The sequence below is a fragment of the Ctenopharyngodon idella genome, chromosome 10 (assembly GCF_019924925.1).
Source record: "Ctenopharyngodon idella isolate HZGC_01 chromosome 10, HZGC01, whole genome shotgun sequence".
NCBI classification, from domain to species: Eukaryota; Metazoa; Chordata; class Actinopteri; order Cypriniformes; family Xenocyprididae; genus Ctenopharyngodon; species Ctenopharyngodon idella.
The window spans coordinates 22541555-22613643 of NC_067229.1; the positions used below are offsets into that span (position 1 = coordinate 22541555).

A 72089-nucleotide genomic window follows, 5' to 3' on the forward strand; every position below is an offset into this window, starting at 1 on the left:
GAGCGGACTCTGGGGTGGACTCATGGACTGGAGCGGATTCTGGGTTGGAGTCAGGGGCTGGAACTGATTTTGGGGAAGGTTCAGGGGCTGGAGTGGATTTTAGGGCGGACTCATAGACTGGAGTAGATTCTGGGGCAGAGTCGTGGACTGGAGTGGTTTCTGGGGCGGACTCAGGGGCTGGAGTTGACTCATGGACTGGAGCGGATTCTGGGGTGGACTCAGGGGATAGAGCGGATTCTGGGGTGGACTCAGGGGCTGGAGCGGACTCATGGACTGGAGCAGATTATGGGGCGGACTCGTGGACTGGAGCGAATTCTGGGGCGGTCTCAGGGGCGGACTCATGGACTGGAGCGGATTCTGGGGCAGACTCAGGGGCTAGAGCTGACACCAGGGTAGACTCAGAGTGACCTTAGGGGCTGGAGCGGGCTTTGGGGTTGGAGCCGACACCGGAGTGGGATCAGGGGCTGGAGTGACACCGGAGCGGGCTCAGGGGCTGGAGCCATCACTGGTGTGGACTCATGTGCTGGTGTGGATTCTGTAGTGGACTCATATATTGTGGAGATGGTTGGTACCAGGAGGACTGTAATGGGCTGGGGATGATGTGACACGACAGCATTGGCATTGTCATCCACCTGACCGATTGTGTAAGGCGAGCCAAAGCACCTCAGCACCAAGTCAAGGTACTGCTCAAAAGTCACGCTAACATCTCCCACAGGTATAAATGGATATAATTCTGTGTCCAATCCACTCCAAAAAAATCCATTATCTCAGAACTAATTAACAAACTATAAATCTAAAATAAAGACAAGATATGAAAGCTGAACAAAACCAAATTCTAAACATGAACAAACGAACTCAAAACATGACACATACATGTACAATTCATTTGAAATAATATGTTTATCGCCAATACTGGTATATTGCGACACCCCTAATTAACACAATAACGACATTTCATTTTTTAAATATCACAATTATTGTCAAAACCGGTATATTGTGACACCCCTAATTAATAATAATAAGAAATATGCTGCGTTCAAGCCACCTCGTATTTACCGGAATCTTGAGATGACAACACATGATGTTGTATTCAGAGCTGTTCACATCCTTGGACTGTGAATTATGCGTTTCTATGGCACCACTATCAACGCCTAAACGAATCTACAGCGGTCAGGTGGTACAACGGCCACGTGGGAGCTTTCAGAAAACTCCCAGCTTACAAACTGTAATTACGAGCTCTGCGAGGACGTGAACTCTTTTTACGAGCCAGAATCTCGTAGTTACAGTGATTACAATATGGCGTGAACACACCTATATTTCTTGAGCAGCAAATCAGCATGTTAGAATGATTTCTGAAGGATCATTTGATCACAGGAATAAATTATATTTTAATATATATATTCAACCCAGCATTTTTTAGAGTGGGGACTTCTTTCAAACTAATTTTGAACAGTAGTGTAAATTAGTGATTTTTTTTTTTTTTTAATTTCCCCTTTATTATTTAGGTCTCCTCAACACGATTCTCCCTTATCTAACACAAGGGTCATAGTAACCAGTTTTGCCAACTGCTTTCAATTAAAAGTAGCTAAAACTGGTAGCTAAATGTGACATCATAATGTCAAATTCATTGATCTATATAAACATGAATATAGATCAGTGGGCAAAATAAGAATCTAGATAAGGTTTGTCCAAGAAGTTGCTAGATTTGTCCCTAAACGTCTCACTTTTTTGAAAAAAAGTCCCAAAAGGGGCGGGGAAGTCACTAAATATAGTGACAATCCCTAAATTGGCAACACTGATAGTAACCCTTGTGCTGGAAAAACGAGATTCCCCTAGCCCTACCTGTACCGTATACCCTCTGGCAACAGCAAATACACTCCCATGAGAGATTCTTTAGCACAGGAGAGTGGAGCCTAATAAGCTTATGAGTTGAATCAGGTTTGTTAGATTAGGGAGACCTCCAAAATATGCAGTGCTGGAAAGCCGCTATGAACAGGGCTGTGAAACATATTTCACACTTAAGTGTGCACAATTTGTAATATTTATTTGTAATAATAAACTCCTAAAAATAAAGTTTCTCTATTGGCATTGATGGTTCAATATGATTGATTGGCATATTGGCATGAAAGAACATCATGGAATCTTTACACTTAGAAAAAATGGTTCTTTTAAAGAACTGAAAGGTTCTTTGGGGAACCAAAAAAAAAAAAAAAAAAGAAAGGTTCTTCTATGGCATTGCTGCAAAAAAAAAAAAATTATACTATCCCACTCTAATGAAAATTCAAAATAAGATTAAAAAAGGGCTGCCAAACCGCATTAAGCTTTCCAGAGGAGCCTCGGATAGTATATTTAAGGTGCTCAAGTTTGAGATATGACATCACCTCTTTCACCCAGTGTTTATGAGACGGTGGCATTGCCTTTTTCCAACTGAGAAGAATCAGGCGTCTAGCCAATAATGTGAAAAAGGCGATGAGCTCTATTTGATTGGTAGTTAGCTGCATTTCTTCTGGCACTACACTAAAGATGGAAGACAGAGGATTTGGATCAAGATCTTTGTTGCATATAAATGAAAACTGCTGCCTTAAATGTTTAAGTATTGTCAAATTTTAACTCATTTTTAAAAATCTTGCCTAGCTGAATCTTGTATAACTTAAAAAAAAAATTAATTGGTTACATTATTTTGATGATTTAAAGTAATGGAAAAACGTGTCACATTCAGTTTTGGTTTCAGTTTAATTTTCAGACTGGTCTCATTGATAGGTAAATACGTAACATTTACAGGGACAAAATGTACATTTTCGTACGTTTAAATGTACAATATGGACATATTGACGACACTTAAACATTATTACGTATAAATTATACAGCTACGAAAACGTAAAAAATATGTACAAATCTTTTATATCATAAAGATATTTGTATAATTGGTTTCTAGGTATGTTTTCATTGTAATTTCAAGTAATTCTTTGCCCTACAGCCCTCAGTTTGTGATCAAATTCAGCACTCTTACGGAAATATGATAATATTTTGTAATTATCATTTAAATCTCATTTTCAAATTGTTTGTCATAAATCAACATCTCAGGAAATTGTTATGGGGTTTGTAGGAAACTTTTTCCTCGTCGAAGCAGAGACCAGGAGACGTTGGGATATCTTTTCAAGCAGAAGTTACTCTTTATTGAGAAACGCGCTGTGCGTCGCTGTAGTCATTCAAGTCCAAACAAGGCAGTGTACTTGGTAGTTCATATACATTCAAGGGGGAGAGATACATAGAGTAGAGGTGGAGACAATCTAAACAAAGCATGCAAATGCAGTGCAGGAATCAGCCCATTCCCTACATTTCCCAGCCATGATCTAATCAGCATAACGGTGTCATTCAAATGCATAGGTGCTAATCCACTCAGTCTGACAGTATGGCCCATACCTTTACATTATCATAGAGACAAAGGCACAGCTGTATCTTGAGCCAAATGGTTAGGAAGTGCATGAAGACAAAAGGTTAATGTTACAGACACCTGGGCTGCCTGCCTTGATCTCCTTAAATTGTCATTATCTTTACCTCAAAATGTTAAATACAATATACTTCACCTTAGTATTTCATGTGAGGTTATGTCAGGATGTAGGATCAGCAGATCTTAAACAGATTCTTAAATTTGTAATCCCACAGTCCCCCCTTTGAGAGTTATAATAACTCTCACATAATACAAATTTAAACCTTCTTAAATCCCTTCTTTAACCTATGTTTGTTAACATAAGTCCCATCTTCCAGTCATGTAACTTGTAACAGATACAGGCACATACATCTTATTCTATGTCGTGTCCAACATTTACATAAGTGTTGTTCTTTAACTTGAGTATACTGTTGACACACATATACAACGCAGGGTGGTAATATGTTGTATAAACTACATGATGACACAGAAAACCATGTAGCATAAGCGTGGAAGTCCTAAAATCCATGGCGCCTGAATAGCTGTGGAGTCTGTTCCTTGTAGAGTCCATTCCCAATGCATATCCATGTCTGTTCCAAGTTGCTCAGATATTGTTTGTCGTTGTGCAACTCCGAGTTGCTCAGATGACTCTGTCTTCATGAAGGTTGTTCATGGATATCTGAGGTGATGCTTTACACCAGGTGCTGCTTATGAGCCGTCATGGCATATACACATACCTGCAACACAAGAAAACAAAGAAACAGCAGACCAGCAGTATTTATGCATAGACTTTAGTACATTAGACCTCTGATGATCGTATAGTTTTTCTGTCTAACTCTGATCATCATAAACTTCTAGTGATCGTATAGTGGTTTTGTTCCTTTTTTTTTAACCTAGTCTTAATCAATTTGACATCTATAGACCAGTAAGGTGGGGATAAACTGAGAGGGGGAAACCTATGAGGAAGTCTTCACCACAGGGTTGGCCCCCGAGGCCTGTTGCACTTCGGTTCTTCCCTGGGCTCCTCACTGGTCTGTGTGTCCTATTCTCTCCCTGTAGTTAATTTGTAAACTTTACTGTGCTACATCTCCATCTTCCAATGAAACATCAGTCATAGCAGACATCATAACCCACAGAGGATGGATAAGTGAATGGAGTGTGCTGTAGCATAACATTTAAGGCTGTGAGTGTACTTAACCAGTGTACCCCAAATGGTGGAAGTGACAGTCAACTTTCTTTTGTTCAGAATGAGTCTTTCAGCTTTCTTGTAGATTACTGGGGAAATTAAGCACTCACAGCCCAAATGGTTAGCATGTCAGTAAGCTGTTGCTCCAAGTGTTTGGAGAAGAGGGGAGGGGCAGTTTCAGTGTAGCAAGTAGACTGAGTAGGAGCTGAGTAAAGCTGTTCATTTCTTTAAATGTCTTTTTGTTTTTCCTACACTCTTTCATCCAATGTCCAGGTTTACCACAGTAATGACAACTGCCTTCTCTCTTAGGACATTTACGTTTCTGTCGATTCTCTGTGTTGACCTTAAAGGATGCTGCTGCAATCTTTACTCTTGTCTTGACATCCGAGTCTCTTTTCCAAACAGCTAACCGATCTAAGTTGTTTTGCAGAGTTCCATTAGACCATGTGAGGTTTAAGAAAGGCAATGCATTTTTGTATTCTGATGAGAGCCCATCAAACCACATGCGGACCAGTGGTCCATTATCCTCTAACACCTTCTTTGGAGTGTCTGCTATTCCACTGTATGCTGCAGCTGACTGACAAAATCTTTCAGTGTACTCACTTACAGTTTCATCCTTCTTCTGTACACAACTAGTGATCTTTGACCAGTCCACCTTTGGTCCAACAAGGTTCTGTAACACTCTCAGAACTCCTTCTCTCAATTCACCTTTGCTGGAATGCTGAAACTCAGAATTATTTACAGCACTTTCAAAATCACTGAATTCTGACTCTTTCAGGATTTGTGACATTAGCTGGGTGACTTCAGCTAGGGACATATCATAGAGCTTCATTTTCCTGGACAACTCTGTCCTAAACTCAGAAAAATTTCTGTGCACTGATGGCAAACTCTCAGCAAGTCTTTCCATGTCTTCAGGACCTAGAGCTGTACTGACTGCTTGTAACTGGAGTATGGGGGTTACAGATGTAACTGTGTCAACACCTTTTACCCTACTCTGAGCCTTTTGTCTCGCTCCACACACTTCAACTGCATTTACATCTTTATCCATGAATCCAGTATTGCTATTGCCCTCTAGTCTACAGAAAGACTGTAAGTCAGGATAGCTTTCATCTGACTGTTGGTCTTTTGAGTCACATTTGGTTGAGGCTTTGTTAAGGCCCAACTTCTGAGTGAGACGAGACACTTGAGTGTGCAACTGTTTGTTCTGCTTTTCTAACTTAGCAATACGTTGGATTTGTTCTTGTGCAATGGATAGAGTAAATTTTCTGTGGCAGCAGATAATGCCCTTCATATTTTTCTTCCGAATACAAGCACCAAGTACCTTTTTGCATTCTTCAATAGACCAAACTTTTTCTGGATGAATCCCAAATTTCTTTGTCAAATCTAATCTGACTGACTCAGTCACTATTGAGTCCATGTGCTTTCCTAACAATGATTTGAACTCACTATCTGTCCATAAAGGGGTAGCTAGTCCACCTTTCTCAGTTGTTGGAATTAGTCTAGCGTTCTTTCTCAACATTTTGTAATGTCTTTCTGGCACAACAATACACTTCAACACTTCCCTGACAGAGCAGAGGTTAACCTAGTTAATACACATCGTAATATATTCAGCCTTCTCTGGTGAGCAGAGTAGAACCAACTTGCTTATACACTGTAACAGTTGTAACCTTCCCTGAATTAACAGAGGATGAACCTTCTTCTCTAGCAAAGTAGAGAATGACTATTCTGTTAACACACCACCTTCCCTGATTAAACAGAGGATAAACAACCTTCCCTTATAAAGCAGAGGATAAAACTTCCCTAACTTTACAGAGGATAAACCAATATTAGCACGTGATGCCAATCTTCCCTGCCTGAGCAAAGGATACCAATATTAGCACATAATGCTAATCTTCCCTGATTAAACAGAGGATAAACTTCATCTCTAAAAGAACATTTTTAGAGGGTAACTTAGTTAACCAAACCCTACAGCTGTCTGTTAACTCTTCTCTGACGGCGCAGAGGATAACAACTTGGTACTGGTCTTAATGGTTCTTTTGGATAGAGTATCACTCACCAACCCTTGGGTGTACAGGAAAATTCAGCCTGGATCTTCTTTTGGATCAGATCTTTGTTGTGCTTGAAGTTTCAATCAGGATTGAGGTGAGAAGCTCTATCCGGGTCACGGCACCAAAACTGTAGGAAACTTTTTCCTCATCGAAGCAGAGACCAGGAGACGTTGGGATATCTTTTCAAGCAGAAGTTACTCTTTATTGAGAAACGCGCTGTGCGTCGCTGTAGTCATTCAAGTCCAAACAAGGCAGTGTACTTGGTAGTTCATATACATTCAAGGGGGAGAGATACATAGAGTAGAGGTGGAGACAATCTAAACAAAGCATGCAAATGCAGTGCAGGAATCAGCCCATTCCCTACATTTCCCAGCCATGATCTAATCAGCATAACGGTGTCATTCAAATGCATAGGTGCTAATCCACTCAGTCTGACAGTATGGCCCATACCTTTACATTATCATAGAGACAAAGGCACAGCTGTATCTTGAGCCAAATGGTTAGGAAGTGCATGAAGACAAAAGGTTAATGTTACAGACACCTGGGCTGCCTGCCTTGATCTCCTTAAATTGTCATTATCTTTACCTCAAAATGTTAAATACAATATACTTCACCTTAGTATTTCATGTGAGGTTATGTCAGGATGTAGGATCAGCAGATCTTAAACAGATTCTTAAATTTGTAATCCCACAGGTTTCAAATCAGAATATGACTTTCTGTAATGAAACAAGCCATCAATTTGATACATCCACTGTAATGGACACCAGGACTCAAAACATGTAAATAAGGCATTTTGGGAGACACAAGTGAATAGGGAAAGAAATTATATATCAATATTTTTATGAAATATTAGATATTCTTATGAAAATGTTGTCAATTATTACTCCCATTATTACACATCTTTTTTCATTACATGTTGTTCCAAGAACACGTTAATATGCAAATTAGATACAATGTATCAATGCATTGTATAGAATAGGAAAAGCTGCTTATGGCCATTTTGCACACATATAGCATATCAAATCATTCTGTCATATCTTTCATAAAATAGTTGAGAATCATCTTTATACAATGTTTGGTTAAAGTCCCCGTGAACCGGAAGTTGCAAACGACTTTTCTCCAGTGTTGTGACGTAGTATTTCCAAGTGAAACGGAATATTGAATAGAGGGCAGGGTTTTACTTTAGCGCTCCTCCTCTCCATCTCTCGCTCATAGCAGACTAACGGTTGGAGGGGAGTGGTTTAAGCATTTTCAACCCAAGCCGTCAAACTGACGTCATCAGAGAAGGAACGCCATTCCAGACCGGAAGTAACTTTTCAGATTTTGATTAAAGACTACCACGACAAACAATTTGTATTAACTTGCACGGATTAATTGTTCAACACAAGACTAGTAATATGCACTAACAAAGTATATAGTGTCAATTTTGATGTCATGACGACTTTAAAGAAAATCCAGAAACCTAAAAATTGAAATTGAAATTTTTTTTTTTTTGCCTATACATGTTTATTCATGCCTGAGTCCTGATGTCCACTACAGTGGACATTGCATTACATATGAATAAAATAGATTTAAAATAGATTTTTCCCCATTTGTTTCTTATGCTCCAAACAATGTAATAAATAAATTAAAAAAACTAAATTCACTAAACTTTTTTTTTTTCTGGGTCTGAGGAGGTTGTTACATTTGTACCTTTTCACATTTGAGTTTGCCTTATTTTGGAAAGCAACCCCTAACATTCCTTGTTTTTTTCTTTAGGCTTTTTGTCTGCAGTGTTTAAATATTTTTGCTACATTACAGATGCAGGAAGACAAAATGGTTTTGATCTGAAGTAAATATTGCAAACGGGTAGAAGAGCATTTTCAATATAAATTTCAAAGAATTTTCAGGGAAGCATAGAAACCCAAGACTTCAAAAATAAATTATAAAAGTATAAAATATACACAGACCACTTAAGGAGTAGACCTTTGCAGAAAGGTTAGTTTAGTTAGATTGCAGATTAATTGCATTTATTTTTACTCTGCATGATTCTATTGCTTCTTTGTGTCGTAGGAGTTGATTCTTTGTGTTATTCTTAAAAGTAAGGTTTTATGTTCTTTTGATAGGCTGTGTTTCTGTCATGCTTGTACTTTGATCATTTAAGCACTAAGACTCAAAGTCAGCCTTACTTATTTTCTGTCTGTTGAAGGAGGGCATTTTGAGTGAGGTGTGGTGTCTGTGGACAAAAATACTGTGATAGATGCGGTACTTGAGTTATGCACAATGGCATGAATATATTATGCAAATTACTATGTTTTAACGTTTACTGCTTTTACTCATACTGCTGCTTTCTTTGTCACTTTCAGTTATTTATCAATTATTTAGATCTTTTACTTAATGTTTTCTGTTATTGTCTGTGACATTGTTATAAATTATGTGTTAAATTTTGAAGTCCATCCACATCTGGCAATGAAAGATAAGTTCACTTTTCTTGAAAGTGAGCGGTGCATAGTGTTGTGAAATGGGAAGCTCAAATTTTGGGTTGACTTGTTGAATATTTCAGGACTGATCTAGTTTGGTTCCATTCCTCATTGTCACGTAGATTAAATGCTAAGCATTTTTGTTTCAGATTTCGTGATCTGCTTGTGGACTACCTGAGACATTTAGAGACTTTTAAAGATATGTTTTAATCGAAGGCCATTGGACATCGAATTTTACATTTGTAACTCACAATTTTTTTTTTTTTTATTATTATTAACAAAAGCACAAGCAAGGATGTGTATGTATAGAACTCTGTGAATGGTGTTCAAATTTTGGAGAATCTGTGGGTGTAAATATCATGTCAGCCTGGTGATAGTAGTCAACCAGGTTGATATATCAGATCAGCAAGCTGAGATCCTTTCTGAGATTGCAATAGCAGAGACATTTTGGTGAAATTACTAAGAAATACGGTGAACAGAACTGGATAATAGAAGTGGTGAAAGTGTGGGTTAGCCTTTAGAGGTATGATACGTTTTATGTAGTTATTCAGGTTATGATAGAAATAAACAGCAGGTGGTTATTAATATTTACAGCAGCAGAAAGATCCAGTGTGTCACAGACCATTGTGCTTGATCAATGTGCGTGGTGTGGCCTAGTAGTAGTTAAATCTCTGGGCTGGTATCTGAAAGGTTTGTAGGTTCAAACTCCTCAAGGATGATCCTGTAATCATTGCACCATTGAGCAAGGCACTTAATCCCAGGTTGCTCCAGGGGGACTCTTCCTGTATTAACTGTTTTATTCAGTGTCACTATGGATAAAAGCATCCACTAAATGACTAATTAGGTAAATCATTTGTTAATTAATTAGTGTCCAGTGCAAAACGCTTTGGCTGACACAAGTACTACAGTCACAGTAAACTACACAGTCAAGTAAAGCTGATAGTGACCAACTTTATATATTAGACAGTATTATATGAAACTGTATCCTAATATATAAACAGATATTTTAGGCTACTGTTTAACAGTCCTTAAGAGAACTATAGGCTAACATTTTTAATAATAATAATAAATAATAAAAAGACAGAAAAGAAAAGAAACCGCATTATAGTGCTGGAAAAAACAGCTATATTTATCTGGAACTTCAAAATACTTACACCAACCTTTTAATTAGACAACTTAAAGATGTTATTTTTATTTCCCAAAGGAGCTATGTTGTTGTAATGTGAAAATCTTTAATGAAATGAATCTTTTATTTTGAATATGAAGGATGACTGATTTTAAGCCTAACCCTTTAAGACATTTGTAAATTAAATGTGAAAGTTTGTTTTGTTTCTTAATTGTATGGATAATTATACTTCTGCAAGTGAGCACATCATTGGAGTTATATTGTGGTCATGATATATTTATCCACATGTTGTGTACCACATGCTAGCGTTAATGTGAGGAAATGGAGACGAGAACTTGTAAGGTCATGCAGGATGTTTTAATGTGTTTGATCTGATTTGGTACGTTATAGCCTATAGTCATGATGTTTCGTTGTTGAGTTTCTTTTAATCACTTCATTTAACACAAGTTTTGTGTAAAACTGTAAAATTCAGATGCTCCCGGGGGCTGTTTTTATGTTAGTCACCGTTTCAGCAGTGTTTCAAAATTCCCTGTTTGTTTCATTATAAAATGAGTGAAATGAATAATGTGGATGCAAATACTAATAACTTTTAATTTAAAAATATTTGCTGTTTATTGATTGTTTTTTTGTTTTTTTTGTCTATTTTCTTAATTTCAGAAATCTTTGTGCCTTCTTTGCTGTAAACCGGTTGAGAGGGACAGAAGAGACAGACCGAACACAATGAATTGTTGCCCTTAAAGGGGTAGTTCACCCAAAAATGAAAATTCTGTCATTAATTACTCACCCTCTTGTCGTTCCACACCCGTAAGACCTTTGTTCATCTTCGGAATACAAATTAAGATATTTTTTTGATGAAATCCGATAGCTGTCTGACTTCTCAATAGACAGCAACTTAACCAACACTTTTAAGGTCCAGAAAGGTACTAAAGACATCGTTAAAACAGTCGACGTGACTGCAGTGTTCAACCTTAATTTAATGAAGCGACGAGAATACTTTTTGTGAGCAAAAACAAAACGAAAAAAAATGACTTTATTCAACAATATCTTCTGTTCTGTGTCATTCTGCTACGCTCTTTACATCCAGTGCTTCCAGGTTCTATGTCAGAACGGTGGCTCAGTATTGGCTGAAGCTGATCACATGAGCAGCACGACACATGCGTGTGACACTTATGCAGTAGCCGGCCAATAATGAGACGGTGTTCTGACGTAGGACCTGGAAGCGCTGGACATAAAGAGCGTAGCAGAATGACTCAGAACAGAAGATTGTTGAATAAAGTCGTTATTTTTGTTTTGTTTTTGTGCACAAAAACTATACTCTGTTCTGAAGATGAACAAAGGTCTTATGGGTGTCGAACGACATATGGGTGAGTAATTAATGACAGAATTTTCATTTTTGGGTGAACTAACCCTTTAAGTCCACACAGGGGTACAGTTGATTTTTATATTGATTCAAGCATTTTGATATGAACACCTGAAGATACTGAATTGATTGTTGATGAAAGTAATTTATGTGAACCTGTTGAGGAAGAACAAGATTTTGTCAAAATAATAAGTTGGGTTGCCTTTTTCTTAAATTAGAAAGTGTTTCAAAATGTTTTGATACTGAGATTAAAGGGGGAGTATAATGCTATTTCATGTATTCTGACTTATTTACACTGGTAAAGAGTTGGATTCTCATGCTAAACTTTGTCAAAGTTTCAAAACATGAGTTGGACGTATGACAGAGTATTTCTGTTCCAAAAATTATCTTCCAAATCCTCACAGGATTCGGACTTTTTTTTCGAGTATCGGCCTGAGTGATGTCAACAAGGTCGGAATTCCTTGTACGGGCACTTCTCCCGGAAGGGTGCGCGCGCACATGAGGACCTGAGCGAGAGCGCAAGACCACGCCCATCAACGCGCGTTCGGGTTTACGGAAGTCATCGGCAGCGCTGCACAGGTCACAGGACTTCACGAAATCAACAATGTCACCAAAGAAGTGTGTTTTTGGTTGTGAGGGAAAGATAACCTTGCTTCCCAAAGAACCCAGTGTTCTGTGGAGCTGAGAGATTTGTTCTAACGCATTACATTGATGCGCACTCGATATTTGTTATTAAAATAACCATAGAAACTGATAGTTGCAATCACGTTTTTATTGGTTAAAATGAATGGAGAATATCTTGTGTTTTTCCGTGGCTGCTTGAGCCCTCAGGATCGGCGCTTATGGTTTCATAAACAAGGCCCATCAGTTCTACGCTGGATTTACAGATCGTTTGAAACTGAAAGATGGAGCGGTCACAGCAATAATGATCCCGGTCATAAGTCGGAACCGCAGGTGGTGAGTAAAACTGCTTCAAACGTCTGTTTTGTTGGCAATAGGCGCCTAAGTGCATATAATGTAAACAACACGAACGTAGTGAATTCATAAGTTCATTATTCATCATTCATACGCTATATTCATTATATAGTGATTCAAAAGTTATCCATGGATAATGCGATGGTGTATTGTGTGTTTAAATACAGTTGTTTAGCTGACCATTGATACCTTGTAGACGATCTCTACACAAAAGCTGCGCGTACTCATCACTCTATCTCCGCTCACAGGACACACCTCCAGGCGCTCGGCTGTTTTCGGAAATACTCGGTACAGCTTATGTATCTTTTATAAATATGATTAAACTAAAGACTTTTTGGAGATATGAAGGATGCACTACTACTCTATAGGTACTCAAGATTAACATGAGATTGGCAGAAACTGTGTGTGAAACCCCCTCTTTAAGAAGCTGTCTGATCGATGCATAGAACTGCTAATTTTAGAGTTCTAATATGTTTAATGTGTCATTGAACATGGATGTTTATCATTGCTCAAGCTGGTTAAACCTTCAAAGTGATCTTAAGCATTATAGGTTTCTGTAAATGCTTGTTATTTCTTGGACTGTTATTCCTTCTTAATAAATGACTCTTAACTGCACATTGTCTCAGTATTATTTTGTCACATTATAAGAGTAACATTTAATTTAAAATATTTACCAGCACTGCATAAAACAAGTAAAATGTATTTAAAAGAGCAAATGGTTTTACTTAATTATATTAATTACATCAGATTTTTAAGTAAAAATTACTCAATATAATTTAACAGGCCAAGTTATATGTACTTGTTCACTTTGTTAATTTTACTCAGCTTAGTTAAGTAGATTTACTTAATTTCCATGTGTGTGAAATTTACTTAAAAATTTTTAGTGCAAAATAAAAATTGAGTAAATTCTACTTTTTCCAGTTTATTTAAAAATTAATTTGACGTTCATATGCCTTTCTAAGGCCAGTGCCCCTTTACATCTTCCTATCATCACAAAACTTGCTTCAGGTTGTGTTTAAAATGGACTTTAACCTCACCACCTGCTCTGTTGACATAGGGACATTGTAGTCACCTTAATTTGCATCACCTTACGATGCTGCAGTATGTGAAGTGCTGCAACAATTTAGCCTGTTCCAAGTGTAGGGTCTGTTGCCATGGCAAAATACTGTAATATTCAGAACTGTTCGGCCTTTACCTTACATTCAAAATGTGTTCTAAAATATATTCTTTGTTCAGGGACTGAAAATATATATTGCCAATTGGGAAAAATAAATATACCAAAGTCAAAATGTATTTGCTAAGTATACTACAAATATACTAGAAATACATTTACATATTTATGTACTCAATAAAAAGTCTGCTAAATTGGAACAATTAATTTTGTACTTAATGCACTAGTTTTCCGGGAATAGTGCTGAGGTCCAACTAAAGATTTACTTAAGTATATTGTGCTAAAATGGAACAATTGCAAGAATACATTAGGTACACTTTAAATAGCTTGCATTTAAAGACTGATATTATACAGAGATCATACTATCCTTACTATTAGTGATATTAAAACACATTTTAGGCTTAATATTAAGAAATTTGCTTTGTGCAAAAAAGAAGTAGGCTACTCCAAATAAAGTTTAATTATAATATTTATATCAGTAAGTCTCAAGCAATATGTCAGTAATTATGTTAATGGTTTGTACTTTACTTAGTATGAAATAAATGTATTTAAATACATTTTGGTATTTTTTTTACTATGGTCTTTAGAGTTATTTTTTGGTTATTTTGATTGATTGAGACCAATGTGTTTTGTTTGATACATTTTGCACATTATATTTCCCCTTTGTGTTCAGTTAAATCTTTGGCAGCTTTACATTTCTGACCAAAGTATATAAGTATGAAACTGGAGTTGCATGACTTTCCCTCGAGATTTATATCTTATTATTAGTCTTTTCAGTCACTTGTTTCAAACTGACTTCAATACCACTTCATCACAATACCATTTGAATACCTGATGTTTGATGTGTCTGCAGGAATTCAGACACAGAATTTCTTAAAATGTGTAAATTGACTATTAGTAGTCTGAAAGAAAGGTGGAATTTCTTCCAACATTACTGAAAAGACATCAATCAGAAAATGTGTACTGAAATTAATGGCAGGTGAATGTAAGTGTAGGAATGGTCAAGGATTTGCTGCGGAATTGATAAAAAGTTCTTTCACATTTTGAAATTTCTTCAAGAAGCAATATGACACTATCTTTTCAAATGTGTAGTCTATTCAACATTTCAGACAATTATATCATCATAATAATTATACTTCTGCACATGGCTGGTGTGCTTGTCGGGAGCCGATGTTGTCTCAAAGGCTGTTCTTCCTATGTTCTGTCAATGGACTGTCACACAGGGTGACCAGACTTCCACATAAGACCAGGTTCGAGTCCAATTGTTGAGGCCTACCAATATTATTATTCGGTGCAATAAATATTTTAATTTGAATGAACGGCAGGTAATGCATCTATTTAGAGTAGACCAACACAAACATTTGCATGCCATGAGTATGACGGAATTTACCCGGGAATTTGATTGACAGGCGATCTAACCAATCATAATGCAGAATCCGCTGTTAAGTCCGACAATGCAGTCAGGAGAGTTAGTAGATTAACGCTGTGGACTTGAACTTGAAAAATGGTGTGTACTTACGTATTTCCGCGGTTAAAACAACATTCTATCTGATGTTCATTATTGTTTATTTGATGCTATAAATGAACTAGTCGGATGTGGTGATCTGTTCACGAGCTGCTTGAACTTAGGCCCTATGCGATCTGTCACGACACATTAAAGAGCCACAAAACGATATTTATTATTTAAATTTCTTTAAAAGTTACAAAATTTGGAATTTGAGACTTAGTTTCATATTAAAAGTAACCTGCTCTGCCTCTGTCGACGCGTTGTCAGCTTGTTCTTTGCTTCGCGTTGTATTTTTCACTGCGTGAGAACATTATGTGTGGCGTGAGAGCGGCATGGCTTGTCGGACATAGCAACAGTAACTAAAGGGGGCGGGTCTTCGCGAACGGTCAATTGTTTTATTCAGAAGTAATTCTATTCTCTTTTCCTGTCGCACTGCAAATAAACTGGCCAACCAATTAAGGTGCAGTCACATATTACCATTGTTCAGCGAATTTTCACAGGCGAAATCCAGACATTTCAAAAGGAATCCACATGATCGGGAATGCCGCTTGAGGGCAAAAGATTTCACCATGCAGAATTTGGATTTGCTAAATTGACTTAAGCCGGGTGCACACTACAATTTATAATAGTCCTTTACGACTGTTTCTTGTCAGACTGTACAAACATGATCTTCTCTGAAAGCCATGTCACACTGAGAGATCTCATTGTCAGTAATGTAAGACTGTACGGCAGTCAAGACTCGTTAAAAAAGGATGCACGCAAGAAGACTCGTCAGATTTTTACATCATCAATCCGTGAAGCATTCAGTGATGTGAGCTGCATTTACATGCGGGATAGAAATGGTGGCTAGCAAACAAAAACAATCTCTAGCATTCATTTTGATCAGGGCTTCACTTGAATAGACAACTGGGAAAAAACAAAGACGATGTGTGTGTGGAGCAAGTGGTGTTGTTGTTGTCATCATCAGGTTGTGCGTTCCGATTGGTTTTTGATTTGATGGTTGTCGTCGTAGAAGCCACACTACAGGACTGTGCTTCAAATCTTCTGACACTGCTAGAATTTCGTCAGATCACAATTGTCGTTAATCAGCTGTCGGTGAACATGTCAAACTAACAATCAAAAAAATTCAGATTTTGACCTAATAGGAATATTTTAGGATTCTTAAAATTGGCTAAATCATGGCCCAAATCGTACAGTGTGAACTTGGCTAAACAGAAAGCTGCTTGGTTTGAAATTCGATGAGCAAAATTTAATGTGAGCACACCTTAAGAGTCACAATTTTGGTCATATGCTGGAAGGCGCTGTTTAAATAATTTTTGTTTAATTTTGCAGTGTGTACATGGCCAGCAAGAGGTTTGCAGCAGAGGATGAACACACACCATGTGTGCTTGTGGTGAAGTTTGACGTTCTAAATGTTAGAGATTGTCAGAAGAAATGAGGCTTTCCCTAAGGCACTAGTTCATCATGTGGGCATCTCCGCACAGTAGAGGAGCGCAAAAGGTTGGGGCTGAAAGCACAGGAGACAAATAAGGGTCAAGAGGACGAAGAATGATATGAATACCTTTAAAACATCTTTCTTCATAACCACTGCATTAATGACTGAGGGGGTAACGTGTTGTCTCACACAGTAACTACAAGCCGAGGTCAATGCATTGCCTTGGGTGAGGACCCGTACTGTAGAAATGGTTGTGGAGATGTGAGAAGAAAAAAACAGTTCATCCAAGGTTTGGCAACAAGGACAGTCAGACGAGAAATTCACAGAGAAAAAAGCTGAAATGTCAGAGCGACAGCTCTCTAAATAGACTGAGAATGAGGTAAAGAGAGAAGATAATGACTGCTCTCTGTCTAGAGTTTCTTGTCATTTTGCTCCCAGCAAGAGTCAGAAGATGTAGCAATATTTTTTTTTCTCTCATTTTCTCAGCCTGCAATCTACCCTTTGGAGATGCATGACTCGTATACCAGTGCTTTTTATCCTTTTTAAAAAAGATCACAGGTTTTCACCTCATCAGACAATTCTAACGCTGCTTGCTGGTGTAGAGCGCCCACTTGTGGTCACAAATGAAATTGAACCCTCTGATGCATTATTAAATTACAAGTCCTTTCATAAATATAAAAAAATGTTGTTTCACTTTACTCTGTAATAAACATTGGGTTACACTTTATTTTAAGGTGACGTAGTTACATTGTACCAACTCAAATAAGTACTGAGTAATACTAATTAACTACATGTACTTACTATAGAGTTAGGGTTAGGTTTGGGTTAGTTACTTGTAAATATGCATAATTTACTGTTAAGTTGTTTAAAAATTATATATATATATATATATATATATATATATATATATATATATATATTAGGGCTGTTCAACGATAATCGTGATTATTGTGTCCAAAATAAGAGACTGTGTTTACGTAATATATGTGTGTTTGTTCTGTGTATAATTATTGTGTGTGTGTGTGTGTGTGTGTATATATATATATATATATATATATATATATATATACACACAAATAAACACACATTCATGTATATATTTAAGAAAAATATTTTTATATAAAAAATATTTCTATTTATATATATATATATATATATATATATATATATATATATACATGCATATATTTCTTAAATATATACATGTACGTGTGTGTATTTATATATACATAATAATTATACACAGAACAAACACACATATATTACATAAACACAGTGTCTCTTATTTTGGACACGATAATGTCGTTGAACAGCCCTAACATATATATGTGTGTGTATATATATATATATATATATATATATATATATAAATTGTCCCTTGAGCCTACAGAGAATAAGTAGTTCAGATAATGGATGGATAAAAATACTGTACTCTCAAAATACAGAAAGCATTTTGTTTACTTCAAAACAGCATAATATTGTCCTGTCGAAATCTTAAATTTTGTTCCGTTTCCAAAACAAGAATGTAACACATATTGAAAGCATTGTTTCCTTTTACTCTAATATATGATATACTGTACATTCAAAATATGCAAAGTATTGCTTTGCTTTACTTCACTTCAAAACAACTGAATAAGATGTAATATCACATCCAGAATGGCTTTTAAAGATGTGTTGCACCATGCATAAAGAGAAACAAAACTGTGATGCAGAAAAAGAAAAACACTAAAACTACAGAAAAATTTAATGAACATTTTTGTTTATAATTCCTCAGCAAGCAACATAAAACATCCAGTATGCAGGGAGAAAAAAAAAAAAATCAATGGAATATTTTTCAATGTTTCTTAAAATCTCATGAGAAAATTAGTTCAAATTAATGATGTCACAACAACAATAATTAAACATTCTCTGTTTAGAAACCCTTAGTACTGTAACACTAATTCTGTTGCCCTTCCTACTTCTACAGCCACCCATTGGAGGAGAATGTTACTTGAAGCTGAGCTAAATCTGCCTTTGATAAAGGCTGTAAAGGGGACCGGCACACACCACCATGATATCCAAACCACTTCATTGCTTGTTTCAAAGCTGGAACACCATACTGCCGAGTTACCTATAAAAAGGAGGGGAAGAGACATTGAATTTTAATGAATACAGTCAAACTCAATCATAGGTTCTCTTTTAAACAAGGTCAAAGGCATCATTCAGAGTCTGTTCATTCTGATCAAACCCTTTAAGATCAGCCAATTAGGTTTTTTTTTTCCCTTTTCTTTTTTTCGAAAGCGCATTTGCACCATAGTGCAAATCTTTCTCATGCCCTTTGAAGCAAAGCTCAACAGCTCTTGGGGGAAGGGTTGCTTCCAATGTTTATCATGCCTATATAGCAGTAAATGCATCTGTGGTATAAATGTGCGGCGTTGCCATGGTGATGTGATGCTCACTGCTGTGTTGGGTTCGATGAGGCGATATTGGAGCTCTCTGGCCTCGTCCCAGCGTCCTGAAACACACAGCTGTGCTAGATCACACACCTGCTGACCCAGGACATTTGCGAGGGCACATATGCCTCCCACGGCCCCTACAACAAACAGAGCAAAATCGGCCCTTAACGTCACATTGGTAACATGCATGCAAAATACATGGAAAAAGTGAAATTCAATACCCCTACTTTTCCTCTACAATGTGACTGACACAGTATGGACCAGTGCAACATAAACAACAGCTTGATTGACAAGTTGACACCACCCATGCACATGATAATGGCCCAGAACATGCCACCCCCTGCCAAGTCTTTCTGACAGATATTATGCAACTTTGATTGTGTTGATTAATTGACAGACTTCCTAGATGCTCTCACACAAGCTGACATTTGATTCACCGAAGTTTCATCAAACCTTGCCATTATGACAAAAATGCAGTGGATATTGTATTAGGACTGACAGGTTTCTATTAAGGACCCTATCTCTACGGTTACTCCATTTTCATGTTATGTGAATGTACATGAATCAATTGCCCTTCAAGGTGGATGGTGACAGAATTTGCATGATGTTTTTTATTATGGTCGCAAATTGTACGTTCAACATATCATGTTTAAATAATTACTCTTAAGGTACTTCCTGTACATTATGATGAATTTTCACCAATTTGTATAGACAGACAGTACAAATGAATCAGTTGCAATCTCAAACATAATCAACCTAAAATAATAATGGACATGAAAACATTTTTTTTTTTATTATTATTTATTTATTTTTCCACCTTTCTTAGATGCCTATTGTAAAGTGAAAAAATGCATTCATTTGTGAAGTATGTTTTTAAAGTACAACTTTAAGTATACATTGCGGTAGTATGTTTTGCAATTAATTTAATTTATTCTGAATTTCTGTTTATTAATCACAAATAATACATACATATTGTGTGACATAGGGTGCATCCAAGTATATTGTTTATAAGAGTATTACTTAACGGCATAAAGATTCTCATTCTCACCTACAGCGTATGCAGCCATGAGGAAACCAGCTGATCCTGCAAGCACCTGGAAATCCTGCAATCTGGTCTTCTGCACGATCAGAGCTATTCTGGTGATCTATCAATTATCAGAGATTAAAGTGTTTTAAGGTGATTGAAGATTGTAAAATCAGGGAGATAAACATAAGGGAGATTGCAAACAGAACTGTTATGCAATATTTTTACATCTAAATGTAGTGGTTGGAGAAGGCAATAAAGAATGGCACAAAATCTTTAACTTTGAATACAGTGATTACTTTTTAAACTCGAGTCAAAAAATAGCCTAACACTGGAGCATCCATGAGAAATTAACAGTGACAGAGAGAGAGAGAGAGAGAGAGAGAGAGAGGGAGAGAGGGAGAGAGAGAGAGAGAGAGAGAGAGAGAGAGAGATTGCAATTTTGTTTCCTCTGACTGAGACAGTGCTGGGTAGATTACTTACAAATTGTAGTCGTTTACTGATTCCAAATTAGGTATTCCAATATTAAGTTAATGTAATCTGACTACTTTTGATTACTTTTAGATTACCTTTGAACTCATTTGTTTATCACATTGATTTGAATTAGGATAATCTTGTACCATATTGATATAAAAATACAAAGAGAAAGAAAATATATTCTGTTCTTCCATTCAACAACATGAAGTGAAACAATATGTATTGTGAAAAGCGCTATATAAATGAAGATAACTTGACTTGATATATTTATATATGTGGCTCTTAGTTTTCAGTGAGTCACATGACTGTCTGCGTGTGAAATTCCACAAAACTGGAAGAGTATTTCAAATGACAAGCACCACATGGGGAAGAACTGAATTACTTTAAAAAGGAATTAATTACTTTCAAAGGAGATCAACAGAATTTCAAACTGCATTAATAAATGTCAACAGCTGAATAAAAGAAAAATAAATGACAGATAGACTTAATGCATTCATGAAACAAATACATTTTCAATTGTAATCTTATATAAAGCTATTTCTTCTATCTATCTATTACAGCTCTGAACTGTTAATTATACATTATTAATAAATAAAATAGAACTATATTAAATATGAATTATGGTAGCTCTTACGTCTCCACCACTATCTTTGAGGCCGACAATATTTGGATGTTGGGAGAGTTGAATTATTGCGTCCACAGGCAGGTCCAGACCAGTGTTTGCTGGAACACTGTACAACACAACTGGCACTGAACTGGAATCTGCCACCTTGGAAAAGAGAAGAGCAGCAATGAATTTTAATAAGATGGAGTGTGAAGCTCAACCACAACTGAACCAAGTAAAATGCAAATTAGCACAAAAAGATATGCATAATGTCTACAGTTCCATTTGATCACGATGGAGAGAAGAGTCTTTGATTAAATGTATCATTATTCATGAAAACATTCTCTACACTTTAATACAGACCATATTATTAATTGATTGAAATTAAATTGAAATTAAAATGAAAAACAATTACTCAAGACTACCTTGGTGTAGTGGTTTATAAGAGCTTGGCTATCCATTCGACCTCGGTAAAAACAAGGTGTTACCACTAACAAACAATCAGCACCTGCTTCTGCCATTCTCTGGCTCATGAGGATCGTTGCTCTGGTGGCTACAAGAACAAACAAAAAAACAAAAGAACTGTCATCTGGTGTGTAAATGAAATGGTGTGTGTGTGTGTGTGTGTATATATATATTATATATATATATATATATATTAGTAGTAAATGCAAACTCCAAATATGCCCCGCAGAAGATAACGCACGTCGTTCCAGGAAATTCCTATGGCATCATACTCTCTCTGTAGCTGAATAAACAGAAGATTGAAATGCTTTGATTGATTAAACAAGACTAATAAACACACGACTACGACAATATATGGTTTATCGGAGTTCTTCGAGCCTTCTCGGGTATTTTCATGATAAAGTATATTTATAATACAATGCTAATCGACATAGCCTTTATCACTGTATACAATACTATGAAATATGTTGTGTGCCTTATTCTGTGTGTAAGAAGCCACATCATCTTAACGAAGGATGTTATTTCAAAGAATCAACTGACGTTAGGATGTGAGTTTGGAATAAAAACATGTTATTAAATGTTGTTATTAAATTTAGTCTTTTGTTGGACAAGAGGTTCATAAATGCTTCTCGTGTTTGAAAAGATGTTTTGACGCATGTTGCTTTTTCAAATGCACATTATAAGTATAAATAACTCACAGTGCTTTCAGTTGGAGCAGCATTTACTACTGATCACAGAGTCATGCTTCACTAACAAACTGCATATAAAATATAATAATCAAATCGCACTCTAAGCCAAATCGGTTTAAGCATGATTTCAGGTTAATTTTGATTAATCGTGCAGCCCTATATTCAATACAGGCACAAGAGAGACTTACATTCACAACCAGATCCAGCCATGACTAACTTGTCTTTTGGCAGTGCCTGTTTGACTCTCTTCACAACCTCTACCCTCTCCTCCAGTGTCAGGTACGGATATTCCCCATTAGAGCCCTGCACTACAAGACCTGCCAGTGGAACAAACAGTGAGTTGTAAAATAATACAAGATTTCAACTGATTTCAGGAAAAACACTGAGATGTAGTTTTTTTAAAAGTCCACTAGGTAGAGCACTTTAAAAGGTTTAAAAGTGGACTTTAACCTGCAATGGTTCACTTAACATCTGTTAACTTTTGTCTGCATAAAAATGAGTCACACAAAATCTACATACAGTATATATGTGACATATTCTATGGTGTAGGCTTTATATTCACATAACATTCATTACAATTGCTCCTGCATGCTGTATTGTAGGCCTACGTTTGATTTAATTGTGTCAAACAACTACTGCAAAGTGCAAACATCGTTAACTCACCTCTGAAAGGTAAGCTGCCATACTTCTTAAGATTGTCATCAAGTTTTTGATAGTCCACATCTTCACTCTGAGTAAATGGAGTGGCAATCGGAGGATGAATTCCACTTATATCCAGCCTCTTCCCAGCACTCTGACTTGTATTTCTCCATGTTGAAACAGTTGATCTTCTGCACAGAAGACTGAAACTGCGAATTGCATACATGGCACTGGTTGGGATCCGTCTGTAGAAAAAAAGATGGTTAAAGGAAAATGTGAACTCTGGTAAATGCTGCACACCATGCAGTTAATAATCAACACACTTATCAACCCAAAATGCTGACAATGTAGAAAAACATATTTAGGAAAACTAAAAAAGGCATTTGTTATGTTTAAACCTCGTAAGTATATGTATTCGCGAAGCATAGACAATTTCAAAACATACAAATCGCATAACTTAATAAATGCTTTTTCATGCTATAACGCATTTAAGCTAAGCATGCAGCTAAGTTTTGCATACCTTTTTGCTGCAGATGTCCAGACAATCTCGCATTCGCATAAAAGTCCTGGAAACAGTGTCACAACTTAATGTATGTTGTTATTATTAATGTTTATTATTATTATTGTATATGCAAAAGGAGAAACAGTCCTGCTTGTGTTCTGATCAGCTGGAGGAGCGTGTTCACTTTCTCGTGCATAAGCAGAAAGGTGTCTTGCTGTCATTGAATAAAGTCCGTATGCACGAATCCCAGTAGCCTAGTGTAAGTTTAGCTTTTGAATGTAAATTAGGTTGTCCTGACGTCACCTGGAAACATTTTTAAAAAGTTACCTCGCTTATTGTAAATGATATTCATTTGGTAGTTTCACCATTTAACAGCGTTTGCCTTTCAGCGAACCAGGCACGCGTAAACCATAAACAGACACATCCCGGAAGTAAAATCCCTTTAATTTTTTCCATAGTGGAACTAACTTTGACAACTTCTAAGCCTCCAAGACAGATGTACTACGAGCTGCGAGATTATTTATTAATGGTATGTACTTCAGTTTAAGCAGTCAGATCCCGTTATTTCATTTTTAAACCCAATTTAACAGTGCAATTCCTGGTGAAAAAACTACACTACCCATGATCCTGTAGAAAAATATCGACCAATCATAGAATCGGAGCTCTGCGGTAACCGCCCACTCCCTTAAAGCACGAATATCTCACTTACACGTGTAAACTACTTATATATTTGTATGAATCTGGTTATTTTACAAAAACCTATAATAAACAATTTTAATAGTTTTGTTTTTCTACCTTTTTTTTTTTTTTTTTTAATTGTATTAAGTTGTTCACGATGCTTAATGTGATTGTAGTTCATTTCTTTATTAAAGATGCTGAGTACATATTCTTTTTTCAAATACTGATTTCAATTGTCTGATTTTCAAATACTTTTTTGCATCATTTGAAAGTTTGTGATAATGTGACTCACACCAGAGGTTAGTTTTGGTTCATGGCTTATAACTATTTTATGAACAAATAAAATAATAATAATAATAAAAAAACAAATTAAAAAACCTAAATAAATGGCAAAAATAGGCTGAAAAACTGTTGCATTCAATTGGCCAAACTTTTCATAAATTATTATTATATGCCATACAAAGCACTAGATGTAGTAGTGTTTGTTGTGGGGTGTACTCATTTTTGAATCACCCTAATTTGAGTAAAACTGAAAAATGTGTAATCCAAGATATATTATTAACATTACTTCCATGTTATAAGTTAAACAGGTGTTATATTAAACTTAGTCTTGTCAACATTTTGGAAATTGTTTTTTGTGTTCATTGAGATATTGTTTAAAATGTTACTTTTCAAAGGGGGTGTACTCATTTACGCTGAGCACTGTAAACTTGTGGCCTGACACGTATTATTCTTAAATCAAACATTCACCAATTTTGCAAGGTAACTCCTATGTTGTACCTATGAGAGTGCTTTGAATACAGCAGGCCACATTAGCAACACCACACAACTTCAGTAGGTTCACTACAATATTTCACTTTATTTACATGTTTTTCAGTAACATGAATGACACAGTACATACATATGATGACATAAAACATAAATAGAACGTCATTCACATTTACAAATAAAAAACAATAATACAAAAATTACTTTACCGATGAAGTAAACATGGATACAGTGTCACATGCAACTAAGGACAATATAATAAAAACAGGTTAAAGTCACACATTCTTTAACATGCTCCTTACTGCAAAACAAAACAAACAAAAACATTTACTCATACAGTATAGCCATATTACTCAACTCTCAGACAAGTAGATTTCTTCATAATTCTTCACACATCACAAGAATATCCCTATTTGTACATAATTGTGTACATAATTAGAATGTGATTCAGTAGTATTTTCCAAATGTTCTATTTATTATGTTAAGTAACACATTGTAAATGTTGTTTAATGTTAAAAACTGGTTTCATAACACAAGGATTGGGTTTTATTGATTGTAATAGTGACATTAAGAAAAAAGCTTGATGTGATAAATATTCTGATTCTTCCAAATGACACCTGCAAGACATGAGAATAAGAATGAATCAAATCTCGATCATTATTTTATCCTCGTAAATCCAGTTTTCAACAAATTATCTGATATGGAGTAAGTTTACCTCCATCTACTCCCAGAAGTACCGCAGATACCATATGGTCTCATTTTTAAGCTGAGGTCCGAACAGAGGATTTGCTTGGGCCAGTATTGCCACTAACCAGCTGCAACAGGCATGAATACAGAATTAAACATTCAAAATAAACGGTATACTATTTCATACATTTAAATTACAATATCATCAATAGACAAATCACAGAAAAAAAGCAAAAAAAAAGCAAAAAAAAAAAAAAAAAAAAAAAAAAAGCACTGCAAACATTGTAAACAGCTAATATGTAAAGCTGATATCCTACATTACTAAGCGTGAATGAAAGTTTCACATTTAACCCAAATAGACAAAATATGAATAAACGTCTATTTTAAAATGTATGGATATAGGCAATTTGACAGTATATTTCAAAAATGTTTCTTTATACTCACAATATATAGCAGCAAACGGCGGTCAGCACCAAACTGGTAATGATAACGCTGTAATTATGAAACACTTAAATCAAAAATCAACGCAGATGCAATATGGAATAACACTGTAATGACATTTAAATGACTACTGTAAGAGAATGGAGGCGTTTAAGATGGATGGATGGATGGATGAATCGCTCGGCCTGTTTCAGCATCATTCCTCACCCTCTGTTTGGTCCTTTCGGTACAAAAAAAGGGGCGACAATCCCGACCAGACCCCACAACGTGGTGAAACAGATCATCGGTAAAGCCAGCGAGTGCGAAACCATTGCGACACTATTGCGTTGTACTGGAAATATAATTAAAATACAGCAGTGAACAGTTCAATACAGTACGACGTCGCACTAATCCTTTGCTCACGCCCACCTCTTCATGAATGGGCCGATGTTATTCTGCGTCTGTACGCGATTGGTAGAAAGAAGTTGTCACTCAAACTGAATCCTTGCTCACTACATTGACGTAATAGACCCTATACGTCACTCATAACGCTAAACCACCCATTCCAAAAACTGTAAATAGTGTTTCTGCATTTACATTGAAATCTATATATTCTCATATTTTTAAATAGTTTTTGATTTGTTATTATAATATCTTATATTGCACCCCTTATATAATTTTACAAAAACATTTCAGTCAGTTGCATATAAATTGTAAATATCATCCGTTACAATTTAAGCAATGTAATTATTTTAAAGTAAAAATCTTAATTATTGTTAATATACAGTAGTCAACATTTGAAGTGGATCAAAACCTTTCATCAAAGTTGTCCTAAATCCTTCTTCTTAGGACAAATTTGTTCTTAGGACAACTTTGATGAACTTTTTTGATCCACTTCAAATGTTGACTGTATTTCCTCTGGTAATTCTGCTGTAGTTTAATATTTGTTTTCAAGCTTTTATTACAGAAACTAAGTGTTAACAGATTAAACCAATTTATGTTATCAATTTTGTGATTCATGTTCTTCAATAAAACCTTTTCAATAAAACCAATAAAACCTCAACCTCTTCAATAAAAACTTTTGTTAGGAGGATTATTATAATATCTTAATCTTTTAGCTTTTAAGTTTTATTCTGTTTAATGTGTGAGTCACTGCAGCCATCTACTGGTCAATTCATGGAAATGCCACCCCAACCCACAGAACAAAATAACATAGCTAAAATGTGTTTATTTAAAATTCCAGAAATGCGTAAATTAGGTGTTACTTACTTTAGGTAATGTTGTGTTGTTATTTTAATTATTAAAATACATTATTATGTATCTGAATAATGTCTTCCTCCACCTTTCCTGTTCCTCATTGAATATGTGCTCCTGGGGGAGCCAAAGTAACCAAAGAAAAAAAAAAATCACCATCTCAAATAACATATATACATAAGTACATAAATTAACATTAATTAGCAGTTTTATTATTATGCAAAACTGCAAAAATTAAACAATATACAATTAAGACTATAATTAATCAAGGAAGGCTGAAGAAAAAAAATATTTTAAAAGATTTTAGCTGTTAATTACTGTTAGATGTTAATAACAAATGTTACAGTTAATTCCTTAGTTCCACTGTGAGTTACACTGACTATATTCAAAATGTATTCAGTAGTGTACACAGAAGAAATATTGTAATATTGGGCACAAGTTAATGATTTTTCACAAAAATATTCTGCATTCACAGAAAGCACAATAATAATGTTTGACTCTGAGTAAACATCTCACACTTCTCATCTTGTTTAGACCCTCTCTAACATGACCCCCCCACCCCCACCCCTCACACACACAAGAAATCAGCTGACAACAAAGTCTCTTTCAATGATGTATCAAGTATATATAAAATCTTTGCTGACAACCAGTAGCAGACAGTTTTGGGAATATATCTTTTTTTCAATGTTCATATTTTAAGGGCTTAATAGATTTTTTTTTTTTTATAGCAAATCTTCAAATCTTCCGTTTGCAGTACTCACTGCTCCTAATGTGTGTGAGTATTCTCTAACACAACGCTTATACTGGACCAGTTCTAGGTTCTATTGGAGTGGGAGAAGGAATATAAGCCAACTTAATTAGACTGGAATTAGACTGGAGACCAATTTAGATACAAAAAGCCGATAAATAAACTATACACAGAACAGTCATTCAGCTGAAAAATCCTGCAGGTGACAAAAGGTAGCTAAGTAATACAAACCCGATTCCAAAAAAGTTGGGACACTGTACAAATTGTGAATAAAAAAGGAATGCAATGATGTGGAAGTTTCAAATTTCACTATTTTATTCAGAATACAACATAGATGACATATCAAATGTTTAAACTGAGAAAATGTATCATTTTAAGGGAAAAATAAGTTGATTTTAAATTTCATGGCATCAACACATCTCAAAAAAGTTGGGACAAGGCCATGTTTACCACTGTGTGGCATCCCCTCTTCTTTTTATAACAGTCTGCAAACGTCTGGGGACTGAGGAGACAAGTTGCTCAAGTTTAGGAATTGGAATGTTGTCCCATTCTTGTCTAATACAGGCTTCTAGTTGCTCAACTGTCTTAGGTCTTCTTTGTCACATCTTCCTCTTTATGATGCGCCAAATGTTTTCTATGGGTGAAAGATCTGGACTGCAGGCTGGCCATTTCAGTACCCGGATCCTTCTTCTACGCAGCCATGATGTTGTAATTGATGCAGTATGTGGTCTGGCATTGTCATGTTGGAAAATGCAAGGTCTTCCCTGAAAGAGACGACGTCTGGATGGGAGCATATGTTGTTCTAGAACTTGGATATACCTTTCAGCATTGATGGTGCCTTTCCAGATGTCTAAGCTGCCCATGCCACACGCACTCATGCAACCCCATACCATCAAAGATGCAGGCTTCTGAACTGAGCGCTGATAACAACTTGGGTTGTCCTTGTCCTCTTTAGTCTGGATGACATGGCGTCCCAGTTTTCCAAAAAGAACTTCAAATTTTGATTTGTCTGACCACAGAACAGTTTTCCACTTTGCCAAAGTCCATTTTAAATGAGCCTTGGCCCAGAGAAAATGCCTGCGCTTCTGGATCATGTTTAGATATGGCTTCTTTTTTGACCTATAGAGTTTTAGCCGGCAACGGCGAATGGCACGGTGGATTATGTTCACCGACAATGTTTTCTGGAAGTGTTCCTGAACCCATGTTGTGATTTCCATTACAGTAGCATTCCTGTATGTGCTGCAGTGCTGTCTAAGGGCCCAAAGATCACGGGCATCCAGTATGGTTTTCCGGCCTTGACCCTTACGCACAGAGATTGTTCCAGATTCTCTGAATCTTTGGATGATATTATGCACTGTAGATGATGATAACTTCAAACTCTTTGCAATTTTTCTCTGAGAAACTCCTTTCTGATATTTCTCCACTATTTTTCGCCGCAGCATTGGGGGAATTGGTGATCCTCTGCCCATCTTGACTTCTGAGAGACACTGCCACTCTGAGAGGCTCTTTTTATATCCAATCATGTTGCCAATTGACCTAACAAGTTGCAAATTGGTCCTCCAGCTGTTCCTTATATGTACATTTAACTTTTCCGGCCTCTTATTGCTACCTGTCCCAACTTTTTTGGAATGTGTAGCTCTCATGAAATCCAAAATGAGCCAATATTTGGCATGACATTTCAAAATGTCTCACTTTCAACATTTGATATGTTATCTATATTCTATTGTGATTTGTAAATTATTGCATTCCTTTTTTATTCACAATTTGTACAGTGTCCCAACTTTTTTGGAATCGGGTTTGTAAAAGAAAACTCTCTCCCTCCCAACTCCTTGGTTTAGTGTAGGGGGTTTGATCCACTAGTGTTTGGGGTTTGATCCACTTGGGTTTGATAATCTATTAAGGTTAAACAGTATTAGTAAAGATTAATTAATAGGTTATACCAGTGGTAAGCAGTTACTTTTTTAAAAGGATTTTTTTTTTTTTTGTCATAACTGCCTGTTGCAGATGTACGTTGGATTTGTTTATTATAAGCTAAACGCTCATGTTACTCAATTGCTTACTCTCTTGACACTTAGCAACACAGTAAGAAGTAACGTTAGGCTATTTCTAATATGTTGGACCTTAATTGAAAGTAGCCTATATTTACCTGTTGAGACATGCCTTCACAAGCACCTGTATAGGCTGTGATTATGTTGTTTGGGTCAGACGCGACGCACAAAGGGTCGTTTGCAAAGGTGGCATTAGTGCAGCACAAACTACATAGGTCACCTTTGAATGGTACAGCGCATCGACTTAGTAAAAGTCCCAAATCTAAACCAGAGACAACAAATAAACACTAAGACAGGTGTCAGTTTAAATGTATGCCAGAAGTATATTTTTTTAATTAAGATTTAAAAATAAGTATAACATAATAAATAGGCAAATTAGTAGCCTATTATAAATAATAATTAATTAAACCCAATAAAAATTAAATAAAAAAAAATAAGCATTCTTTTAAAAAATGAAAACCATTGATTAAAAACTCGGATAGTTACAGTAGGCCTGCTTACAATCTGTCTTTAACATTTTAGCCTGTAAGTTTTCATAAAAAAAATAAATTCCCTATGGAGAAAATACTATGAAAACAGCTTCAGTTATGACTTTTTAACAAACCTGTGTGTGTATGTGTGTGTGAGTGAGTGTTAAAGTGAGGGTGTGTGTAAGTGAGTGAGTGAGTGAGTGTGTGTGTGTGTGTGTGTGTGTGTGTGTGCGAGAGAGAGCATGTGTGTGTGCGAGTGTGTGTGTGTGAGTGAATGTTAAAGTGAGGGTGTGTGTAAGTGAGTGAGTGTGTGTGTGAGTGAGTGTGTGACAGTGTGAGTGAGTGTCTGAGTGTGTGAGTGAGTGTTTGAGTGTGTTTCCTAGTAAATGTCAGAGTGAGTTTGTGAAAGAGAGTGTCTGTGTGAGTGTGTGTCTTTCTTTTTGCCATTACCACAAACAAGTTATGAAGTTGTTTGAATCTGAGTGGTTACCATAGAAATGTAAGTGGTTTGCCATTGATTGACACTTGCGAACGGCACTGAACACGTACTTTCCCCGGTATAACTTGAAACATATTATTATTCTTAACTTTTCATTAACTTTGGTAGGCTGTGCAACAAAGGAATTGTAATTGGCTGCTTTTTCTGCAGAAAGCCAATCTCTAGTGATGTGTTTATCTATCGATCATTTGTTGGTAAAGGGTGAGAGGCTAAAATGACCATTGCATATCCATTTGTCCTTTGTGTCAGAAGTAGTGCAGACGCTTGTTGTTCATCAGAAATAGAAGTCATCAGTTTACTGTCATTAATTTGTCGTGACGTGTCACATAGCACCACACCCAGTGTAGACAGTTTCACTGATAATGTCAGATTTAATTTTACAATGCTCATTCATATTGTAAGCATCAATGGTTTTAGATGATAAAATCTAAGATCAAGTGCATGTCTTTCTTCAAAACAGCATCTTCTTTATGTTCCACGGAGTAAAGAATGTTTTTGCTCATACAATGAAAGTCTGTGAGGTCCAAAACAACACATTAACTTTCATGGTGGTGGTGACATCATTTGACTTCATAACAAAGTGAAAAATTTCTTTAATGCTAGACATTCCAGATTACTGCAAATATTTTATAGCAAGCTGTTGTGCTTCAATGCTCAGTCAAGGTGGGCTGATCTGTGCAGCACTCTGGAACCATATTCTTTCCACTTCCTCTTTACCCAGCTCCCAAAGACGGCAGATGTGGTGTACACCTCTCCTGGTAGTGCTCATCAAGTACTCCTCATTCTCTGGTTGCTGGATCACAGCGTGCCAAGCCAGAACCAGGGACTGGCAGAACCGACACAGAACCAGCAAATACAATGAGTCTCTTTCTACCTCATTGAGAGGAAAAACACTTTCCCATCCCGCCACCACTGGCCCTCCGACATCGACTGGATTGGGATTCTCAATCATCATGTACCTGATAGTTATGGCTAGCTCAAATATAAAATAACCATAGCTCATGTCTGCAAAATCAAGAATCCCAGTGATCTTGTACTTTGAGGGTCCATAAGGTTTCACCAAGAGATTGTGGTCATTGAAGTCTCCATGGTTAATGCCTGTAATACAATAAAAATGTTACAAAAAAAGAATTGCTTTAACTTCGGATAATGTCTTAAACTAAATAACTTCTTACATTTGCGAAACAATGGTAGCTTTGGCATGATTTGGATCTGGTACTGCTCAATAATGGCTTTAACAACCTTTTGTACAGGATCCCCGTCCATCACATGAATATACTGATTTAAGAGTGGAATGCTGGTGAGATTCCATATAAAATTTTCTCTCTGAAGGGCAGTGATGTTTGGATGCTCCATCTTTAAATGAAAAAAGAAACAAAAACAAATGCCTAAATACAGGAAATAAAGGGAAACCTTAAGAAAAATACAAATAATGACTGAATCATCATTTTTGGGTGAATGATGGAATGCAATAAAAGATTTTACTTGCAATAAAACTGTATCCAATCTGGCAGCCATTTTCCCAACATCGTACAAGATCTGAGGGCTGCAGGTAATTTTGGCTATGGTAGTGCCAGGCAGGTAGGTAAGTAAGCGCACTAAATATTTCTGTGTGCCAAAACCACAATCTGTGATAGAAAAAAAATTAAAATAAAAAATTGTTAATTAGCATTTGATTTACAATATACTGTACATTCATTCAGTGTTCTCCATACATAATTTTCAGATCTTTAATTCAGAAATGAATCTGTCATCATTTACTCACCTTTTACAGGCATTTCAAACCAGTTACCATCAAACCTTACAGTATTTAGGACTTTAATGTAGGAATTTTAATCAATAGGGGAACTAAGATGCTTTTCCACTTCAGGCCCTGTCCCAAACAAAACACTTAGAGTGTAGTCACTCTAGGCGCTCTGAACCGTGCCCGAGCACGTTTGACCCCTAAAGCCTGGTTTGTTTGACTAGTGTGATCGCTCCGTACCGTGCCCGGCCACGGTTCGTTTAGCTGTCCCTGGCCCACTTGGAAGAGGTGGGCCAGAGAACGGTTCAGTTGGGCTCGAGCGCGGTACGCATGCAGTGTGAGCGCTAATCATGCCGGAGCATGGAACAGCTACTACTTTTGTGCTACTGCCATCATTATGACAGCAAACACATTTATTACTACTTGGATAGTACACTTTTTAATTAATGTAATTAATTTGAGTGTATTTGGGTTTATAACGGTTCTGGTTCTCACCTTATTGATGAACAGAAATTGTAGTTTGCAAGTAAAGCTGCAAATTCCTCCATTAACGTCAACTACCTACCTTCCTAATAATTCTCTGATAAGTGCAAGTGAAAATCGCTGGACGGCATAAATGATAAATCTCTTAGGCAGTATCTTAGCAAAAGTGCTTTTCTTCCTGTTTTCTTCCATACAAAAAGTTGCATCGTATATGAACGAGAAACACAACCTGGCTATCCAACAGGACAGAACACTCTTCTTCAACAGGTAATTTCCCACTCAACATAAACATATACACCCCCTAGAGGCCACAACTGGAACTATCAGAATTGCACTCAGTCTACTACATCTTTCCCCCCCTTAAAGGTAAAACATCCCCAAATATGTCAACTGTTAATTTTCCCCCTTTTTCTCTTACCAGGAAAATAAAATAAAATAAAATCTTACTGAATTATCTAACAACATCTTTCAGATATCTTGGTTCCTGTTTTTCTCTGGATGACCTCCTTATGGTCAACTACTCTGGTGGAAGAGCGTCTGCTCTCCCTCCCTTTTGAAATTGTTCAGTAGCAGCCTCAGGCTCTTCTTATGACACTGGCAACAGTTCTTTCTATTCCCCTGGCTCTACAGGTACACTGCTCACAGGCTGCATGATTCCCTCTTCAATACCTGGTGAATCCTGCATGATTGCAGACTCCGGTGCTGTGAGTGAGTGTCTCCTGTGAACCTGATCAATGTGCCTTTTCCAGGTTTGTCCCATTCCTGTCAAGACTGCATAAGACAGCGGACCGGTACATCTTTCAACCACAGCAGGAATCCATTGCGGTCCGTAGCTATAATTTCTCACATACACAGGATCACCCACTGAAAAAGTCAGCAAGCCAACATTGTTGTCATGCTCTTCTTTCTGTTTGAGCTGTTTCTTTTGCACTTTGGCGGCCAGGTCTGGTAGAAGCAAATCAAAAGTTGATCTTAAACGTCTGGACATCATCATTTCAGCAGGGGACACATCAGTTGTAGTTTGTGGCGTAATCCTATAACTGAACAGGAACCTACTCACTCTTGTCTCCAGAGTTTCTCCCTTCATTTTCTTGAGACCAGCTTTAAAGGTCTGCATGGCTCTTTCCGCTAACCCGTTTGAGAAGGGGTGAAAGGGTGCCGTCCGAATGTGCTGAATTCCATTCTTTTTCATGAATGCTGCAAAATCAGCACTTGTAAAACAAGGACCATTGTCTGATACCAACATCTGTAGCAGTTCGAATTCACTAAAACTTTGATGATAAGGTTGAAACTCAGGTTCCAGCACTGGTGGCCATCCACTCTGGATGTATTCACAAACCCTGGACATCATTACATCACGAGAGGTCCAACATCTAATTTGAGGAGTATCCACAGGTGCATCACCTAATACATCCAGTATTAGTACTTGTTCAGTTTTCCTCTCCTTTATTGCCTCTTTCTTGATGGGTAGCCTGCTTAAGGGGGGGGGGGGTTATGGGGGTCTAAATTTCTTCATCAGTGGGGGAAACCAGAATCAGGACCACAGACAGGAACCAGAATTAGAAGCACAGACAGGAACAGAAACAAAGGGCAGTACAAGAACAGATGTTACAAGCAACAATGATTGACCCTGTACAAAGGAATATACAAGGGTATATATACACTGGGGTAGATCAGGAAACTAGGAACCCCTGGAATGGCTTACAGTTTTTTTTAATTTCTTTGGGGCAATTTTCACAAGCAATTGGTAAATTTTCAAAACTCTTAGTACTAATAACAACAGATCATCAAAAATGCACTTTTTTCAAACATTTCAGCAAATTTTCCTTTTCACAACACAAAATAAGTGTTTCATCTATATAAATGTTTCATTCACAGTAACTGCCTTTCATAAAGCTCTTACTATCAAACTTTTCATGTTCATCTCTTCTCGTTCAGTTTAATACATTTATCTATTATTTAATCCAACTGATTTTAAAGGTTAATCAATGAATCATTTGGCACACCTATAGATTTCTATAGATATTGATTCTATAAGCATAGTTTCTATAGAACTTGTTTGCGATATGGATAACCAAATGTAATGAATTCTTATTACATTATAAGCAATTTATCTTAGATGATAACCACAATTTTCAAAGTGTGTGCATGTGTGGTCCTGGTAAACTCTGCGTTGTGAACCAAATGTCCCCCACAAGGATGGTAATACCAAACTTTTTCTTTCTTTTTTTTTGGTCCCCATGAGGAAAACAACTTATAAATCATACGAAATTATATTTTTATGAAAATATAAAAATGCAGAAAGTTCCCTTTCGAAAAGAGCGCTAGGGAAACCGCCTCCGCGGGAACCGGTGTCTGAAACACATATCCAATCTCAGCAATATTGACCGGCGACAGCCCATGATGTCATAATGATGCGGCCCGATAGTATATAAGGGGCACCTAGATAACATGTCATCCTCTTTTCGTCTTTAGGGACTGTCATGTTTGAAGCACTATCTGGCAAACAAATGAAATGTACAGAGAAATCTAGGAGATTTGTTAAGTGTGTGGATCCATGTCCACGTTATCTGAAACCAGATGACACACACGAGCTGTGCGTCTGGGCGAAGAGCATGCATGGGAGGTTCTTGAGGGAGATTCCTGTGCAAATTGTGAGCGTTTTCCTCTGAGAACGCTCAGGTCTCATTTGGACCTCTTCTCGAGGGAAGAGAGTGCAGCATTTGTGCCTGGTGGTTCTGGTCCTGCTCGTGCCGAGACAAAGCGGAGACTCAGGTCATGGGGTTCTCAGAGGGAGCTCGCCGAACAATTTGAGAGGAGCGTGGACCTCTCGGGTTGTTCGGTGGCTCGCGAGACAGACCTGCTGGAAGAGGATGTGCTTTCATCAGCATCCTCAGGTCCATCAGCTGGTGCTCAGGAGATGGCTGAGGAGGATAAAGAAGGTGAGATAGCTGAATCCTTTCAGTCACCCTGCCCCACGTATGCAGAGCTTTTGGAGATTATGGAATGTGCCGCCAGCAGATTAGAGTTGCCATGGCAGCACGTTAAGAGAGAGACTGCGTGCGGCAGGCTTGACGATTGGTTTCTCTCTGGCCATAAACCCCCAGCTCTGGTGAGCCTTCCAGTCCTTCCTGACCTGCATGCTGAGGTCGAGAAGGCATGGAAAAGCCCAGAATAGGTGGTTTAGGCCCCTTTCACTTTGCGAATAGTAAAATGCTCTTTGCTGTGGCCCTGCTTTTCGGAAGCTAGTTACTGTTAGGCCCTAGCTTGACTCCCCTAAGCCCGCTGAACGAACGTTCAAGTGTTAGGTTGATTATGAGTGGCCGTTTCTAGGAAACAGGCCCCCATTCCTCTAGGGCTGAGAGCAGATACTGTTTCTGTTGTGTTTGAGTCACTATGGTATGCCTTTACCCTGTAGCATTCTCAGGGTCATGTGAACCGTACTCCCCTGTTTAATACAAGGTTTTATATGAGTCCTTCACTTATAGCTCTGGTTTTTGTCTGCCCTTCACCATTGTGGCTCAGGTCGAGCAGTATTTTGACCTTCACTTTGGGCTGGTCATTTAATATGCTCCCTTGTAGCCCGAGCATTGCCACGAGCTGACGCCTGTGTTCGTCTGGAGTAGCAGAACCATACAAGGCATGTGGCTTATGTTTGTACTCCCCTTGCTTAAAGGTTAAAAGGAGCTTTTACTGAGTACACTGCTTGTCGGCGGGCTTAACAGACCTCCCTTCAGTGTGAGTCCCCACCATGTGGGCTCTTAGCAGCCTGCATATGCGCTGTCAGGCCTTAGCAAGTCCCCAATAGTGCGCTAGCAGCAAGACTTGCTGCTGGTTGTGGCCTTAGCAGGCCCCCTGCAGGCAAGTCCCCTTTGGGTATTTAGAGCAACGTCTTGCTATCAGGTTGACGGCCTTAGCAGGCCTCTCTAGAGACGTGCCCCATCAGTGTGGTTGCTGCATTTAGCCATGTTGAACTGGCTACCAGGTAGCTGGCCCTAGCGGGCTGCCCTGGAGGCTAATCCCCAGCAGTATGGGTTCTCTGGTAGATGCACATAGATTTGCTATCAGATAATAGGCCTTAGCAGGCCTCTCTGAAGGCGAGTCCCCAGCAATATGGGTAACTGACTATTTATGCTTTGGTCAGCTAGCAAGTTTTGGTATTAGGTGGATGGCCTTAGCAGGCCCCCCTGTGCATTAGCAGGCTTCCCTGTGGGTGAACCCCAGTGCTGCAGGCCTTTGGACAGCTAGCTAGTCTTGCTCTTAGGTAGTTGGGCCCAACATGCCTTCCTGTGTATTAGCAGGTCTCCCTGTGGGCGAACCCCAGTGTTGCAGGCCTTAGACAGCTAGCTATCAGCTAGTTGGCCTTTACAGGCCTCCCTGAGGGCCAGCCCCCATTAAGCAGGTACATGGCAGCTAGCAATGACTATTTTTAGCCAGTACGTTTGAGGTGTTTGGACTTAGGGACCCCCTGGAAGCGAATTCCCTACAGTGCGGTATTTTCTCTGCCAGTTAAGACTTGATACCAGGTAACTGGCCACTTTAGGCCGCCCTGACGTGAGTCCCCTGCGGTTGGGTATCGGTCAGCAAGGTCTTATTGTTAAGTGGGTGCCACGAGCTGATGCCCATGTTCATCTAGGAGTAGTAGGCCCAAATGGGCCTCCTCAAGGGTATGTTGCCGCATGTTTGTAAAAAGGATGCTTTTACTGAAGTACTCTGCTTGCTGGCGATGTGACGGTTGGCCTTTTAATCTGGCCTTTCTGAGACCGCACGTTACTATGTGTCGCTGACTTAGCTAATCCTGTTCACCGTCGTTTTCATAGCCTATAGCCTGGTCGACCTCATAGGTTGAGCTTGGGACTCCTCTCATTCTGAGAGTAGACTTGAGTACTTAGCTCCCTAAGTCTGGTCATAGGTCGAAGGCTTCTCTTGAGGCCTCCCGGTTAGATCAGCCCCTAGGCTGTGAGCATTCCCCTCACGAAGGTCCCCTTTTTTTAGAGTGCACGCCTCCTTAGCGCCTTGAAACATAGTTGCTTTGTAGATCCTAGGATCAAGCAGATATACTCCCCTCGATTGCAAGGGTCGATAGTGCTTTTGCTGAGTCCTGCTCTCCAGGATGCCCTTCTCTAAGATCCGGTCTGAGTTGGTTATGGCCCTTTCGCAGTCCCTCTTTCTGGATGTCTCTTCGTGAGACTTTCTGTATCGGAGACTCTGTTTCTGTAGAAACAGACAGGTTGTAGGCAGACTAGTTTACTAGTACAGCTAGGAACCTGGTCAGCCTCCCTGGTGGCATTCAGGGTTGACAAGTGCTCCCCTGAGAAGTGACTGGCTGGGGGTCCTTTGGGAACCCCTTCTGTATGAAGTAAAAGTATTTATGAAAAGGGGCATGTGCCGAGTGCTTCATGCCCTTTATAAAATCCATGTGCATCGTAGAATGAGTGCTTGTGCCCTTCCTAAAATCCATGTATGTGGTAAGAGCACACACCGAGTGCTTCATGCCCTTTCTAAAATCCACGTGTAGGGTAAGAGCCCGCGCTGAATGCTTCGTGCCCTTTCTAATCTGTTGGTTCCAGGCTATTTGTGCGGCCTTGGCAGGCCTTCATGTGTAAAATATGGAGGCTGCTTTTGAGGCCTATAACTGAGGCTTTGACCGCTGGGAGCGCTGTCACTGACAGCCCAGTTGTGACCCGTAGGGTGAGTGGGTCTGGCGTTTCAGTTGAATTTGCCTGATTCTGACAGTTGTCACTGCCATGCCTCTTAGCCATGTCACCTGCCTGCATACAGTCCCTTCGGACGATAAGCGGATGACATGTTATCTAGGCCGCATCATTTTGACGTCATTGGCTGACGCTGGTCAATATGATATTGCTGAGATTGGATATGTGTTTCAGACACCGGTTCCTGCGGAGGTGGTTCCCCTAGCACTCTAACATAGAACAAGGGAAAAGAAACAGTCAATGACTGTATAACATCAGATTGATCAGAAATGCATCAGAAGAAGGGAGACAGATGGCATCAAATACAGCATTTTACATTATAGTATGCCATGTGACACTGTAAACAGAGGCATTACCATGGTAGAGACTGCCACATTACTGTAACTCACCCTTCATCTGTAAAGATCAACTACAGTATAGATTCTGTCATATGGTACAGTGAGAACATTTACTGTATTGGCAGCAAACTGTGTTCCAGCACAAAACCTCATGACTGTGTCATACTTCATACCTTTTGATAACACACTGAATAGATACTATTACAAACATTATGGATTTTATGTCAATTATGTAATTTAGGTAATGTAAGTGTATTTTCTAATGTGGCATCTGTAGCCTGTGTTACTGTATATATTTCAGCAACAAGGGTGATTTTAAACATGTATCTTGCATTGTTTGCTATTGAATTAACTGATTGTTAAAAGTACTAAATTGAAAGAAGACTGTTGTGTTTCAGTGATTAAACCAAATGTTATAATTACATATCACAACGATCTTGTGAAACAATGATTATGTAGAATGAAAATATGTACAACTAGAATGAAAGCATGAGATCAAGTTTTAAAAGTATGACTAGTTGTCATTGAAGTGTGATCAGTTTGGATTTTTGTACTAAGAGTTTTGAAAATGTACACCTTACTTGTGAAAATAGTACCAAAGCAAATAAAAAAAACTAATAGAAAAACTATAAACTGACTACAAAATGGCACAGAGAAACAGGAAATAACCAAATACAAACTAAGAGACCCCAAATCAGAAACTCAGGAAACAGACAGACAGTGTGATAGACTCCTAGAATTTCTTCAGACACTGCAACAGGCATGATATGGCAGCATCTTTTTAAAAAATATATATATTCAATGTATAATAAACAATAAATCCAAAATGTAAATACTCTGGAAACCTGCAGCTTTAAAGATTGTGTTATTTTAATTGAACTATAGGAGGTCATACCATGACGTATTGATCTGACATAATTCATGTCATACGTAACTTCCATGCAGAGCGAAATACAAAACTTCTTCGCATGAGCTTGCTTTTCGGGTCTCCCACATTTCCATGCGTATGAATGGACGTCAATGGAATGAAAAGTGTGGTGTGACTTCTCCGTTAGAAAAAGAAACATAATGCTTTTTTATGAAAAATACTCTTACCAAATTCCTCTAAGCTCATGAGTTGGCCAGTCAGAGTGGGCAAAGCAGTCTGGACAGGAAAGCCTCTCTGGTGTAAGAAGGTCATGGCATGATTCTGCACCTCAATAACAGTGATGTTGTGACTGTCTGCAGAGTTCATAATCTTTACAACATATTCTCCACCATCACTGGGGGCCACGTAAAAGTTCTGATCATCAAAACTGGGCAATGGTCGAATGATGGACATGGTCAAGCCATAGACTCGTTTGATAATCTCAGTAACCTGGGAATGGCTGAGATTTGGCTTTGATTCTTTTGTTGGCATAGCTGAGGATGGAAATAAAAAATTGTTTATTGGCAAATCAATTCTTAACAGGAGCAATAAATTGATCAGAAATCATTATATGCTGCAAGCTTTTTCCTATAAGAGGTTAAAAGAATAATTCATTGTAAAATGTCATTCTGAACAACATAAACATTCTTCAAAAAATTATTCGTTTCATACAATCAATCAATAAATAAATAAATACAGATTTGGAACAACATGTAAGTACATCTTGGCATAACTTCAGTGTTGTCTGCACAGTATATTATCAATATGTTTACACCAAGTTTAACATGTTTTACCAGTTCTATATACTGCACTGCTGTACGGTGTACATTTTAGGACATTCTCAGACTTCAGTCAAACAACAAAAAGGCGTCATGCCTCAGATTAAAAGGCTTCAGTCATTGGATGAATTGGTATCATGCCTCAGACTGAAAGGCTTCAGGAAAAACAACGTCAAGTGTCAGGTCTCGTACAATTAGGCATCGGACGAAACAGCATCAGACTAAAAGGCATCAGTAGGGCTGCACTCTTCTAAAGATTTTTCTAGTCGACTAGTAGTCGTTCATTTAAGCGCTTAGTCACTCCTGCGTCAGCATCACAAGCATTTGTCGTGCTGCTCACGTGAACAGCGTCGGCCAATACTGAGCCAGCGTTCTGATGTAGAACCTAGAAGTGCTGAACGTAAACAGCGTAGGAGAATGACACAAAAGAGAAGATATTATTGAATAAAGAACCAATACAGTCACATGGACTATTTTAACTCTCGGATTTCATCAAAAATATCTTAATTTGTATTCTGAAGATGACAAATTAAGAATTTTCATTTTTGGGTGAACTAACCCTTTAAAGCTGTAAGAATAAAATATCAGATACAGCTTACCTTCGGTCTCTCTCTCTCTCTCTGCTTTTTTATTCGTTTTTAATGCTCGAATAACAATAACATAAAGAACATTGCCAAGGGATTACATAAAAAAATACATAAAATGAATACCATCAATAGATTCTACATAATTAACACACACGCGTTTGTTTTTGTGAATTGTGGGGACATTCTATAGGCGTAATGGTTTTTATACTGTACAAACCGTATTTTCTATCCCCCTACACTACCCCTACCCCTAAACCTAGCCATCACAGGAAACTGTGCACATTTTTACATTCTCAAAAAAACTCATTCTGTATGATTTATAAGAAAATTATGTACTACAAAAAACAGCCTTGCCTATAGTAGAAAATAAGTTTGTAATTCAAATCAAAAGCGACAGCCACTATTTTTTCATGTTTAATATAGGCCTACTATAAAGCTGCTATTTAACGTAATCTGTTGTATAAAGTAGGCCTACTGACGTGACGTGATTAGAGATGGCTGAATTGCGGAGCTAGTCAAACATATCCACATTGCTATGATCAGATACTTTCTGAACTGCTGTCATTTTTGTTGTGTGCACATATTTATGGAAACACTGCTCTCAGTAGCATGGATAACCATTGGGATGTTGTATATTGCTCTAAAAAGTTATTTACAACATTGTTTTATCCCTAAGCAAAGAAGTAAAAAGAACTTCGCAGTTAATATATCGGGCCTCAAGTCCTTTTCGTCCGATGCCTTGTCTGATGCCTTTTAGTCTGAGGATGTTTCATCTGATGCCTAATTGTACGAGACCTGACACCTGGCATTGTTTTTCTTGAGACCTGAAGTCTTTTAGTCTGAGGCGCGATGCTGTTTTGTCCAATGACTGAATCCTTTTAGGCTGCATTTACACTGCAAGTCTTAATCAAGCATGCCACACGAGTCCTGAAAAGTGAAGCCAAAGCATCTCGATCACCCCCCAGGTGGCTGGAAGCAGTATAGGTTATAAACTCCACCCTCTCCATGTATTCCAATGGGACATGAGACAAACTAAACAATTAAATTACACTTCAAATATTTTTTTTCCAAAGACAATTTCTGTCATATTAGGCAGTTTTTATCACGCTGGTTAGTTCAAGTGTTTGTTCTTTAAATAAGTTTGGTTTTAGCTAGTTATTTGATGCTATAAAAACGGGGGTGTGACGTCATGATTGACAGCTGAGGTTGACAGCTTCTCTGAGTGAAGAAGTCACTGAGGCGCCAACTGACTTTTTTTCTGGATCTTCGTGAGGTGATTGGAGCTTTAACTTTAATTTCTACATTTCCATAACTGTTTATTTCACACCGAAATAATACGTTGTTCTGAGTTTGGGCGGGACCTTGATATCGCGGCTCCACTTTGTGCTCACTACTGCGCAGACTCGGGTTTCAAGTTCACTATGCGCAGACTCGAGACTCAAGATGCCAGCACTATATTGGCACACTGGCGGCTTCACTTACTGCAATGGAAGAGAGTGAAGGTGCGTCGTCCGTATTTTTTTACAGTCTATGGTCTTAATGCACAGATCCGATCTTTTGACCATATCCGATTTTTTGGCCCTCCTGTTTACATTTAGGCTACTTTAGGCCCCGGGCGTTCACACAGAGACGCGTTTAGGTGTATACGCAAAAATTTTGTATCGGATAGGCGTATTGTCCAGACGAATCCGGCGTTTTCAGAAGGTGAATCCGATATTTTTTGAAACCAGGTCCCAGAGTGGGAACGCCGCCCTTGCGTTTTCTTGTGTACAGCCAATCCGTATATTTTGTGAAACGATGATGTCATCACACCACATGTTGACCCTAGTCAGACACTGCTAACCGCACAAAACAGCAGCAACAACAACAATAGCAGACTCTAGATGCTTGTGTTCGTGCTGCAGAAGCTACTGAGCCAAAATAAAGCGTTATTTCTAACCTTTACTAAAGTTTGTATACAGCGCGCAAGGTTTATGCGCATGCTCCAAGTCTTATTCTCTGTTTTAAGTGTATCTCTGTGGCAGAATTACAGCGCCATATACTGGTCTGCAATATATACTACATCGTTTTGAGCCGGTTTCAGCGGTTTCGTGTGTACGCAGATATTTCTTGAGACAAGGGAAAAAAAAGATCGGATAGGGAAAAATCTGGCTTCGTGTGGACGGGGCCTTAGACACGAATGGTATCCGATTTGTGTTTACATTAATTCCCGCCCAAAATGATTGTCGGTGATCGCTTTACATAGACCCTCGGGTTTTGAATGGACATGCTATTAAAATTATTTATATATTCCACATGGCCATGATTATTTGCCAACATGGACAGGTTAATAGCTGTCATGTATGTTTTGCAGCGCGAAATCTGACGGATATATCTGAACGAATGTAGACTGGAAAAAGGGTTATTTTTAAAAAAGTAAAGTTTGTTCTTTATCTACGACTCGTTAGATCTACAATTCTAAAGTGAAATAAAGTAGCATGATAAGAATATTTGAATGAATTCATCTATTTGAATGAATTCTGATAACGAGAGAAAGAGCAAGAGAGCGTGCGACAGTATGAAGCTGGAAAGTTATCACCATTGCTGAGAAATATGAAGTTTTCAGTAGTGAAGCTTATAAAATTCACAGGACAGAGGTTGAAAACCAGCTGAATGTGTGTGGGCGAGCAATTTGTTTCCTATAGGACAATATATCTAGATAGACATAAAGTTCCCACCTTCCTCAATAAAAAAGCTGCGAGTTTTAGTGTAAGCGCATACATCACGTCTGCTTCATAGTACAACATTAAAGTGATATATTTTATAGGCAAACGTGTCGCCCTCACCTTGTGGTGGCTTGGAATTCCAAGGGGAATTGGATATCCATGTTTAGACATAGGTCAGATGTCCAGATATCGGATATGTATCTCATCTAAAACCACATTTGGAAGTGGCACAGATCGGATGCGAAAAAAATCGGATCTCGTGCGGATTTTTGTGTTTACACGTGTGCAACAAATTCCGATCTGTGCCAGATGTGAGCAAAAAAAAAAAAAAACGGATTATTTATTTATTTTAATTTTATTTTAATTTTTTTTGTGCCAGTGTAAACGCAGCCTTAGTCTGAGGCATGACGCCTTTTCGTTGTATGACTGAGGTCTGAGGATGCTGGGAATGGGATAAACTCATAAACTAAAATGAATGGCATGCATTTTTAGAGATTTAAAAAAAAAACTTTTTACAACAAATAAATCAAGTACAAATGTCTGTGCAACAAATTGGAAGACTAGTGTTTATCCCTGTCGTCTAAATAAGCAGAGTAAATTATTAAGCTTTCATTTTCATTTTCATCCAAGTCTCGCGCTTCCAAATTGTTCTTTTGTCTCTTTATATAACAAACGGCATGAGCCGAGCGGTAATTGCATGCAAAAAGTTTTATAATAACAAAAGTAAAAACCGGATAATTGATTTGAGAATTGAGCTCAAGTTACAATATTAGCCTACCAGTGCTGAGGTTCTATAGTATTGTTGGACTGGTCCGATGGAGGTTTTAAGCTCGTGCTATCGCTGGTGCAAAAAAGCGGATGCCTGTGTTCAGGTTCTCTCGTTCAGCCGGTTGAACCAGGTTTTGTTTATTTGACTTCTGAATGAAACGTTAAAGCAGGTTTCGGAACTGGATCAACCCGTTAAAGAATCGACTCAAAAGAACGATCATACTAATCGTCTGGTTATAAAAAGAATCTTTCTCTATTGACAGCTCTTCAAAAACGCGTGTACTGTAATCTGAACAAAATTTTGTGCAAGCAACACATAAATAGCAAATATTATAGTAGCTATAGTAAACTTTAAGATTTTCTGAACTGACCCCATAAGAGAGGACAGTCCTCAGGGGCAGTTGCAACATTCATTAAAATATAATAAAATCATTGTTTAACATCATTTTCAAATGTATTTATTTTACTTGTGCACAGACAGGGTCTTTATGAGTTAAACTGGCTTTATAAAGACTAGTAAAAGGTGAAAAAACATTTTCAAGTGACAAGTAACAACCAGGTTTTGGTAAATTATTAGAATACATCTGAACTACAAAATATTTTTTAAAATCAAAATCAACACACTGAAATTTATTAATACTTATGTGAAAGCTTACTGAACTTTGTGTGTTTAAGTGAATGTTATATATATACTTAAAAGGTTATGTGGCAAAGGGCAAAGTCTTTTGCCTCAGACCTCAGTGTCCTGCCTTTATGATTCACTGTTTGCTGCTAACATCAAAAACAGAGGGACATCCCTATCTGTTGTGCATTTCCTTTCTTGTGGCATACTGAAAACACAGAACAGATCAGTGCCTATAGAAAATCATCATACCCCTTTGAAATAGTTACTTTATTTGTAGTACAGCCTGAAATCAAAACCTATTCCAGCTTTATTTACACATTTTACCTTACAACAACAAAAAAATAAAAATAAAAAATAAAAGAAAAAGACAACTGTTCTGAAAATTAATTAGAAAAACAAGGATAAAAGGGTTTGAAAAGTCATCAGTCCCCTTATTTAATCAATCTAAACTCATAGAAAAATGTATCTGTGGGAACATTTTTGCAAAATGTAAAATACGTACCAATACATACATATCACTGCAGTTTCTAAAAGAAATGAATACTAGAGGCAGTAAAACAGCAAGCACTTTTAATCGTTTTCATACACAGTTATGATTACAGGGTCAGATTATGGAATAATAAAGACTTGTTTTCACATCTGCTTGCATTTATGTTATGATCTCAAAACACTTGTGCATGATTTGTAAACAAATACATTTTGGACTTTGCATTGCTTAACCAGCTCCATATGTTTAACTTTTCTAATGTAACTAGTTTGCACGGTAGCTCAGCTGGTACGGAATTGCACTTAGGATGCAGAAGCCTTAGGTACGAATCCTATGAAACATGACTCATGATAAAAGACCTCAAAGATGGGAGATCAAAAACAAGCTAAAATGGCATGATTACAAATGCTTTTTATGTCACATTTGCTTTTGTTAACCCTATCAGGTAGGTTTAGGTGTAGTGTTGGTGATACGTTATTTTAAAACGTAATGGAGCATTAAGCTTAGCGCCAGTCACCGGACATTTCAAATCAGAACTGCGGTGATACGTATAAAACCAACGTAATAAAAATGTACCATATTCACATTCATCTGTTTCGGGAAAAAAACTGAACACTCTTTTAGCACCACTCAGTGGATATTTCACATTGAGTGGAAGACAACACGAAAAAAAAAACATCCCGGTGCACATCCAGGTCTTGGCAACTGGGACATTACATCATGAGGTTGGAGACATATGCGGCATTTCACAGCCATCAATGAGCAGGATCACACCGGCAGTGTTGGATGCTATAATTCCCCTGGCCCCAGCCTACATCCAGTTCCCTTACAGACAGCACCAGCGAACCAAAATAATATAGGCATTTCACGCAATAGCTGGATTTCCAAACATAATTAGAGCATTAGACAATAAAAACACCGTCTCACAGTGAATTCAACTGTGTTAACAGAAAACGGTTTCATTCCATCAATGTACAAATAATATGTAAGGCAAATTTGTCTCTGTTAAACGTTGTTGCACAGTGGCCTGGAGGAACGCACGACTCATTCATAATACAAAACAGCTATGGGTGTGCATCTCCAAGCAGAAGCAGTTGAAAATAGTTGGCTTATTAGTAAGTGTTACAACATGATTTCGAAATGCTTTTGCTGAGCTTGGTTTATTGAAACATCTCATTTGTAGGCGATCAGGGTTATCCAGGGTTATCTTCTTCTTGTCTTCAGGAGACTGTTTGTTTGTATATGAGAAATGAGGAGCAAACACGTTTAGCTCCTTAAGGAGATAAATGTGCACATTGCGTAGGTCTCCTCTTTCTATCGAGATGATTTCTCAATAAAAAGCTCCATTCGGAGCGCATTTGGGTGGAATGCTGTCTTCTTTTCGAAGAAGCTGGATGTGCTGGGTTTCACGAGAGACAGGTAAGGAGATTTTTTCCTTTCTGCTCTCTCCTGAGTAGTTAGTGTTTGCACGAGCGCGTTCGGCTTTCGAGGGAGTTTAAGGCACTCATAAAGATGCATTCATGTCTTGTATGAATGTCTCGTATGATTCTTTTTAGAGTGATTGAATCTGACACATGAACTAGTGTGCTTGACTTTCGAGAGGGTTATGCGCGCTTTATGCGATGCAGTCGCAGTAATTGTTCCACCTTGACTCTCTCCTGAGGGATGAGGTTTGGGTCCCGTGGCAGTCATTACGTGAGTTTCCTTTTTTGGCTCCTCTTGTTGGCTCAAATATCACTATTGTGATTATGTATGTTTCTAATCCTAGGAATTAGACAGAGAAGAGTGTAGTTGTTATTATTATTATTATAACAACAGTTAGGAGTTTTGGAAAACATTTCTGGACTTAACTGACTTGCTACTGTGAATAACAGAGCTCTGCCCGGATAGCAGTATTAAGTGATTAGGCTTTCTGTAAGCCTTCTTGATAAGCTGTCCTGAGCGTTGCACGTTTTAGGCCACCTCTCGCTTTAGAGAGTTATGCTGAGGTCTCTGTCCTCAGAGCTTGGCTGGGCAGTATGCTAGGTTGTCAGGCTTTCTGTGAGCCTCCTTGGCTACTTACAATAGCATCATATAAGTCCTTCTTCTGAGGCTTCTGCTTTCTAGAGCTCCACCCAGACAATGATTTTGAATTGTTAGGCTTTGAGAAGCCTCCTTGGCAAGCTGTTCTGAGCATAGGACTGATTGTGAATGCGTTGTCTAATGCCAGATAGTTAGTAGTAGGCTCTCTGTGAGCCTCCTTAGTTACTTCTTTCATGGAGCAGGTTTACTGCTATTTCAGAGCTCTGCTCTGATAGCGTCGTTATATAGCTAGGCTTTCTGTGAAGCCTCCCTGACTTTTTACTGTGTGAATATTTTTGGGCCTACTCTCACTTGAGAGTCATTACACTGAGGCATCCGCTTCCTAGAGCTCCACTCAGATAGGTAGTTAGCTTTTTGTAAGCCCCCCTGTTAAGCTTTCTGAGTTTAGGATGTTGTTAGGCCTCCTCTCGCTTGGAGAGTCGTCATGTGAGGCCTCCGTTTGCCAGGGGCAGACTTGGGCCTCGAGCTACCTAGGGGCCCCCCAAATGCCTCTTTAACTTATGGTTAAGGTTGTTGTTTTTTTTAAGGTTTTTTTTTTAAGGTTGTTTTTCTGCTGCTTGCGAGGAGGAGCTACCCGTTACTGCCGACGGTGCCAGATGTTGCTGCTACAAGCAATTCAACTTTAAAGGATGAGAATCCTTCAACTGCAGGTAACAGAACTTCTGCGTTCACTTTCAGTGATAATGATGATGACGTCTATGACGAAGAAGATGACAATACTGATGACCAACTAGTGAGTACTAGCAGTAATTCTGACAAATGTGTTACACTTGAAGATGACCCAGCACTCTGGCCAAAACATCTCAGGCCCAGTTCAGATCAAGGACAGAATTTATCTTAAAAATCAAGAGGGGCAACAAGCAGCAACTATTATTGGCAAATGAAAAATGGAGAAAAGATAAAGAGGTCCTGGCTCGTGTACAGTGAAAAAACAACTGTGTTACGTGTATTTGTTGCCATCTGTTTGGTAACCGAGAAAAGTGGGGATGGATTCATTAACTGGAAAAATCTTTCAGCCCATTTGAGTCAGCATGAAGGTCTGCAGAACACATCACAAACATGGATACTTGCTGCAATCTTTCACTCTTTCAACTTCAAACAAACACAGCTATAGATCAGGTAAACTAAGATTTAATTGCACTTGAAGTAAACTGTTGGAAAGAGATTTTAAGAAGACTTATTGCAATTGTAAACCATCTGGCAGAGCACAATCTTGCATTTTGTGGTCACTCAGACAGATTGTTTGAGCCTGGTAATGGACATTTCCTTGGACAAATACAATTAATGGCCCAGTTTGACCCAGTGATGCAAGAGCATTTGAAGAGAATTTAAATGACACTTGCTTAAGCAAGCATATTCAAAATTAACTGATTTAATTCCCTTGTGGCGAAATGTACAACTGATGCAACCGTAGAGAGAGTAAAAACAGCCAAATACTATGCTGTAATCATGGACTGCACTCCAGACCTCAGTCACGATGAGCAGCTCTCAGTGGTGCTATGAATTGTAAATTGTGAGTTATCAAAGGGTGTCTTCATCCATGAGCACTTTGTTGGATTTCTTCAGGCACTTGACACAGCAGGAAAAGGCATTTGCGAGATATTTTTAGGCCACCTATAAACACTAGGATTGGATCTTTCCAACCTTTGAGGCCAGTCTTACAATAACGGGAGCAACATGCAGGGTAAAAAGCAGAGAGTCCAAAAGAGAGTGCTGGAATGAAATGGCAAAGCATTATATGTTCCTTGTGGAAATCACACACTGAATCTTGTTGTTGGTGATGCAGCCAAGTCCTCTGTGTCGTCCATCAGCTTCTTTGGGCTGTTACAGTGACTTTACACGCTTTTCAGCTCCTCAGTTCACTGTTGGACCATTCTCAAAGAACAACCTCCGGTTTCAGAGACAAGGCTTAAGCTAGTCTTAGACTAAAATACATGTTTGAGCTGTTTTAACAAAGCAACTTGTCCTGACATATCTTAAAATATGTCAGTGCCATTGTTTTGTCTCAAGATGCACACCAGTGATGTTTTTTTCTAGGGTACATTTATAAAAGCTACTTAAATGTCCTAATTGAACTAAGGCCTAATCCTGGCTCAGTCTAAGCCCTGTCTGTGAAACTGGGCCCAAGAATTTTACACTTAAAGGGATAGTTCTAGTAAAGGGATACCTCTAATACACCACTATGTCCAACTGCCTTGAGCGCACGCATGGTATCCGGTGCGTGAGGTGTGTACATGCTCTGGCGTAGTTTAAAGGATTAGTCCACTTTCAAATAAAATTTTCCTGATAATTTACTCACCCCCGTGAGTAAATTATCATTTTTGGGTGAACTATCCCTTTAAAGCATTGTCAGCAACCAGGTGGGAGTGCAGAGTTGAAGCTGTGAAAGCTATTTGCTACCAGATGCCTGAAATCGTGAAGACATTAACTGCTCTAAAGGAGTATGTCACAGAGAAACAAGATGCAGATGTTGTCTCAACAGCTGAAAGCATCTGCCAGGAGCTTCAGAGATTGCTTTTTGTTGTAAGTACCCTAGTGTGGTACAATGTGTTATTCCAGATAAACAAAGTGAGTAAGATCCTGCAGAGCCCCAAAGTTTCAGTCGAGACCGTTAGGGAAGAAATCAGGGTGGTGAACTATTTCCTCCAAGAATTTCGCAGTCATGGATTTCATTCTGCTAAAACAGATGCGAGGGAGATAGCAGAGATGCTTGAGGTAGAGATGAGCTGGCCTGAGGTGAAAAACTAAACAGTTTGAGTATGAGGGAACAGAGCACACTCAGTCAACTGCAGAAGAGCTCTTCAAAAGAGAGTTTTTTTTTTTTGCCTCTAATAGATACAGCTCTTGTCACAGAAGAGAACAGATTTTCCAATATGAAAATCTTCTACGAGCTTTATGGATTTCTCTACTCTATCAACATAATGAGAAGCACTGAGAAAGAAGGGAAGCGGGATGAATGCTGCCATAGGTTAGGATGACATTGATGCAGAAGTTCTGAAGCTTGAGGTAAAGGGTGCAGTTAGGTCCTTCCCACCACATGTCTCATCACCATTTAAGATGCTTGACTACATATATAAGGGGATATACTTTACATATATCCAAATTTGAGCAGAGCTTTCAGACTCCTCCTCACTCTCCCTGTTACAGTAGCTTCAGGTGAGAGAAGTTTCTCATCACTGAAACTAATTAAAACAGGACAGGCTGTCTGCACTTGCTGTTCTCTCCATCAAGCAGGAAGTCAGGAAGTCACTGGATTTGGAATCATCTATCATGTATCTATGTCAAGTCAAGTCAAGTCAAGTCATGATACATACCTGCATGATCTTGTGTTCATCAACTACAAATTTACTGTTAGTTCAACGTCACTGTCTCCACCAATGTGTGCTGTCGGCTTTCATCAAAATTTTGATGCTGATCCAACACACATTAAACATTGAAATGTCAATCTCAACCAAAATGATGGTTTGAACCAAAACTCAACATTGTATCAATGTCACCATGCTATTTGCGAAAGACATAGAGAAAGGTGAGATGAAGAGAAAGAGAAAGACAAATAGAAAAGGGAAAAGACTACTAGCTGTGAGATATGTGAGCGGGCTAACTCCAAGCCACATATTGTCACTTTTTGTTTGTTGCTGCCGCGCTGTTTGAGTTAGAGCTCCGTCGAGTTGATTCCTAATTGCTTGTTTTTTTTTTTCTTAAAATCAAATTTATAACCTACCATTCTCTCTTTTACGGCGGGGGAACACATCCCCGACACTATTTTATATAAAAAACACTCGGATTGCCTGATAGCGACTACTAGCTGTGAGATATGTGAGCGGGCTAATTCCAAGCCACATATCGTCACTTCTTGTTTGTTGCTGCCGTGCTGTTTGAGTTAGAGCTCCGTCGAGTTGATTCCTAATTGCTTGTTTTTTTCTTAAAATCAAATTTATAACCTACCATTCTCTCTTTTACGGCGGGGGAACACATCCCTGACACTATTTTATATAAAAAACACTCTGATTGCCTTGATATCGCTAGTTTTATCCGACTTCTCGAACATTCGCTACTAGCTTTAGCCCGTTAACAATAGCGGCGTGGTCACACTAGCGTTTGTACTCTTCTCACTCACAATATTATTGTTCATCTATACTAATGGCGGGCGTACCGAATGTGTCTCTATCTTTGAGTGCAGGTGAGGACACGTTCGAGCTGCATGCGGTGCAGTTGGAGCTGGAGGCCGTGGAACGACAGATCCGGACCCTTCTGGAGAAGCAGGCCGAGCTACGGGAGCGGCGAACAGCGCTGGAAACATCCCGTGCTGACGCTCACCAATCCTCGGTAAGTTTGCAGCGCGATATTAACATTCCTGCTTCCTCTACGCCGTGTGCTTCTCTGCACAGGGCCCGAGAACCCAGAACGCGTTCATCCCAGCCCTCGTTCACTCCGGCGCCGTCACACCAGGGACCTTGGGTTCTTCAGCAACGGAAGACCTCTCCCCCTCCGCCGCCCCCGGTCTTCGAGGTCTCGACGAGGAACCGCTTCTCCTCTCTTCGCGAGGCAGAACGAGACGCCGTGGTCATCGGAGACTCCATCGTCCGTCACGTCCACGCTACCACAACCAAAGGTAAGGTGCGCAGTCACTGTTTTCCTGGTGCTCGTGTCCTCGATGTCTCTGCGCAGGTTCCCGCGATCCTGAATGGCGCTGAGAGCATCGGAGCTGTTGTTCTGCACGTGGGGGTGAACGACACCAGGCTGCGGCAGACGGAGGTGCTGAAGCAGGACTTCAGGAGCCTGATCGAGACGGTACGAGCCACATCGCCCGCGACGAGGATCATCGTGTCCGGACCGCTTCCGACGTACCGACGTGGACATGAAAGGTTCAGTAGATTATTTGCTTTAAATGAATGGTTAATGTCTTGGTGTACTGAACAGAAGCTGCTCTTTATAAATAATTGGAATCTTTTCTGGGAGCGACCTAGGCTCTTCCGTGCTGATGGCCTGCACCCCAGCAGAATCGGAGCTGATCTTCTGTCGGAGAACATCTCCAAGACGCTTCGCACCGTATGACTAGTAAGTCAAACCTCAAATCACAGTCTGTGTTCTACCCACTTAATTGATAGAAATGTGAGTGTAATACAGTCTATAGAAACTGTGTCTATTCCCCGATTAGTGAGGTTCAACAATAAAAATAAAGGATCTAGAAAAAATCTGATCGTGATCAAACCAGAAATTCGCAAAATTACCGAACAAAAACAATTTCTAAAGCTAGGGCTACTAAACATTAGATCGCTGACACCTAAGGCGGTTATTATAAATGAAATGATCACAGATAATAGTCTTGATGTAATTTGCCTTACTGAAACACGGCTTAAACCAAATGATTATTTCGGTCTTAATGAGTCTTGTCCACCTGGCTACTGTTATAAAAATAAATGCCGTCCGGTTGGCCGTGGCGGTGGTGTTGCAACAATCTATAGAGAGATTCTTAACGTTACCCAGAAAACAAACTACAGGTTTAATTCATTTGAAATTCTCGTGCTAACCGTTACACTCTCAGATATAAATAAAAAGTCGCTACTATCTCTTGCTTTGGCTACTGTTTATAGACCTCCAGGGCCTTATGTTGATTTCCTAAAAGAGTTTGCAGACTTTCTCTCAGACCTATTGGTCAACGTTGATAAAGCGCTGATTGTTGGAGATTTTAATATTCATGTAGATAATACAAATGATGCGTTAGGGGCTGCGTTTACAGATTTACTAAACTCGTTTGGGGTCAAACAAAACGTCACTGGACCCACTCACCGTCTTAATCATACACTAGATTTAATTATATCACATGGAATCAATCCTACTGATATAGAAATTCTACCGCAAAGTGATGATATCACTGATCATTACCTTGTAACATGCGTACTGCATACTGCTGATATTTGTCAAATTGCACCGCAATATCGACTAGGTAGAACAATTCTCCCGACAACTAAAGATAAATTCACAAATAAACTGCCTGATCTGTCTCACCTGCTCATTGTACCCAAACACACAAATTATCTTGAGAAAATTACTAGCAGTATGTGCACCACTTTCACTAGTACATTAGATACTGTTGCACCGATGAGATTAAAAAAGGTTAGAGAGAAAAATACTGTACCATGGTACAACAATATTACTCACGCTATCAAAAGAGAAACTCGTAATCTAGAACGCAAATGGAGACAAACTCGTTTAGAGGTCTTTAGAATCGCGTGGAAAGACAGCTCGTCCCGTTATAGACTCTAAAAGCAGCCAGGGCTGAGCATCTCCGCAAACTCATAGAAAATAACCAAAACAATCCAAGGTTCTTATTTAGTACAGTGGCTAGATTAACAAATAAACAGACATCACCAGAACAAAACATTTCATTACAGTTTAGTAGCGATGACTTTATGAATTTCTTTACTGAAAAAATCGAAAGCATCAGAAATACGGTTGTAAATGTACAACCCTTGACAGAGTTTTATGATTCAGCCTCAATTATCGTCCCTCAAGAACAGTTGCAGTGCTTTACAACTATAGGACAGGAAGAGCTAAATAAACTTATCACAGCGTCTAAACCAACAACATGTTTATTAGATCCAATACCCACTAAACTACTGAAAGAATTGTTACCTGTAGCAGAAGAGCCTCTTCTCAATATTATTAACTCGTCTTTATCTCTAGGTCACGTTCCAAGACCGTTCAAGTTAGCAGTTATTAAGCCTCTCATTAAGAAACCACAATTAGATCCAAATGTATTGGCAAATTACAGACCCATTTCAAATCTTCCATTTATATCGAAAATATTAGAAAAAGTGGTGTCGGTCCAATTGTGCTCCTTCCTGCAAAAAAATGCTATCTATGAAAAATTTCAGTCAGGATTCAGGCCTCATCATAGCACAGAAACTGCGCTCGTTAAAATTACAAATGACTTACTTCTAGCTTCTGACCAAGGCTGTATCTCAATACTAGTGTTACTTGATCTCAGTGCTGCGTTCGACACTATAGATCAGAAAATACTCCTAGATCGACTACAGAATTACATTGGTATCCAGGGACAGGCATTACGGTGGTTTAGGTCGTATCTATCAGACCGTCACAATTTTGTTTATTTAAACGGGGAAGAATCTAAGATAACAATAGTAAATTATGGAGTGCCTCAAGGATCTGTGTTAGGCCCTCTGCTATTTTCAATACACATGCTGCCACTTGGTAATATTATAAGAAGACATGGAATTAGTTTCCACTGCTATGCCGATGATACTCAATTATATATTTCAACACAACCAGATGAAAACCCTAAATTATCCAATCTGACAGAGTGTGTTAAAGAAGTAAAACATTGGATGACTAGTAATTTTCTTCTATTAAATTCAGATAAGACTGAAGTATTACTTATTGGGCCAAAAACCTGTACACAGAATCTCTCAGACTACAATTTGCATTTAGAAGGATGTACTGTTACTCCATCCTCGACAGTTAAAGACCTGGGTGTTATATTAGACAGCAACTTGTCCTTTGAAAATCATATTTCATATGTTACAAAAACAGCCTTCTTCCACCTCAGAAACATTGCTAAGATACGGAATATGTTATCTGTTTCTGATGCAGAAAAGTTAGTTCATGCTTTCATGACGTCTAGACTAGATTACTGTAATGCATTACTAGCTGGTTGCCCTGCTTCCTCAATAAACAAGCTACAATTGGTACAAAATGCAGCTGCTAGAGTTCTTACCAGGTCAAGAAAATATGATCATATAACACCAATTTTATCATCTCTTCACTGGTTACCTATTAAGTTCCGTATCGATTATAAAGTACTGCTAATGACCTATAAGGCTCTAAATGGTTTAGCTCCTGTGTACTTAACCGATCTTTTATCGCCCTACAATCCTTCACGCTCTTTAAGATCACAAAACTCTGGACTTCTGGTTGTACCTAGGATAGCTAAGTCCTCTAAAGGAGGGAGAGCGTTTTCACATTTGGCTCCTAAACTCTGGAATAGCCTTCCTGATAATGTTCGGGGCTCAGACTCGCTCACCCAGTTTAAATCTAGATTAAAGACACATCTCTTCAGCCAAGCATTCACATAATCCATCTCATATCAGATCAATTGCACATGACTATCTTTGCTTAATGTTATGAACAGCAGCTATGCTAATTATTCTCCATTTGCTTTTCTGTTTTACCTCGGGACGCCCGTCCCGAGGTGACTAGAGAGTACATCAGTTTCAGTTTGGATCCAGCCTCTTAAGAAGACCTCAGATGACTAAAACTTTGGAAGAGACGGCGCCAACTCCTGCGATGACTTCAGAAGATGCAACATCTGGATCAACACGCACATTCACATTCTATAAATCCTAATTATTGTTAATATGTAATTCATTTTTCCAGGAGCTCTTTGCTTCTACCTCCAATTAAATTGCTAACAGTGATTGTATGTTAATCGCCTACATTATTACATTATTAGCTAACTGCAGTCTCCAAATTGTAATGTTGATATGCATTCTCTGTAAAGCTGCTTTGAAACGATATGTATCGTGAAAAGCGCTATACAAATAAATGTGAAAAAAAAAAATGTAAGAAAAAGAAGAGAAAGACAAAGACCAAAGGGAGAAGAAGAGAAAGACAAATAGAATTGGGAGAAGAAGAGCAAGACAGACAAAGACAGAAGGGAGAAGACGAGAAAGACAGATGCAAAGACAGACAAGGGAGATGAAGAAAAGGTCAGAAACAGAAAAGGGAGAGCAAGAGAAAGTCATGCAGATCCATTTAAAACATTACATCAGAGAACCTGCTAGGAAACCAAGGTAAATGACAACCAATGGCAGCTCTTCCCTGTAAATAGACAATAAATGCTATTACACAGAGAACATATTATTGACTAAAGGGGAGGGAACAAGAGATGTAGAGGGCCCCATGTCTGTGTCTGCCTTGGGCCCCAAAATGACTAAATCCGCCCCTGGTGATATCTGTGGATTTATTTTGTTTCTGTTCTGTTTACCCTAAGGAGGGTTATTGCTGCTCTCCCTGCTCTTATCCATGTTAAGCTGCATGCATGTGCAGGGAGTTCTTGCCCAGAACGGAACCATACCCCCAATCCAAACTCTATGCAGTTATCAATCATATTTGATGATAGTGGTCCTCACAGAAGAACAGGTTTGATAAGCAACAGAGTTAAGGTTCTACGTCAGAACAGCGTCTCATTATTGGCCGGCTCCTGTGTCAGCATCACACGCATGCATCGTGCTGCTCACATGAACAGTCTGCCAATACTGAGCCGGCGTTCTGAGGTAAAACCTGGAAACACTGCAGTGTAAATAGCGTAGGAGAATGACACAGAAGAGAAGATATTGTTGAAAAAAGTTATTATGTTTGTTTTGTTTTTGCACACAAAAAGTATTCGTCACTTCATAAAATTAAGGTTGAACCACTGCAGTCACATGGACTATTTTAATGATGTCTTCAGTACCTTTCCGGACCTTGAAGATGAACGAAGGTCTTACGGGTTTGGAACGACATGAAGGTCAGTAATTAATGACAGAATTTTCATTTTTGGGTGCACTAACCCTTTAAGTATGCTAAAGTGTTCACAAACTTCATTTTAGCCCTGTTTTTTTTTTTTTCGAAATGATGTCACATCAGTTTGTTCTTCAATTTCGCTATATAGTATATCGGGACCTTTACAGGAACTTCCACCAGGAGGGCAAAACAAGGATTTCCTCCATTGCCTGCCAGTCATTTTTACCAGGTTTGTACTATTAATGTAGTAAGGCAGTGATATTAAAAGACCAATATGCATTGATGATCCATATATACAGGCAAGCAGATGGAGCCTGAATATAAATGCAACACACTGTTTCTCATTATGCATTTTTCCATAGATTGAAAAACTGCAGCAGATGCTGTATGTGGATCACAAGTGCCCCAAAACTTGCATTTTGTTCACATATTTTTGTTTTTCTTCTTTTGAAATGGAAAATTGACAGGCCTGTGCTGCAGTTCTATGGATGTTTTGCCCTCTAGGTCTCTGCACCAGTTCGCATGACTGAAAACTATGAATTGTCACACCTTTAGTATGGCGGGGGAAGCTGTAATTTGCTTATTGGTCAATTTGAATGTCTCACATTTGGTTTTTAGTCACAATGTCAAGGAACAGATTAAAAGAAGATTGTAACTTTTTCTCTGGGGCTCTGCTCTTCCTCTCTGCCTGAGCTTTGCTTTCCTGGACAACTGAGTTCAAGCTGTAGGCCAAACTCAAGTCCTCTATGGCATCTCTCTTTCCCTTTATAAACTTTTTATGTTTTATTGCTATTCTAACTGCACTTATTTCCATCATTGTTAAAAGTAGCAGTGGGTGGTAATGGACAAGAAAGTTTTACCCCATCATGGTGATAATGTTTCTTTAGTCATTATTCGGCAATCCTGCAGCCTGAACCACTGTAATAAATCCACCCTTTTACACTTTATTTATGAATGTTTATTTTAATGTATTTTGATCAGTGCTGGGATCTTATTTAAGCCCTTTCACATACTGCATACACTACTTGATTACAAATAGTTTCAAAATCCAGGTTGTCTGATATGTTGAAACAATGTTGATAATGATATTCAATCAATGGCCCTTTAAAATCAGCATTTCATTCCTCTCTTGCTCTGATTTTCTTTCAGATTGTAACTATTGGCTGTAACAGCATCATTTCCTCATCTTTTCGTCCTCTTCTTATTCTGTCTTCGGACAACAGTCTCTATTGGAAGGCAATAGATGTGCATAGGTATGTTCTTATAGTAGCTTGTCACCCAGGGCCTAGAAAGAAACATATTTGACATGAAAGCTATTTGATGTTTTATATTTTTTGGAGAGAATAGGTCAGGCACAAGTTCATACTTTGCTGTTCGCTGATTAAGGCTGAGAAATGATAGACTTCTCCAGCGGATCCGATTCTCTTCTCGTCTTACTTGGTCCAGCTCCTGTTGTCTCTTTTCCTCTCTCCAAATGCTTTCCTTCAGGTCCTGTTCTATACGGGCCAACTACACAACACAAACTAATTAACAATATCTTAGTCTCTTTATGAGATCAGGAGTTCAGTAAAAAATATTTATGCAAATTAAATCACAGATTAACAAATGACACAGAGAAAATGTAAATGTTCTTGGTGCTACTCAACAGTCATTTGATAGGTAAAATTACATTCAGGTAAAATTATACTTTCTTTTCTTTGTCAAGTCAAGTCACTTTTATTTATATAGCGCCTTTTACAATACAGATTGTTTCAAAGCAACTTTACAGTGATAACAGGAAAATTATGCAACAAAGTTTGTTTTGGCTGTACAGCAGCTCTAGGAGAAAATAGCATCATTGTTTAGCTTGAGTCAGTTCGGTGTTGATTTAGTTCCATTGTAAAAATCATCAGTTATTAATTTAGTGCATTTAATCTATCTATCTATCTATCTATCTATCTATCTATCTATCTATCTATCCGGTAATTCTTTTATATTCATCTATATAATATTGTTGAATAGTGGGTGTCCCCATTTAAGGTTGGCCCACGTATTACCTCTTCCAGCAAACATCTTTGGTCTTCTACTTTTCTTTGCTGCTCATACAGTATAATTGCAGCTGGTTCTTCTCTTTTCTGTATGAAATGAGACCTCACCGGTGGAAATAAACATGACCTATAAGAAAATGCACCAGAAATATCAATGATATGATATGTCACGTATGGGTGGTTGCAATGAGCGCACAACAATGGAGATTTAAAGAAACATTTTTTAATAATAAATCCAAAAAGGGAACACGGAGAATACTAGGAATATAAAACAACCACATAATACAAAGATGATATGGAACAATGAACGGAGGAAACTAAGGGTATAAATACAGAGAGATAACAAGATAACTGAACGAACAACAGGTGAACGTAATCTGAAACCATTGAAACTAACTAACAACAGAACTCAGGAAAACAGCACAGGGAACAGAATAAAAATAAAACGGAAAGAGAACATTACAATATCTTGGTCTTAAAGAAATACAGGAAATTAAAGGAATATTCAAGTTCAATTCAAGTTAAGTTCAGTTGAGAGTACAATAATCTTGCCTTTCTTAAAGCAAGAAATTTGCGTTACAATGACGCACCTGTCATGGAATTGAATGGGGCCAATCCGTACGTGAAAATAAATATTCCATTCAAATATTCACTGTTTCAATAATATACAAATAAGCTTCACATTTTTATAATCCTCAAAAAATGGCCCCATTCACATCCAGTGCAAGTGTTTCATTTTAATCAAAAACATTAAAGCCAAAACAGCTTGTCAGCAGTTCTGAAAAACCTAACCAAAGATTTTTTTTTTTTATCTGAAAATAAATGTTTATTGATCCCTGGTGCTGCATATAAAACCCTGACAAAGAGAATGAGGAGAAAATAACAGCTTTGCATACCTCTGTTCTGTTTGCTCCATTTGCTCATCTTTCAAGAAATCTGTTTCCATGTTCTTATCTAACGTGCTCTGGCAAACAAAGAAACTGAAATGAACTTTGATTTAAATGCATATTGTCTGAGGATTGTTGCTCTTCTTGAACGGTATGAAAAAGGAAAGCATGAGGGGATTTAGTCTGTAAACACACTGAAGCCTGTCGTGAGAGAACCTGACACTAGCGTAACTCCACCTGACTGCAGGTTATTTACCACGTCCTCCCTCTCAGGTGCACATAAAGAACACATTATCTGTCGGCATTGGAGGACTCATGTACATTAATGATTGTAATGTTTGATCATCTCTGATTGACAGATGTCATTTCAGTGTTCGCGTCATTAAATACCATCAGTAAAATCATAGTGGAATTATTTAATCTTTTTTAGAGAGCTGCATATTCATATTTATCCAGTCTTGTGTAGAATGCATATGCAAGCAGATATAAAGCACTCAGTTGAATGAAATGTCGCCATCATTAGTGCACATTAATCTAATAAGGAGTATTTGTAAAAGACACTTACCTGATTTTGAATGTCCATTCTGTGTGCTGCACCTCTCTGACCTGCTTGTCTTCCCTCTTACTCGCTGTGCACCTTTATCTTCCACTCAGCATTGTTCTTCAATAATGCAGCACTTCTATGGTTTCTTCTTCCATGACTTCAAGTTTCCTTTGGTGTGATCATACTCCTCCCATCAGTCCTCACTTCTAATTAGATTCTTTAAGTGTTGCTGTCTTCATGCTTGAATAAGTCATAAGAACTAGCAAATTAATGTGCACATTGTGCAGAGCCTGAGTGTTATTTAACATACTGTTTTTTGTTACATGTTACATTTATTTACATTTATTTATTTAAATGTAAATTTAAATTGGCACATATTTTAGAACAACATACAATGAGCTCCAGTATGTTTGGGACAAATGTTAGCAAACAATTTTCAAATAACTGCATTCATTTTACTTCATAATTTTACTTCAATATCTTTCTCACTCCAGAGATTTAGATTTGTGATCAAACTATTTAAATGATGAAAGTGCACATTCTCAGGTTTGACTACAGAGTGTTTTCATACATTTTGGTTTCAACAAGTAGACATTAAAGGTTTAAAACATGTTTTATACGTGCCATTGTGAAACCATCGCACACAGAAAGACACCTAGGGAACAGTATCTCTTTTGCGGCTTAATGCGCTTTTAATAACACTGTTTAATATCAAGCACGTCCTGCAGTTTAGCAACAGTAGACAGTTTCGAACCTTCAGCTCCTCCTTGACTTTCCAAGCCCAGGACTTGGCCTATTCGACCCATCGGCTCCACTATGGCATATAATCCCTTCTGCTTCACTGAGGTCCCTCATCTCTCTAACTCCACCTTGTTATGTCATTCCTTCGGCTCCACCGGGATCCTCCATTCCACCAGCTTAGACGTTATCCTCAATCCCACTGGCTCCACCTCAGACTTCCAAGCCCTCATCTCGACCTCAGTCATCCTATCTCCACCTCTGCCCTTTGACCCAACGGTGTCACCGTGGTTCTCCAGCCCTCCATAGTTCCACTTTGGTCTCCAGTCTCCCAGACTCACCTGTGTCTAGTTGCGTTTGTGTTTGTTGATGCCATTTGAATGATCCTGTTTGTTTAATAAAACTGCATTAAGATTCATGTCTCAGTTCTCTCCTGGATGTAACAAAACCTGATAGTGTAAACAAAAGCATGTAATTTAGCTTGCTTGTACAAGTCTTTGAGGGCTTTTATCATGATTAACAGGGCTTGTATACCCGACCATGTGATGAAGTAAATTGTCACTGTGAATAACGGGACTGGTTACACACATTCATATTAAGTTTACATGTTTCCCTTACTGCAGAGGTGGGCAACATTTTTAGACCAGAGGGCCACATCAAGTTTTGCAAACCAAGTGAAGGGCCACATACTAAATCCTTGATAAAAGAACTTTTATTTACACTGGAGGTATGCATGGAAAATATATTGTCTGATAGAAACATCTGTCACATTAAACAACAATTCTTATTTAATATCTATTATTGAGTCAAATTTACAACAGATATAATCTCATGTGCACTTCAATTACTATGTACATATCAATCAACATAAAACTATGTCTGATTAAAACTGAGGGAGAACCTTAGTCTTTGTCTTTCCAAGCCATGGTTTTGAAAGTGTTAATGTGAACAATGAGCTTGGTCCCCTCTCCTTGCAAGGGTGTCAAAGTCTGGAGTGATTTTTGATGTAGAGATCCTCTGGGGTGCGTTTCCCAAAAGCATCGTTAGCCAACTATGGTCGTAAGTCCCACTGAACTCTATTGGTAATGATGGGACTTGCGACCATAGTTCGCTTTGGGAAACGCACCCCAGGATAGCTGACAAGTGGCTATTTGTTAATTTGATCTGCGGTGGGATTTGTTGTAGTTCATGACTGAGTAGGTTTGTTCACACACATATGTAAAACAAGCAAGCTTTTTAATGTTTGGGAATTTTTTTTTATCCAGTGAGGCGTAAAACTGGTTAACTGGTGATGTCTGAAACTTTTCCTTCAAAGTACTGTCACACTGGATGTTGTTGAGTTCCATTTGTGTGTCTGGTGGTGCTTTCTCACTGTCAAAAGATAGGGGGCATGAGACAAGTTCAAGTTCAGTCTCAATTTTTGCAGCGACGGGAAAATTCTGCATGTAGGTCGATCAAAGTGCTGCTATACCTCTCAATGCAAGACTGGGTTACTGGTGTGCTTAGTCTGGCCAGTGTAGGAAAATTACCAAAATCTCGGCTGGATATCTTCTGGAGAACAATACAAGTTTGACTTTGAATGCTTTCACGTTGCTGTACAGTTCGTGCACAAAACCGTCCTTTCCCTGAAGTCTCAAATTGAGATTGTTCAGATGCCTCAGTGTGTCCACACCGAATGCAAGGTCGGCCAGCCAGTCTGTGTCTTGTAATTCGGGGAAGTCGAAGAGATCTGGACGCAGGTGCTAGAGGGTGCCCCGTTCTGAGAAAGTAGGTCCTCAGAGGAATGTGCCAGGGAGGGGATGTCGTGAAGAGCATCAGATCTGGGAACCAGGTCCGATTGGGCCAGTAAGGCGCAACTAGCAGGACCTGCTCCTCGTCCTCCCTGACTTTTCACAGTGTCGGTTCAGGTAGGCTCACTGGGGGAAACGCACATTTGCACAGGCCCCGGGGCCAGCTGTGTGCCAGTGCATCCATGCCGAGGGTCACCTCAGTCAGGGAGTAAAACAATTGGCAATGGGATGTATCTGGAGAGGCAAACAGATCTACCTGTGCAGCTCCAAAGTGTCTTCATATTAGCTGGACCGCCTGGGGATGGAGTCTCCACTCTTCCAGAAGTGCAGGCTGTCGTGAGAGCTCGTCGGCTGCACGATTGAGGAGGCCCGGAATGTGAATGGCACGAAGCGACCTCAGATGCTTCTGACTCCAAAGGAGGAGATGGCAGGTGAGTTGCAACATACAGCAGGAGCACAGATGGTTGATGGTTCAACCTTGATGGTTGATGTACGCAACAGCCGCAGTGCTGTCCGTACGGACCAGTACGTGCTTGCCTTGTAGCGTTTTGAAGTGGCCCAGCACAAGACGTACTGTAAGCAACTCGAGGCAGTTGATGTGCCAATGCAGATGGGGACCTATCCAAATACCCAAAGCTGCATGCCCGTTATACGTGGCACCCCAGCAGGTGGTGGAGGCATCCATGAAAACAACAGCATACCTGAACTAGGAGAACTCCTGCCCATAGAAATGCAGAGTCTAACCACGGGCTGAAGGTTTGGCAACAGGCCGGAGTGATTGTCACTCGGTGCATGCCACATTGCCACGCCCATCTCGGGACTCGGCCATGAAGCCAGTGCTGAAGCGGCCTCATATGAAGCAATCCGAGCAGCATTACAGCGGCTGTGGTTGCCCTTGAGAGAACTCAAGCAGTTCATCACCGACCGAACACATTCCTCTGTGAGGTGTGCTGTTAGGTTGACCTAACCAATCTTGGGGACTGATGTATTCATTTCAACATTTTGAACGGGAGCTTGTGAAGGGCATGATTCAAAACTTGCAGGTCCAAGATTGGCAGTAATCCACCGCCTTTCTTATGTACAATGAAGTAGGGACTGTAACCTCAGGGACCTGCTCTTTTGTGTCCTTCACCAGTAGGATTTCTGCCCGTAAGTGGGGGTCTGAGGTTGCGGTGCAATACTTACCTGGCTCCATGGTTGGGCAGGGGGTGCAGGAGAAGGCAGCGTTCTTGAACTGGGCCCTGCTGCCTGTTGGCGATAGAAGAGGGAGATGAGGATGGCCAGGCATAGCGTGACGCGATGTCATCCGCACCCTCTTGGGACCCAGAGATAGGGGAAACTGTTCTTTTTTATTTTGGAACAAAAAGAAAACAAAACAAAAGATTCTCCACCTCCACCTTCTCCACCTGGAGTGGTGCGATCACCATCTCCTGAAGAGCTGTCCCCTCCATCTCTGGGTCTCCCGTCTCAGGGTCTCTTGCTCTTGGGCCTGGACAGGCAGCCCCACCTTCCTACGGCGAGCTCCCTGTTGTTGCCTAGGTGGAGGCTGCTGCTGAGCCTATGCGGGGGTGGAGGAAGCTGCAGGGGGAGTGCCCTTGGTGACGAGCAGGCGGAGCAGCTACAGCCAGAGGCAGGGTGGAAGCAACATCAGGCCTCCGGGGCAGGGTGTAACTGCTGGATAAAGCTCTCAACTGCGTCACTGAAAAGGCTGGCCTGGGAGATAGGGGAGTCGAGAAAACGATATTTGTCAGTCTCCTGCATGTACGCCAGGTTCAGCTAGAGATGGCGTTCCTGGACCACTAGTGTGGCCATCGTCTGACCAAGGGAGCACGCAGTGACTATTGTCGCTCGTAGGGTGATGTCCATCACTGTGCGCAGCTCCTGCATCAGCCCTGGGTCAGAACTACCCTTGTGCAGCTCTTTTAGTGCTTTGACTTGGTATTCTTGGCAGAGGCAGCCTGTAAGTCTTGACCATGAGAAAAAACGAGAACTTACAGGCCTTGGATGGGAGACGTGTGTTACCCCTCCAGGTGGCAGTGCTCTTTGGACACAATTGCATTGCAACAGCGAGCTCCACCGGGGGGATCACCACCAGTGTTGTGCAAGTTACTTCCAAACTGTAATACATTATAGATTACTTGTTACTGTTATTTAAAAGTAATTCCTTACCTTACAATATTACTGTCTCAGAATTGTAATGCGTTACATTACTGTATTACTTTTGAGATACTTTCACTAGTGATGGCGAAATGAAGCTTTGCGACGCACCAAGGCTTTCCCCTCAAGTGTATCGTAAAAAGGTTCATTACTCAAAGCTTTTCAACACGGTGCACACTAATGACATCTTGTGGTCAAAAGGTGGAAAAAACTGCCTTTGCAGCCCAGACGACCCAGCCATTTTTGGACTGTTTCATGTAATAAATCAGTTTGTGCTATGAAAAGCATATAAAACAATGTAAATTGTTATTATATTTAAAAAAGTCTTTCACGTGTCATTTTACTTACACAATTTGAATAAATGAGTCTGAATAAAATTTTTGGGGAAAAATAAGCAAGCTTGGGCATATATTATCAAAATAAATGATTGTCATAGAATGAAGTATGAACTGGGAATAATACAAACTGAACATGCACAAAACTACACATGTAAATATTTATTCGTATTATGACATATTCTTTTGCTAAAAAGCAAATGACACTTCACATCTGCGCAAGGGTTCACGTTATGTGAATCAGAATATGAAGCAGTCACGTGGTTGTGTGCGAAAACGAAGCTTTGGACGTTACCAATCAAGTGGTTATGGCAAAACAAATCAAGCTTCGATACAGTGCTTCACTGTGAGATGTTTCGTTTTTTTGATACAAGCTTCGAAGCCTCAGCATCAAACGTCACATCACTAACTTTCACCAAAATACCTACAGAAGTATAACTTCTAACAGAAGTATAACATTCTAAAATGACAAAATGTACTGCAGAGCATTTTACATCCAGTAGAGGACGATATGATGTAGCATAATGACTGTGAGCTATCCAGGCTACTAACAACATAGCTTATAATTGGCAAAGTAAAGGCTCAAGACAATGCAAGAAAGCATGACAGACAGAATCACAAACTATCCAAGTCTGTTAAAAGTATGGTAGAGGTATAAAGTGATTATCTGACAAACTTGAAGTAATGTGCATACGTCCATCTCGCGAATGTACAGTCTTCTTCTGCCATCTTCACCCATTAGCCGCTTTTCCACTGGCCAGCGCGAGCACAGAGGCCGAAATCATGCCGCGTTTCCACTGTCGGGCCAGTAGCCTCGTGGCCCTCCTGTAAAATCTGCCCTAAACACGCCTTCACTGGACTATGTCACACAATACAAAGTTACACCAGCGAGAGGGAGATGAATGAAATAAATCGCTAAACAAATATATCATAAGTCATTTAGTCTTTATTTACAAACTTGGACACCACACACGCTATTGACTGACCATGAACAGGTAATAGAACTTACTTGCAGCATTTTTCATTCATTAAAGTCCACTTTATAATAAAAAATTCCTGATAATTTACTCACCCCCATGTCATCCAAGATGTCCATGTCCTTATAGTGGACTTCAACTGGCCCCAAATGGTTGAAGGTCAAAATTACAGTTTCAGTGCAGCTTCAAGGGGCTTTATCTAGCGAAACGATCGGTCGTATTCTTCAAAAAGCTTATGCTGCATGTCCTACACCTTCCCTATTCAACTTACGGAATGAACACGGCGCCAGTTCTGTTTTTTCCGTAAGTTTAATAGGGAAGGTGTAGGACATTCAGCGTAAGCTTTTTGAAGAATATGGAATCGCGGTCTGGTGGAAGCACTTGTAATGCGATCATTTGTGTCTATAAAGCATACAGGTGCTGGTCATATAATTAGAATATCATCAAAAAGTTGATTTATTTCACTAATTCCATTCAAAAAGTGAAACTTGTATATTATATTCATTCATTACACACAGACTGATATATTTCAAATGTTTATTTCTTTTAATTTTGATGATTATAACTGACAACTAAGGAAAATCCCAAATTCAGTATCTCAGAAAATTAGAATATTACTTAAGACCAATACAAAGAAAGGATTTTTAGAAATCTTGGCCAACTGAAAAGTATGAACATGAAAAGTATGAGCATGTACAGCACTCAATACTTAGTTGGGGCTCCTTTTGCCTGAATTACTGCAGCAATGCGGCGTGGCATGGAGTCGATCGGTCTGTGGCACTGCTCAGGTGTTATAAGAGCCCAGGTTGCTCTGATAGTGGCCATCAGCTCTTCTGCATTGTTGGGTCTGGCATATCGCATCTTCCTCTTCACAATACCCCATAGATTTTCTGTGGGTTAAGGTCAGGCGAGTTTGCTGGCCAATTAAGAACAGGGATACCATGGTCCTTAAACCAGGTACTGGTAGCTTTGGCACTGTGTGCAGGTGCCAAGTCCTGTTGGAAAATGAAATCTGCATCTCCATAAAGTTGGTCAGCAGCAGGAAGCATGAAGTGCTCTAAAACTTCCTGGTATACGGCTGCGTTGACCTTGGACCTCAGAAAACACAGTGGACCAACACCAGCAGATGACATGGCATCTCAAACCATCACTGACTGTGGAAACTTTACACTGGACCTCAAGCAACGTGGATTGTGTGCCTCTCCTCTCTTCCTCCAGACTCTGGGACCCTGATTTCCAAAGGAAATGCAAAATTTACTTTCATCAGAGAACATAACTTTGGACCACTCAGCAGCAGTCCAGTCCTTTTTGTCTTTAGCCCAGGCGAGACGCCTCTGACGCTGTCTGTTGTTCAAGAGTGGCTTGACACAAGGAATGCGACAGCTGAAACCCATGTCTTGCATACGTCTGTGCGTAGTGGTTCTTGAAGCACTGACTGACTGAAGCTGCAGTCCACTCTTTGTGAATCTCCCCCACATTTTTGAATGGGTTTTGTTTCACAATCCTCTCCAGGGTGCGGTTATCCCTATTGCTTGTACACTTTTTTCTACCACAACTTTTCCTTCCCTTCACCTCTCTATTAATGTGCTTGGACACAGAGCTCTGTGAATAGCCAGCCTCTTTTGCAATGACCTTTTGTGTCTTGCCCTCCTTGTGCAAGGTGTCAGTGGTTGTCTTTTGGACAACTGTCAAGTCAGCAGTCTTCCCCATGATTGTGTAGCCTACAGAACTAGACTGAGAGACCATTTAAAGGCCTTTGCAGGTGTTTTGAGTTAATTAGCTGATTAGAGTGTGGCACCAGGTGTCTTCAATATTGAACCTTTTCACAATATTCTAATTTTCTGAGATACTGAATTTGGGATTTTCCTTAGTTGTCAGTTATAATCATCAAAATTAAAAGAAATAAACATTTGAAATATATCAGTCTGTGTGTAATGAATGAATATAATATACAAGTTTCACTTTTTGAATGGAATTAGTGAAATAAATCAACTTTTTGATGACATTCTAATTATATGACCAGCACCTGTATACATTTTCATTTTTTAAAGAAAATGACCGATTGTTTTGCTAGATAAGACCCTTGTCTGGGATTATGTAAAGCCCTTTGAAGCTGCACTAAAACTGTAATTTTGACCTTCAACCATTTGGGGCCAATTGAAATCCACTATAAGGAAAATAACCCTGGAATGTTTTCATCAAAAACCTTAATTTCTTTTTGACTGAAGAAAGAAGGACATGGACATCTTGGATGACATGGGGATGAGTAAATTATCAGGACATTTTTATTAGAAAGTGGACTAATCCCTTAATGTCTCGTGGTCTTATAATGCCTTACACTACTGTGGGAACCAGCCCGGGCAGCCCCAAGATTCCAGTCGTCCAACCTCAAGGGTTTGGGACATGGTTGGAGGTCTCCACTCGAACCCGACCCACTTGGTGGCCCAGGAAAGCAACGCTACTCTTCCCATAGGTGGTAACGTAGCCGAGTCTTCATCCTCTTCATCCTGAGGTAACTAAAGAGTACATCAGCTCCAGTTTGGATCCAGCCTCTTATGAAGACTTCAGATGCCTCAACAACTGTGAAGAGATGACCCCAACTCCTGTGAGGACTTCAGATGATGCAAACTCTGGCTCAACATGCACCATTCCAAATTTTGCTATATATCCTAATCATTTGTTAACATGTATTCATTACTTCAATGAGCTCATTGCTTCTGCTTTAAATTAATACATTGTTTAAATTAATACATTGTTAGTTAACTGTGTGATTTGTATATGTACATTTCTGAAATTACATAACTTGGACACAGTTGCCTCTGATAACAGATTACTCTAAATTGTAATGTTGACATGCATTTTCTGTAAAGCTGCTTTGAAATGATATGTATTGTGAAAAGCGCTATACAAATAAATGTGAAATAAATACAAATCAATGTGATTTGAAATGAAAATGAAAAGTTGGTGAGAGATTAAGCATTAAAGAACTGCTCTGAGATGCCTAATGTGTTGTTTAAGGTAGTCAGAATATATTAAAATGTTGTCAATGTATACAGTCAGTCACTGATTAAACATGTCTCTGATCATATCATTTATGAAGGACTGAAAAACTGATGGACTGTTGGCCAGTCCCACCACTACTAGTGGAGAATGCCATCATCCATTCACCACAGGGGTGGTGGGACTGTATGCACAGCAGAGATCAAGTTTTGTGAAGATTTTGTTGTTCTTAATTGTTCTAATGCTGCCAGAACCAGAGGTTGAGCATATCGGAACTTTACAGTTATATCATTGAGACCACGATATTCAGTGCAAGGGTGGAGCCTGACATCCTTCTTGCCCACAAAGAAGAATCCAGCCTTTGCCAGTTCTTCATCATTGTATGCCTTCATAGCTTTGGCTTCAGGTTCAGATCCTTCCAAAAATCCATCCTCGTGGCGGTGTTGTGCCAGACAGAAGTTCAATGGCACAGTCACTGGGACGGTGAGGGGGAAGTTGTGAGGCTTTGGTTTTGCTAAAAGCTTCCATGAGGTCAGAGTATTCAGTGGGTAGATTAGACACGGGCATTAAATTGACTTTGATGACTGTGGTTCCAATGAAAATGGGGGAAACAGGTATTAGTCAGACAAACATGTTGAATCCTATCGCATCTGCTTCACTCACCATGAAACCTTAGGGTTGTGTTTTTTAAGCCAGGACAATTGACGATTAGATTGTGTGGAGAATGGATAAGGGAGAGATGTGTTTTCTCCATGTGTAGAATTTTGACTTGGAGGTTGATGTCTTTAGTGATATATTCGACGTGGCTGGTCCCCATGGGGCATCCATCTAGCACTGCCAAGGGAGATTCACATGGAATTAGTGGTATCTCATATTGTCTGGCTAATTCCTCATAAATGAAACTGCCTGCTGCTCCTAAGTCAAGCAGGGTCTTAGTAATAATAGTGTTTGTCAAAAATGTTATCTTTACTGGTACTGGTACTTACAGGTCCTCCGGTGGTGAACGGGAGGATTCTCAGAGATAGCATTGATAACAAATGCATCTACAACCACAACCATTTGATGTATGATACTTTGTGCCATTTTATGTGATGTTACAAAGGAGGGGTCAATGCCTTGGATCCTTACAGTTTCTTGAATGCTAGTGTTGTATAAGTGTCTATGAAACTCATTTTAGTCATAAGTGTCTATGAAACTTATTTCAGTCAACTATAGATTTCAACCAGCATTTATTGGCATGGGGCATGGAATGTACATAGTCTTGATTTTGGCGGATGAGATCCACTACGCTGCTGTTGCTGAGCAAATACATAATTTTTTCAGCTTAGTCAAAATAACAACAAAGGAAAGGCTGCTGCAAGATGATAGAACCCCCCGTAGGAGATCTCTACAGGTGGCGCTGGGGAGGAGGTGGGATGATAGAAGGTCTCATATCGTGCAGCGTGCTGATTGCAGCTAGGATACGATATAAATAAAGCTATGTGGATTAGGAAGTACCTCTGATTGGTTGGTGTCACGGTACTAGAACCAATCAGCGATTGTTAGAGTTTCCTGCCTCAACTATATATTTGTTTTATACACCTGGGGGAAAGATGTAACCAGCATTCAAATAGGCTTGAAGTAGCTGATGCCTAAGTGTAGCTAAGTGTAAAAAATGTATAGTTTATCAATTGCATTGGTAGAGTAAAGCAGGATTTTAACAAGATTAATATCGTTACCTGCAATGATCTGATTTCTCAAGTTGTGAGGGATTGCTGCTGCTGGAGGAATAAACGGAGACCCATTT

General features: G+C 38.9%; 3 protein-coding genes across 3 annotated transcripts; all 3 read right to left on the bottom strand.

The window, feature by feature from the left end:
* Positions 1-18439: 18439 nt before the first annotated feature.
* hoga1 (4-hydroxy-2-oxoglutarate aldolase 1) lies at positions 18440-23960 on the bottom strand. The gene is made up of 8 exons (XM_051908867.1): positions 23551-23960; positions 23055-23275; positions 22580-22708; positions 21663-21790; positions 21268-21402; positions 20181-20277; positions 19136-19269; positions 18440-18807 (listed from the first exon to the last, which is right to left on the bottom strand). Exons 2-8 carry the CDS (start codon positions 23254-23256, stop codon positions 18658-18660), a joined length of 975 nt encoding a protein of 324 aa, XP_051764827.1. The 5' UTR covers positions 23257-23275; positions 23551-23960; the 3' UTR covers positions 18440-18657.
* Positions 23961-25045: 1085 nt separating this feature from the next.
* atpv0e2 (ATPase H+ transporting V0 subunit e2) lies at positions 25046-26525 on the bottom strand. Its single transcript, XM_051908884.1, has 4 exons — positions 26314-26525; positions 26110-26157; positions 25694-25793; positions 25046-25595 (listed from the first exon to the last, which is right to left on the bottom strand). Exons 1-3 carry the CDS (start codon positions 26415-26417, stop codon positions 25700-25702), a joined length of 246 nt encoding a protein of 81 aa, XP_051764844.1. The 5' UTR covers positions 26418-26525; the 3' UTR covers positions 25046-25595; positions 25694-25699.
* A 3913-nt stretch (positions 26526-30438) lies between these two features.
* LOC127520582 (hydroxylysine kinase) lies at positions 30439-40782 on the bottom strand. Its single transcript, XM_051908863.1, has 4 exons — positions 40479-40782; positions 32590-32732; positions 32280-32460; positions 30439-32202 (listed from the first exon to the last, which is right to left on the bottom strand). The coding sequence occupies exons 1-4, from the start codon at positions 40780-40782 to the stop codon at positions 31763-31765; spliced, it is 1068 nt and encodes a 355-aa protein (XP_051764823.1). The 3' UTR covers positions 30439-31762.
* Positions 40783-72089: the final 31307 nt, after the last annotated feature.

What these genes read in the sequence shown, in the direction of transcription:
- hoga1 (XM_051908867.1), bottom strand. Translation starts at nt 23,256, where the DNA reads ATGTATGCAATTCGCAGTTTCAGTCTTCTGTGCAGAAGATCAACTGTT. An exon ending in TCAAAGATAGTGGTGGAGAC is followed by an intron (nt 20,278 to 21,267) that starts GTAAGAGCTACC and finishes GATAATTGATAG; the next exon opens with ATCACCAGAATAGCTCTGAT. An exon ending in CATGGCTGCATACGCTGTAG is followed by an intron (nt 19,270 to 20,180) that starts GTGAGAATGAGA and finishes TGTTTGTTGTAG; the next exon opens with GGGCCGTGGGAGGCATATGT.
- LOC127520582 (XM_051908863.1), bottom strand. Translation starts at nt 40,782, where the DNA reads ATGCCAACAAAAGAATCAAAGCCAAATCTCAGCCATTCCCAGGTTACT. An exon ending in TGGATACAGTTTTATTGCAA is followed by an intron (nt 32,461 to 32,589) that starts GTAAAATCTTTT and finishes TTTCATTTAAAG; the next exon opens with ATGGAGCATCCAAACATCAC. An exon ending in GCTACCATTGTTTCGCAAAT is followed by an intron (nt 32,203 to 32,279) that starts GTAAGAAGTTAT and finishes ATTGTATTACAG; the next exon opens with GCATTAACCATGGAGACTTC.
- atpv0e2 (XM_051908884.1), bottom strand. Translation starts at nt 26,417, where the DNA reads ATGGTTTCGCACTCGCTGGCTTTACCGATGATCTGTTTCACCACGTTG. An exon ending in CCGAAAGGACCAAACAGAGG is followed by an intron (nt 26,158 to 26,313) that starts GTGAGGAATGAT and finishes TCATAATTACAG; the next exon opens with CGTTATCATTACCAGTTTGG. An exon ending in GCCGTTTGCTGCTATATATT is followed by an intron (nt 25,794 to 26,109) that starts GTGAGTATAAAG and finishes TGCCTGTTGCAG; the next exon opens with CTGGTTAGTGGCAATACTGG.